This window comes from Diplotaxodon limnothrissa, linkage group LG17 (assembly GCF_057381915.1).
Source record: "Diplotaxodon limnothrissa isolate DT_005_m linkage group LG17, D_limnothrissa_male_GT1.1, whole genome shotgun sequence".
In the NCBI taxonomy this organism is placed as follows: Eukaryota; Metazoa; Chordata; class Actinopteri; order Cichliformes; family Cichlidae; genus Diplotaxodon; species Diplotaxodon limnothrissa.
The window spans coordinates 16173685-16244978 of record NC_140612.1 but is presented as its reverse complement, the minus strand read 5'-3'; the positions used below and the strand labels follow the sequence as shown (position 1 = coordinate 16244978).

At 40.9% G+C, this 71294-nt stretch overlaps 4 protein-coding genes across 5 annotated transcripts; 2 read left to right on the top strand and 2 right to left on the bottom strand.

The window, feature by feature from the left end:
• The first annotated feature begins 18461 nt into the window (after window positions 1–18461).
• Window positions 18462–19592, top strand: s1pr1 (sphingosine-1-phosphate receptor 1). The gene has a single exon (XM_085375845.1). It carries the CDS (start codon window positions 18462–18464, stop codon window positions 19590–19592), a length of 1131 nt encoding a protein of 376 aa, XP_085231971.1.
• An 11609-nt stretch (window positions 19593–31201) lies between these two features.
• Window positions 31202–59179, top strand: zbtb37 (zinc finger and BTB domain containing 37). Of its 2 annotated transcripts, XM_085375900.1 has the most exons (5): window positions 31202–31537; window positions 39002–39397; window positions 48480–49418; window positions 49541–49640; window positions 51788–59179. In XM_085375900.1, exons 3-5 carry the CDS (start codon window positions 48499–48501, stop codon window positions 52307–52309), a joined length of 1542 nt encoding a protein of 513 aa, XP_085232026.1. In that variant the 5' UTR covers window positions 31202–31537; window positions 39002–39397; window positions 48480–48498; the 3' UTR covers window positions 52310–59179. The 2 variants fall into 2 exon arrangements, with proteins under 2 accessions (XP_085232026.1, XP_085232025.1); XM_085375899.1 differs by lacking the exon at window positions 39002–39397.
• On the bottom strand, window positions 37481–45454 carry LOC146614772 (uncharacterized). Its single transcript, XM_085375897.1, has 2 exons — window positions 45420–45454; window positions 37481–39379 (listed from the first exon to the last, which is right to left on the bottom strand). The coding sequence occupies exon 2, from the start codon at window positions 39085–39087 to the stop codon at window positions 37525–37527; it is 1563 nt and encodes a 520-aa protein (XP_085232023.1). The 5' UTR covers window positions 39088–39379; window positions 45420–45454; the 3' UTR covers window positions 37481–37524.
• A 601-nt stretch (window positions 59180–59780) lies between the features above and the next one.
• serpinc1 (serpin peptidase inhibitor, clade C (antithrombin), member 1) lies at window positions 59781–69767 on the bottom strand. The gene is made up of 8 exons (XM_085375901.1): window positions 69697–69767; window positions 67411–67771; window positions 64651–64866; window positions 63846–63983; window positions 62757–62975; window positions 62002–62176; window positions 61336–61400; window positions 59781–60749 (listed from the first exon to the last, which is right to left on the bottom strand). Exons 2-8 carry the CDS (start codon window positions 67768–67770, stop codon window positions 60573–60575), a joined length of 1350 nt encoding a protein of 449 aa, XP_085232027.1. The 5' UTR covers window position 67771; window positions 69697–69767; the 3' UTR covers window positions 59781–60572.
• Window positions 69768–71294: the final 1527 nt, after the last annotated feature.

The following is a 71294-nucleotide window of genomic DNA, read 5'->3' as shown; positions in this document are numbered from 1 at the left end:
ATCTCTCTCTCTCCTGTCACCCAGGCTCTCAGAATACCAAGCCAGAAGCACTTTCCCACCAGTATTCCTCAGATAATGAACAATTCTTCCCAGCTCCCATTCTACCTGCCACCTGCAGGGTGGGTGCTCTCACCTGGGATATTGAAAGCTTTTATCAGCGTATGTGGCCTATATCAGAAATATTTCTTAGTATTCCTGTGTTTCTGTATTTGAGTAATTAGCTTTTTTTGTTACCTTGTATTTGTGTACTAAATGTCTTCATGTTTTCTTGTTTATTTTCTCCCTTTACTCTGCTTCTAGTATTTGTTAGTTATTTAGATTGTAATGTACATGGCTCAATTATTTGTTGAAAAACAATTAAAACATAAGAGATAGGGATTAAGAAAGAACGAGGGCCCAGAGAGTCTGTTTATCATAGGGCATAGAGCTCCGCGCTGCTCAAAGTATTAAAACGTTTGCAAAATGATCCATAAAGTCCAATTTTTTCTTCCAATTTTTAAATTGGCAGACAAATAAGAAGTAATCTGAATTTTTTTTAATGTCTTGGTCTGAAGATTTTCTGCAAGTTCTCGTTAACATTGGGAAAACTTGTGGCCTGTGCAAAATATTTTAACCTTTTTTCATAAAACACATTATGAAGATGGAGCATTTAAGTTTTACTAATAATACTTTAGACCTATATTAGTATAATATTTATCTTAGTCTTAGATCATGAGCTTAGTTGCAATTCTAAAAATGTAAGTGACAGTTGTGCTCTGTGTTTGTAAAGTGCTCACAGCTTCAGAAACTACCAGCGATGCAATCTGATGTCAGACTGTCTCTGTTTGACAGAAACAGGCTCAAACAGATAAAGACTTAGGGCAGGATTAAAGCTGTTTAATGTTTGGTGAAGGTCAATCATACCTTAGATCATTTCACTGTGTCAAGAACCACAAGTGCAGACTCCTGAGGCAAAGAGAATAAACTGAAGATGTACCGTTATTATGAAGATGAAGATTCAAAACAAGGTTATTAACGCCATAGAAAGACTAAGGTGAAGGAAGGGAACCCGCAAACCTAACTGTGACTAGAAAAAGAGACATATCCCCTATAATGACATCTTTTCATTGGCTCCTTGTTAAATCCAGAATTAAATTTAAATAACTTTTCTGCACAAATAAAATCTTGAATGGGCACCATCAAATCTTAAAGGCCTCATAGTACATTATCATACTAACAGAGCAGTGCAAGCAAAGTGGGCCTTGCTTTTTAGCCATTTTAACTTTGTTATAACCTAACCTACCTATTGCTACAATATTACAAGTGGCAAAAACTACAGTTTGGTACATCCTGAGAAACAAAGAAATCCCTGGTGAACTCAGTAACACAAAAAGACCTGGACGACCATGGAAAACAATAGAGGTGGATGATCGCAGAATCATTTTCATGATGAAGAGAAACCCCTTCACAACAGCCATCCAAGTGAACAACACTCCCCAGGGAGTATGTGTATCCATATCCAAATCTACCATAAAGAGAAGACTGCATGAAAGTAAATACAGAAAGTTCACTGCAAGGTGCAAACAACTCATAACCCTCAAATCAGAGTAGCTGGAGAGAACCCACGCAAACAGAAAGGCCCTGGCCAGATGATGGGGTCAAACTGAAGACCTTCGTCCTGTGAGACAACAGCGTTAATCACTGTGTCACCATTGTTATATACACTGCTATATAGACCCTGTTAAAACTAATCCTGTAGCACGGGTGTTCTGCAAGAAACTGATCTGAAAGTGTTTATTGCAAAATTATCTGCTTTTGCAACTTTTTTCATCCATTGACCCAAAAGAATGAAAGCATTAGCAGATACTCAGATCAGCAAATACACTGGCCACTGACTACTTGTTGGAATTTTGAAAACATGCCATTTGTGAATGCTGTTTGGGAGAAATGTGTGGATGTCAAAGACTGTCTGCATAAAACAGTCTTTGAGAGCCACGTGTCTGGACCAAAATGGGATGGGAACATATTACTATACATAAATCTTAAGGCCTTTCCATGTATCTGGATGGATAATAAATTTGTATAGTGTTGTAGTTTTGATCTAATGCCAGTGGTTGGTAAAGCAGATGCAATAGCACATAAGAAGACTGGAAAAAACAATAGTGTAGCTGCAATGAAGGAGACTGGATGTGCAATCAAAATTTGGCCAGGTGCAAATAAAGGTAAACTAGAAACGAACCTGCGGATTGGGCCCGGTATCAAGTCTCTATTGTAGTGAGAGCTTGGTTCGAGTTTCCCCAGAATTCCTCTCTCTCTCTTCTGATGGATATCCAACCTGTGGGGCATACACACTGACCACATTTCATCACATATTCAATTTTCAGCTTCAAACTCGTGATCCTGTCTGACACTTGCTTTACCTCCACAATACTATTCACATCCTCTTCTTAAAGATGACCCCTAATCTATTTTTTTCCTATCTACACCATGATAGAATAATTTGAATCAGCATTCAATACTCCTGGCCCTGCTTTCATTACATCTTGTCTCTTGCACATACAATATTCCTACCTTCTTTCTCTCCATCAACCAGCTGTCTCTCTTTACCAGTCATAGTTTCTACTTTCAAAGTCCCTACACTACTCCACCTCCACACTACACCCACTGCCTTTCCTTCTCTCTCACTGCCTCCAAACTTTTGTCTTTGCCCAGCAGTAGCACACTTTCCACTGAAACCATGTTGACCAGTTAACCTAGGCCCCAACCAGTTCTGTGTGGAAATCTTGATGATTTACGTTTGATTTAGTAAAGATCTTCTTGGCACTAGGAATAGATGGGCTTGTGGCCCAGCAAAAACCTCCTGGTGTGTGTTTTGTTCTGGTTTTGTACCCACAAAAATAATCCATAAAGCAGAGTGGTCTTATATGCTCTGAAGCCTCTTATTGCTGTTTTTTACTATGCTGCTGTCGGCAAAAACTATGAACTTCAAATAAAGAAGTTCAGAGTTTAAGTATATAACTACACTGTTTTCAAGAATTTGACACATTTTTAATGAAATTAATATGTAAAATATTTTCAGTTTCATGCTTTGATCCTCAGACAAAGGTCTGATAACAATACAAATCTCACTTCCACTTAGCAGCGTTTGTCCATACACGTACATTGCATAGGAATTAATATCAGAATGAATGAATTTTGTTCAAAATGAATGCTCATTTGTGCTGTTAAAAAGATGTGGTGTCTGCCATCTGCAGGTTAACAGGTGAGAACGTCAGAGTTACTTTAAATATCACAGACTTGACCTGTGATGCTTGGTTGCTTCTCTACTTTTGAGATTTTACTTGGATAATTTCCTGGAAACTGAATCTTTGTGCCACAAGTTACACAACAAAGTGAGGAGGAAGGACAGGATGGATCAGAGAAAAGTGGAATGGGTGAGGAGGGTGAGGAGGCCCTGCTCTCTTTGTGGCTCCCACAGAACCATCTCCAATTACAGGACAAAGGCAACTCATTCAGGCTTCAAGCGCCAACTCTGCAGCTTTGCATGTCTAATGAGTGTTTTGCTGAATACTAAGCGGACCCCTGGGTGCTGCAGAGGCCTCACCCTCCCTCCCCCATGCAGCACCTACATCACAAAGTTGCTCCTGTACCGCTCTGCATCGGGACATCTAAGCTTCACCTCCTCTCTCTGAAGACAACAGTCCCAGTCCTTTCCATAACAGAGTCAAAACACAGGCAAACAAAACTATGAGATGCAAAATAGGGTTGCAGTACAAAGACTAAGGAATAGTGGACGCTAATGTTGCTTGCTAATTTTAACTGGACAGAAACAAGATGGACTAGAGACTTGAATATCAGTCGAATTCAAAAAGACTGATATAGCTGGGGATGAGTTTTTTAGGTTCTGACTTGAGAGGAGTGTGCTTTGTGGACAGCCAGACCTTCTGGCCAGGGTAATAGCAGGGCACAGAGGTACAACAAAGGTCAGCGAGGTGCTTATTTTGTTCCTTCATCCGTAAAAAGGCTGCCTGGGTGACCCTCCAGATCCTGCGACAACGGCAGACAAATGGAACAGAAATCTCACCTTCCAATGCTGGAAGATGAAAAAAAGAACAGTGCAAAAACAAACAATTGAGACTGAAGTCAACAATTTGATGAGTTGATGATGAGTTTGCTATGCATGCAAACTCCTTAAACACAGACTAGTGCAGTTTGTTACAAGAGATGTAGTTGAATGACAAACCCAGATAGATCTGGAAACATATGATGTCGATACACATGGGAAGAGATTAGAATCCTTTATGGTAAAGACTGATCAGGTTGATGAAAATCCAGGGAAGATAAAAGGGCTTCAAATTGAGACACCGGTGAGTGACATTCTGGCAGGACAGGAAGAAAACTGTCAAAGCATACGCCATCCCCAGAGAGACCGAAAAAGCCCACAGTAGCTGAAGGACTATGAGTGCAAAGTGACTTGTGGGGATGATACAGCAATACACGCTGACCACAGCTACAGGGCAAATTTTAAGATGAAAGGCTTTGGAAGACTTAAACATTTCCTAGCCATTGACTTTAGACAGAGAACGAGAAGTGAGAATGAACCAAGGAGAGGTTTGAAATGTCTGACTGCAAGGGTAGATCAACTCCATGTGAACAAAAACCAAACTGTGATGGTGATTGAGAACCTGCTAACCCAAAGAAATATTGGGAGATGATAGGCAGCTTGATTTATGCAATGACATGTACAAGACCTGATTTCAGTTGGGTTGTCAGGAAACTATCACAATACCTATCAGGACCAAGGTACTTAAATGGAAATATGAAACAAGAGTTGTGTCATAAGAAAAGGGAAGAAAAACGTGCATATAGTGATGCTGATCTGGTCACAGACCTAAATGACAGCCGAAGCACAACAGGATACTGTTTTAGTCTGACTGAAAGTGGTCCTATCATTTCATGGATGTTTGAAAAGCAGCCAACCGTAGCTTTATCTACATATGAAGCAGAGTATATGGCATTGGCTGCCAATACACGAGAAAATTTATATCTTTCACAGTTACTGACTGAGATGTACAGTCAGTCTTTGAAGACAAGCAAAATGCAATTGCTTTGTCAAAGAAGTTGTTGTCAGACATGTAAACATGTCAACATCAGATATCATTATATAAGCTCTGCTGTCAGTGACAGAAAGGTAGTCATTGAATATTGTCCAACAGCAGATATGGATGCAGAGGTTTTGACTAAGCCTGTGAAATAGTTGAAAAATTTGCAGCTTATCCAAAAGATGTATGTTTAATGACACTCTGAAATTAATGCACGGATGAAGGGACTCGTCCTTCTTCTCAACCAGAAAAGAACCCTGCACCCAGAGGAGAGGAGGATGGACGAATGATGTCTGCAGAGAGAGATTCGGAAATCTATTTTTACATGGTATCGAGTTCAGGTTTGAGTACCACCTCATTGTGCTTGGGGTTATTATGGCAAATTGATTAAAAAGCCCCATGAGATCATTTGTATGCCACACAAACAACACAACAATGGATGACATCAAGGCAATGGTACAGTATACCTGCTGCTAGAGTGATGGGTCTGCACCTCACTGTTGGACCAAGGTGTTGGTTTGTGTACAGCTCTTTCGGTTGTTGCCAGGTTTCAAATATGTGTTAGACTTTTGTGAAGGAGCTGCTGTAATTATTATTCATCAATTAACACCAGTGACTGGCCAGTTGGCAGCAAGAAGGTACATATAACACATCATGGCATAGAAACTACTTGGCTGAAGTTAGAAAAAGATGGTCTTAGTCCACACACCCTGTCCTCCTGGTGTCAACATGTTCCTTAATTCTCCTCCACAGTGTGCATATGAGTATAGCCCTACCTTTCTTATCTATCTACACTCATTGTTTAAGTCTTGGTCCCACCCCCATCTTTTTTGTGTGTCTGTTTCCCTGTTTTCAGTTATTGTTATTTCTTCCTGTTTTTTGTACGTACTTATTTGACTCTTGAGCACTGCGTTTAATTAACTCCTTTTGTCTTAATCTTTTATAGCTGTATCTCATCACCCTGCTGTGGTCATTACATGAATATCTAAACGATGAAATCATGACTGACGCAATGAAAAAAAAGTTAGATTTAATATCATTAGTCATATAAACTGTGGTTTTTTTTGTTTTTAATTTCTTTATTTTGAAAGCAGGACATGGTTTTACAGCAGGATATTAGTGTGTATGGAAGCAAACTCTGTTTATTGTCAGCATTAGAAACTGATGATAGGATCAAAAGATCCCGAATGGCAGATGGTTTTGGAGCATTTCCTCTGTGGTGTTTGTTGTGAACACAAGATTTTTTGAAAAGATCACACAGATCAACCACATAGATTTTATTTCGTGTTGAAGGACATGGGAGTCTGAAAGAACAGCAACAACTATACAACACTCTATGGGCAAGCACTTTGCAATGGTTTTAAAGAAAACCTTTCTCTCACAGGAAGAGATGTCCCTTTTTTGTAATCTTGTCCTTCCTGGAAACTTTTGCAATCAGAATTGTGATCTGAATGCAAGGTGGTGCCGAACACATTGTGCTTTGCAACAACTGCTATGTAAAGTTTCTACAGGCTCATCTTGTATATGTCAATCTTTTATCTGTTGACTTATTAATTTCTTTTGTGTTATTTCAGATATGACATTATATGTCATATCTGAAATAACTTGCTTGCTTAGACATCATATTACACGATGATGTCTAAGGTAAGACAGACAAGAGAAAAAAAAAGAGCAGGTGGGTAGAAATGGGGTGATAGAAACAAACAGAAATACACAATGTATCACCAAGTCCTGCATCTGTAAGAGACAAAAAACACAAAAACAAAGCAAAACAAACATATCGCACCTGGAACGCAAAAAATGAGAAAATACACAGATGTATAAATCAACTTCCTATAGTGTGTGTGAGAGACAGAGAGAGAGAGTGAGTTTGAGTGTCTTGTGGGGTAAAGATTTATTTGCAGTTCTGAGGTCAACCAAATCCTTAAATTTAAGAATATTAACTCCTCAGCCTCCCTGGGAAAGTCTATACCAGGGTGCTGGAAAGGAGGGTCCATCCATTATTTGAACCTCGGATACAGGAGGAACAATGTGGTTTTCGTCCTGGTCGTGAAACACTGGGCCAGGTCTTTATCCTCTCAAGGATACTTGAGGGTGCATGGCAGTTTGCCCAACCAGTCTATATGTGTCTTGTGGCCTTGGAGAAGGCATTCAACCGTGTCCTGTCGGAGGTGCATAGGGAGTATGGGGTGTCCAGCCCATTGCTACAGGCCATTTGATCCATATACAACATGAGCTTGGCCTGCAAGAAGTCAGACTCATTTTCAGTGGGTAATAGACTCCACCAGGGCTGCCCTTTATCACAGATTCTGTTCGTAATCTTTATGAACAGAATTTCTAGGCATGGCCATGTGGCGGAAGGCTTTCACTTGGGTAGTCTCAGAATCTCATCTCTGTTTTTCGCAGATGACGTGGTTATGTTAGATTCATCGGGTGATGGCCTCCAGCTTGCACTGGAATGGTTCGGAGCCGAGTGTGAAGCAGTGGGAATGAGAATCAGCACGTCCAAATCTGAGGCCATGGTCCTCAGCTGGAAAAGGGTGGAGTGCTCACCCATGGTCAGGGACGAGTGGAGGGGTTTAAGTATCTTGGGGTCTTGTTCACTAGTGATGGGAGAAGGGAGCATCAGATCGACAGACGGATTGGTGCTGCCGCTGCAGTGATGCGGATGCTGTACCGGTCCATCATGGTGAAGAGAGAGCTGAGTGTAAAAGCGAAGCTCTCAATTTACCGGTCAATATATGTCTCTACCCTCACCTATGGTCACGAGCTGTGGGTAGTGACTGAAAGAACGAGATCGCGGATTCAAGCGGAAGAAATGAGCTTTGTCAGAAGGATGGCTTATCTCTCCTTTAGAGATAGGGGGAAAAGTTCCGCCACCTGGGAGGGGCTCAGAGTAGATAAGGATGCCTGTTGGGCGCCTCCTGGTTGAGGTGTTCCGGGCATGTCCCATCGGGAGGAGGCCCCGGGGCAGAGCCAGGACATGCTAGAGAGAGATTATATTTCTCAGCTTGCCTGGGATTGTCTTGGTGTTCACCCTGACAAGCTGGAGGAGCTGGCTGAGGAGAGGGAGGTCTGGGCTTCTCTGCTTAGGCTGCTGCCCCAGTGACCCGGCCCTGGATAAGTGGAAGAAGATGCATGAATGGATGGATAAATTTAATAAAAAGTGGATTCTCCTGAAGTGGCTTTATTTATGATCCTTATTGATTTTTTTTTTTTTTTTTGCAGAATGTATAATGGATAGGTGTGTCTACATGTTTCCCCACACTTCCACACAATATATCATGTAAGGGAGTATAATAGAACAATACAGAGAATTTGCTATTTTGCTATTTATTTAATTCATTTTCTGGTTCATTCAGAAGTTATTCCAAGTTACTTCCACAGCACAGTAAGTTTGCATCGTCTGCAAATAATATTATTTTCAAAGACTTGAAATTGCACATACCGTATGTGTCATGATCCTGGGTCCTTTTGACCCAGCGTTTTGTGTTTTTCTCTTCACGATTTTGGTTCTGCTCTTCCTCTGATTAGTGTTTACCCTGTTCCCCCCGTGTGTTCCTGTATCTAGTCCGCGTTTCTTAGTTTGTGTCCTTTCATGTGTAAGTTCCTGTTTTATTGTGAAGGTCTGCGTCTTATGTGAGTGTTTTCAGTTTGCCTCCCTAGTCTCGTCATGTTAATCACTCCCAGCTGTGTTTCCCACCTGTGTGTAATCTCCCTGTGTTCTCTGAGTGTATTTAAGTTGTATTTTCTGTCTTAGTAATTGCTGGTTCGTCTGTGTTGTTTCCCCTCGGTCTCCCTGCGTCTCTCCGTATGTATTTCCCCGGACCTCCCTGCATCTTCGTTTCTGGTTTGTTTTACCCAGTTTAGGTTTTCCTGTTTCACCTTCACCCACGCCTTTGCTGTTTGTATTTTCTTTTGTTAAATAAATACTCATCTGCACCAGAGCTGCCGCATTTTGGGTCCTTTCTCCAATTCCACACGTCTGCCAGCGCGGTCGTGACAGTATGTCATTAATGTACAATATGAAAAACACTGGTCCCAAAACGGATCCTTGGGGAACCCCACAAACAACAGGTTTCAATTGTGACTTCATGGCATTTATTTTGATAAATTGTTTCTGGTTTTCAAGGTAACTGTTAACCAGTAATAACTCCACTCCTCTGACCCCATATGTGTATGGTTTGTTAAGTAAAAGGTTGTGCTTGATTGTAGTTAATGCTTTTTTTTTTTTTTTACCTAAAAAAAACTTTGACATCCATGTGTGGTTGTTCTTTTTGGGTCTAAATCCATACTGATGTCCATGTAGTACATTATTTTTTGTGATAAAGTCATACAATCTTTTATAACAATTTTTTTTCCAGTATCTTAGAGAACTGCAGTAAAGAGATGGGCAGATAGTTTGTGGGAAGATGTTTATCTCCAGTGTTATATATTGGAACTACCTTTGCAATTTTCATCTTGTCAGGGACTAAACCATTTTGTAATGACAGATTCCACATCTAGGTAAATGGTTTCACAACACATCCAATAATATTTTAAATTAAATCCATATCAATGCCATTACAGTAGGTAGATTCTTTGGACTTAAAGGATGTAACTACAACAATATTTTCCTCTTCATCTACTCCCATCATAAACACTGAGTTTGCTACATTAATATTTTTAGTTTTAGGAGGGTGTGCAGTTTTTACAATTTCTTTCAGGGTCCTGGGTCTCGTGACACAGTCTTTTGAGTTTTCTGGTATTTTGATATTCTTTGTTTATGTTTCACTGTCATTTAGTTGTCCAAAGTGCATTCGAGGTTTCCATGTTAGTTCTTTTGTTGATGAGGTTCCCCTTGTGTTTTCACCCCTGTGTTAAGTGTCCCTCACCCTTCAGGTGCTTAGTTATGTCCTTGCCTGATTTCCAGTTTCCCTTTTCCCTCTGTATGTGTGTCTGAGCAGTGTTCGTGCTCCTCGTCAGACCACCATGTTAAGTCCACGTCATTGCCTGTCTTGTGTTTCATGTTGTCTCATGTCATGTCTGTGTCTTATTATGGTTCCAGTTTTACTTTGAAGGGGTTCCATCTTCATTGTTTTAGTTCCACTTTCACTGTGGCTTCATTATGTTCATTCTAGTCAGCTGTTCCCTCATGTGTTTCCAGTTCTCCTGATCACTCCTTGTGTGAATTTACTCTGCGTGTTTCCATTTGGTCATCCTCAGGTCATCCGTTGTACTTCCCCTATGTCATGTCAGTGTTTCTAGCATTTTTCACATGATTGTGTTCAGGGCACGTTCATGTCTTAAGTTTTGGTTTTTCCTCACAGTTTTTATCACGCTCCTGCTCACTATCATGTTCAGGTCAGGTATCATTGTTGTCACACTTTTGGCATAGTTAATTCATGGTTAGGTTAAACAAATCTATATTGAAATCACCATAAATAAATGTCATTTTCTTGTTGTTAACAGGATTATACATCTTCAGCATTTCCTCAGTGAACATTTTTATACATGATCCAGGGCTCCGATAAATGCAGCTGATTTGCAGATTCTTTGACTTTTCAGCTTCTGTTTCAATAGTTATGCACTCCATTATATTATCCTCTGCTAGTGACAGTTCACTGATGATTCTACTTTTTTAATTATTGTCAGTATACAAGTCAACCCCTCCTTTTTTTTTTATTTCTGTTGATGCAAAATGTGTCATAGCCATCAAGCTTTACAAATTTTTTTGATCCCCATCTAACCAATCTCTGAAACTGCAATGACAGTGAATTTCTTTGAAAGCTATGCTAGATAGCCTAGGATTTTTAAATGATTTCAATTGAGGTTTCTACTATTAAAATGTATGATCGATATTACATTATCCATTATTATATTTTGATTAAACTGCTCATTTGATCATGTTTATGGGTATAAAAATTATTTTCAGGGTCTATATCGTTTTCCAAGCCCCAGGGTCTGTCCGTATACTCAAAGGGTTTTAGCCCTACATCCATTGATTTTCTATTCACAAAGCGTATGATTATAGATGGTTTTCCATTATTATTTTTTCGAGGCAGAGAATGGCAAGCCTTAACATCTTTACTATTAATAGTAATTCCCTTGCCTCTGAAGAAATTTACAATTTGTTGCTCCAAAGAGTCGATATACTGCTCTAGCTCTGCCACTCATGACTCAAGTAGAGCAATTTTTTTGTCCTTTCCTCATTTACCTTTTGCAGTTCTTTAATCTGTCCCATCATATCCAATAGCAACTTCTGTTGTTTGGAGATATTAGAAAGCTCTCCTGACATTTAATTTAGAGGTTTCTCAGTTTCCTTAGAGACTTTGGTGGCATTTTGTATGTAGCCCGATTAACATGTAAAAGAGTTAACCTTTTTAGTTGTTGGTGGCCGTTGGAGTCTGGTCGTGGTGTCTGCTGGAGGATCCTGGGCCTAGAGAAAGATCCCACCCAACATTAAAGTGGTGGGTGGGTTCTTTTACATTTTGAAAGAAGCCCTTTTTCTCAAAATTCTGACTTTTTCCCTCAGAATTCTCACTTTCTGTCAGAATTCTGATTTTAACCTCATAATTCTTTATTTCTCGGAATTCTGACTGTCTTTTTTCTCAGAATGCTCACATTTTCACAGAATTCTGAGATTAAAGTAAGAATTCTGACTTTTTCCTCATACTTTTGGCCTTAATCTCAGAAAGAAAATTGGGGGGGGGGGGGGGGCTGCACCATTCAAAGTCTTTTTTTGGACACCACTCAAACAGCCAGCAATTTAAGGTGAACATGCAGCTAAACCACAGAATTCAGCAAGCTAAACAGCATACACACTACCCCCAAAACTCTAAAACCAAGTCCAGCCAAGAAGGCAGAAATGGAAATGGGCTTTTAGACTACTATGACCTGGAGGACTGAGAACCTACAGTAAATGCAACACTGACTACTGACTATTAAAATTCCTTAAATACCAACAGGCAGAGTAAGATCATGTTAGACCATAGCGAAGAAAAGAAAAGAAAAGATGGACAAGCAGTACTGAAGAAACAGCGGGACAAAAAAGGACAAGGTGCAGGGCTTACACAATAAAGAAAATAGAGAAAAACGCAAACAAGAGAACCAGTAGAACAAGGTGTAAAAGGGACCTAAAGGGGCCCAAGACCACAACCAAAATCAGGAGGAGTATTTTGCTGTTAATGTTTCAGAACTAAGCCCACTCACAGATAACAAATTGGCTAACCTAATGTTAACTCAATTCTTCAATCTAGCTCTAATTGTCCTTACAAAAGGTAGTGTGGTCTCTCTCTGTTAAACAGGCAGGCAGGCAGACAGACAGACAGACAGACAGACAGACAGACAGACAGGCACGCACGCACGCACGCACGCACGCACACACACACACACACACACACACACACACACACACACACCAGAAGGTCAGTCTGTCAAAACCATAATTACAGGCTGTAGATGAAGACCAGTTAAAATTTCACTGGAGCAGAATGTTAGAGCCCTAACAGGGCCAGCACACTGGTAAGAGCACTCAGTTTTTCATTACTCATCAAAAATTTGAAATCCGTTTAAAAGAAAAATGTCCATATCCAACAAAAGGATCACGATTTGCTGTAAAATCTCAAATTTCATGTTCAGCCCCTTTGATCCACTGCATTTGAAATTAATTCATTTTGTTTGGACTGTATTTTATTTTATTTTTGTCTGTGGGCTTGTTGGTGATTTCTCTTCCACAGTTTCAGAGTGCTCCTTCTCAGTTCTCTAGCTGTCGTCATGGTGATGCTCAGCTATGCAGAGCCTGAATACAGTTAGCAGCTTTGAGGAAAGAGGCCTTTGTTACCCTCAACCCCCATTACCTCCTATTCTGTCCTCCCCTTTTCTCACCCTTGAACACTTTCTGTTAATGTCAGCTTCGTCTTCAGCAAAATAAAATCGAACCTCGGTCATATGCCCAGCAGCAGCATTTACCAAATACACCAATATAGCCCCAGTATGGTCCAAAAACATATATGCAGTAACATTTCTCTTTTCATGAGATATGTAGTATGATTTCTTAGGTTCAACATTCAATTTGATGTTTTTGGACTATTTTGTATTAAATGAAATGAAGGCTTTAAATTATTTCCAAATTATTGCATTCTGGTTTTTCTGTACATTTTTTATACATTTCTTGTTTGGCAACAAACAAGAAATGCGCTGAAGCCATACTGGAATTTAATTTGTAATAAACAGTCATTAGAAAGGAGTCCAATCTAATTTTAAAGCCAGAGAGCTGGATTTACTGTAAATTCTCAGAAGCTCATCCTTTACATGTACTCAGTTTTCTAGGACATCAATCAAGCATCTTACAAAAGTGCTAAGTTGGGTCGAGATCTTGTACCTGTGAAGGCAACACCATTTCATTCACATCATTTTCAGTTCAGTGAGAAGTACACTACACACTGCCTCAAGATAGAAATTCTTTATCATATGATAAAGTCTAAATTCTGTTTCAACATGCTGTGCTCCTTCATTCTAGTACAAAATGTATGCTATCAAGATTTTGTGAGTTTATCTATGGAGAGGGTTTTCAGCCATGCTGCTCCCATGGAGTACTCCAAAATCCTAACTGCAAATTGCTTAATGTGTAAGACACTGTGCATTGGTCAAGGGAAGCAACAGTGCAGGTCACCGGGAAATAATGTCAAAAATAAAAAAATATGGCATGAAAAGCACAGATAATCTCTGCAGTGGTCATTGTTTTTAACACTCATTTTTCATGTCTGCTCTTCATAAGTACTTTATGTTTCCCCACAGCTGACTGACGTTCCAATAACAGCACAAATAAGAGCACAGTCTGCCTGTACCACATATTTTAGACACTGTCTGAAAAGAGATGTTCTCTGCAGGGAGACAGACAGTCTGCCGTCTACCTGGAGTTAACACGGTACCACTGCTGTCCCTTTAAGGGGGCACCTGGAACCAAAGCTTGCTAGCAAAATGCATCATTCAGCATAACAGCCACTAGATAGACCTACTGGAGGGTCCCAAGGTTTCATGCATTTTATATAATTTGTCATTATCTCAATATTCTTATCAACAGTTTCTGTATAACCGGTTGACCTGCAGATCTCAAACAATGGCAGTGCCTGGACAGGAAGTAAGGTCATCATGCAGGCATCTCACAGAAATGATCCCAATGATGGCGCCTTTCAGAGCTATTGTCAGTGTCTTTCTTGGTAAAAAAGATAAAATCTTCACTATTCTTAAGAGGGGTAATGTTTTTGATGTCATCGTGTCCTTTTGTGATGTAACTTTGTGTTCTGAATCATCAAGGTTTCTTAAAAATATCTATAGTCCCAAGAACATGAACAATCAGATAATCCCCCTATGACCAAGTACTTAGTCACGGTGAGAAGGAAAAAAATCCCTTTTAAAAAGAAAAAACCTCCAATAGAACCAGGATCAGGAAGGGGAAGTCATTTGGTGTGACTCATTGGGGACTGGAAAAAGACCACCCATCCATCCATCCATCCATCCTGCTTATCCAGGGCCAGGGGGCAGCAGCCTAAGCAGAGAAGCCCAGACCTCTCTCTCTCTCGGCCATCTCCAGCTTATCTAGGGAAACACCAAGGTGTATCATTGGCTGTGCAAAAACTGAAACACTAGATACAGAAAAACACAACCTGAAACTAGAAACTTAGAACAGACTAGAAATAACAAAGAAACCGAGGGGCACAAGGAAACACACAGCAACAACAACGACATCAAGCAGAGGAAGACAGAGGACTAAATACACCCAAGAAAACGAAGGGATGAGAAACAGGAGGGAAACGCTGCTGGAATCAATCAGACTAACAAGAAAGGGAAACAAAACTGAACATAATGCACACAGGCCAGGAGATTTTCAAAATAAAACAGGAAACATGAAACACATAGTAAGACACAAGAGAGACACGACTAGGAAACAGATGAATAAACATGGAGACTTGGCACACATGATAGACATGACAGACTACACAGGGAAGCAGAAATGGGAACAGACTAAAATGAACAAAAGCCTAAGAACTAGAAACTAAACTGAAACTAAATGCCACACGAGAGAATAAGAAACATAGAAACACTGAGCCATGAACCCAGTACAATGACACTTCTGCCAGCTGGCTACACCTAGAAATTATGTCCATGAAAATACTGAACAGAATCAATGACAAAGGGCAAGTCTGGCAGAGTCCAACACTGACCAGGAATGAGTCCGGACCAAGCTCTTACAACGATTGTATAAGGATCGAATGGCTGAATGGAGAAAGATAGGAAGAAAAAAAATGTAAGAAGCCGTCACTTGACCCAGCTGTCTTACCCTTACTCCCAAACTGAGATTATTGTACTCGGAACAAAAAAATGTAAAAATATAGTGTCCAACCAGATGCTTACTTTAGATGGCATTACCCATCTCCCCAAGATATGTTCGGTGATCATATTAAACAAATCTCTAAAACTAGAAACATCCTGTTCATGCATTTATTATTTCTAGGATGGACTATTGTAATTCTGTATTATGTGCTATGATTCACTTTAAATCCTGACTAAAACTCTTCAAATAAACCATTCTTTTGCAAGTGATCATATAACTGCTTGACATCTACTCTAAGAATTTTTGAAATAAAAGGAAAACAAATTAGGATGATGAAGAGAGATCTTTCCACAAACCCAGCGACAGACAGAAGACAAGATATACATAATGTCTCAGGAAATATCTAACAACAAAATGTTTAATACAATTGGTTAGACAGATATAAAATCTACTCACTCAGTTAAGCGTGTCAGTGTGTCATATACAGTATATGCTATATAAAATTTTTAAAGTATGACACAATACAAGCACAATATCAAAATAAGGCGTCAATAAGAGATCTTGCACCCACATCCGGTTACTATGTTATGTGTAAGAAAACTTCTAAAAGTGCTATGCTAGCGCTAAGTGCTAAAAAAGTGTCTTCATTGTTAGATGCAGGAAACATAATTAATAATAATTTGACAGTTAGCTGAAAGTGTATGAACCCATGATGAATCCATGACAGCCCCCCCCCACACACACACACACACCATGACATGAAAGATATGATGTAGGTCACAGAGGCTACAGACTCATTATGGGGCAAACCAAGTCTGGATTGAGGGGGGACATGGTATAGGGAGTGCATATGGTTGATTCCCACAAACAAACTAAATGACATACTGTATGATAACTAAAATGCTATTATATTTTTTAGAATGTTGTTTCTGCATCTAATTAATTTTTACTCTTTTATTTAATATAAACTTTGTTTACTTAAATTACATCTCAGGTCAATTTTTGTTTTGTGTTCACTCTAATGTTTTTTACTCTCAGGTCTCTGTTAATAATAATCTTTATAAGAGTTTTATTCATTTATTTGTTTGATTAACGATAATAAGAAGGCAGAAAAACGGCAAAAAAAGACGCGTGGATCCGAAGGAGGGAAGTATCGTCATCATACCATCCTCATCTTCAGTGTGTGTTTCGGATAGAGTGTGCGTGTGTTTCATTGTGTTTGTGCGTCTCTGGTGTCTTTCACTCCGACGCGGGCTGTTTTCCTTGGGACTCTGACTGAAGATGTAAAAAGAAAAAGGGGAAAAAGTGTCTGTGTTATCAACCTTGTCTTCAAGCAATAGAAACTTTGTTTAGCTGTTTTAGCTGAAATTAAACCGAAGCTGATCGTCGTGAAGTCGTTTTGCGTTCATTTGGTGTGAAGAGGAGAACTCCGCGTTCATCTGAACTCAGGTCAGTTTGATCAAATAAATGGAATTTTAGAGATTTAAAAAAAATCGCAGACAGTTTTTATAAAAATCCTCAAAAGGCAGTCGTGCAGTAACTTAAGTACTTTATAATATGAACAAGGACTAACCAACCGATTTCACCGAACAGGGAATCACCGAGAAAATATTTCATTAATAATTTGAAACCTTTTCTATAAGTAGTCTTGTAAGGCGCGACCGTTAGAAATGCGAGGACTTCTCTTTAAGACTGATAAAACACATCTGAGAGACGAGTTTCTGAACCCAAATCAATTTCTGGGCTTTAAAGTTTTTTTTAAAGGATGTTTGTTCGCTTTTGAGCTACAAGACACCAACATTTTTTCCATTTCCTTTATAAAAGCTATGCGTTCAGTTTGCAAGAAAAATCACCGTTTGCAAATAAATTATCCGTCTAAACAAAATCCTCAGTTAGTTTATGATTCTGAACAAAAAATAGGAAAAAGATATCACCATGCCTCAGTGCATTTAGAGCGTTCAAATCACCAGAATGCTAGTTAGGTTACAGTTATAATTCCAATAATTAAACAACATATATATATATATATATATATATATATATATATATATATATATATATATATATATATATATATATATATATATATATATTGTCATATGTTGTGATATGCTGCTGTTTGTTTGTTTGTTTTTAAGCTTTTTTTTGGGGGGGGGGGGGGGTGATGACAAATAGGTAAAGGATTAGTTATAAAGTAAGTTGTAAACAAAAAAGATTCTTTTGACACATCAGGAATGACAGATTAATCATTTGGTGGTTTCTTTTATTTGGTGTTCCATATATTTTTGGTTAAATTAAATCAAATCCCAGACTCAAGAAAGCAAAGTTTATACAGCTGCACAATTCAACATTTCTTTTTTATTTAATGATTAAAAGGTAAATATAACAAAATATACTGCAATGTTGTGTTGTACTGTGTTTTAGGCATTCTAAAGCTTCTATCCTTCTCTTAATACATCAGATTGAAGACAGACTTGAGATTTGCTTTTCATTTTTGTTTTCATTTGTTGCATTTTTTTAACTCTAAAATGAAAGATTTTCTTACAATATAGATTAAAAGTAGTTTAGTTTTTTTCTGATCTTTGCTTTCAAACCAGCTGATTAGGAGCAGCTAGGTTGATGAAGCAAGCTTTGAATGTCATCTGAGGTTTCATTATCTTATGATTCTAAAGGATACTTTTAGTTGAGTATTCGTATGGACTTACAGTTTAAATGACTTGAATTTAAGTTGCTTACTTAATATTAGTCTCTTTTTTGCTGGATCATTGTTTCATCACAAATTGAAGTGACATTTTTTGTTTGTTCTGGCTCTCAGTGAATAGTTTCTAATCAAAGTGCATGAGAAGGGTTCTGTAGAAGAATATTTCTGTAGTGTAGACTCTGATTTAAGACTATTTGTTGTCTAATATGCTGATGTGAGACCAGTTATTAATGTTTTTTTCTTTCTCTCTGTAGGGCCATGTCACCATTCAGCTGGACTCTCTCTGCTGTTCTTCACAGTTACTACCAAACATGAAGGACTGAAGTCTGAGGACACGGTGCCCCCTGCTGGACTAGTGCTGCAGATGGAGGCCATGGCTGAGCCCAGCTACTCTGATCTGATTGCCAAACACTACAATTACACCGGCAAGTTCCGGAAGACGGAGCAGGACTCAGGTCTGAAGGCTGATTCTGTGATCTTCATCATTGTGTGCTGCTTCATCATCCTAGAGAACATCCTGGTCCTGACTACAATCTGGAGGACCAAGAAGTTCCACAAGCCCATGTATTACTTCATTGGGAACCTCGCACTGTCTGATCTTCTGGCTGGTGTCGTCTACACTGCCAACATCCTACTGTCAGGTGCCAATACCTACAAGTTGACACCCACCCAGTGGTTCTTCAGGGAAGGCAGCATGTTTGTGGCGCTGGCGGCCTCTGTCTTCAGCCTACTTGCCATTGCCATTGAGCGCCACCTCACCATGCTGAAGATGAAGCTGCACAACAATGGGAACACCTTCCGCGTCTTTCTACTCATCAGCACTGTGTGGATGATCGCAGCCATTCTAGGTGGTCTGCCGGTGATGGGCTGGAACTGCATCCAGAGTATGACACAGTGCTCCACCGTGCTACCACTCTACCACAAAGCCTACATCCTGTTCTGCACCACTGTCTTCAGTATCATTCTTATGGCCATTGTGGTGCTCTATGCCAGGATCTATGCATTGGTGCGCACTCGTAGCCGCAAACTGGTCTTCCGCAAAGTGTCCAATGGTCGCAGCAATGCCAGTGCAAACAGTAAGAGTTCAGAGAAGTCAATGGCACTCCTGAAGACAGTCATCATCGTTCTCAGCTGCTTCATTGCCTGCTGGGCACCACTCTTTATCCTCCTGCTGCTAGATGTGGCCTGTGAGACGCTAAGCTGCCCAATCCTCTACAAGGCAGAGTGGTTCCTGGCACTTGCAGTCCTGAACTCTGCCATGAACCCACTCATCTACACGCTGACCAGCAACGAGATGCGGCGTGCATTCCTAAAGACACTGTTGTGCTGTACTGCCTTCATTCGACCACGCACCAAGCTCACAGGACCAATAATGGGGGCGGAGTTTAGCCGCAGCAAGTCTGATAACTCCTCTCATCCCAACAAGGAGGAAGTGGAGTACTCACCGAGGGAGACAACCGTAGTGTCCTCGGGGAATGTCACCTCATCATCTTAAACATGCAGGACAAACAAGCAGATGTACAGGGTCAGATGAGGAGTACGTGTTTGTACACAAAATACATGGGAACTCTGCCATGTAGCCAAGTCACGAAACCTCCAGCTGACCAGGACTCACAGACTTTCAAACTGATTGGAAAGTAAAAGAGGTCCAGACACTGTTTGTAGTTCCAAACCGTCATGTCGCAGCACCTACTGGAGAGTCAGTGGCTGTAACTCCTGTAGGCTGGGATGGATTGTGTTTCATCTCATCTGCTTAATGTGGATCATTGTGGTCCTGCGTCATTCAAGACCTGGTCAGAACATAAAGTGCTTCTTCAGATTTTATACAGATATCCAAACATGCTGATACACAGCATTTCTCTGCAAAATACACTTTACCAGACAGTCAAAGCATGATAAAATAGTGACTTATTGATGTGTTTTGATGCATCAAGGTTAATTTTACTGAATAACACTTACGACATACATAGAAAGTGATCCACATAGAGGAATCAGACTTTATACTCACCCTCTAAGAACAACTAGAACATGTAGCACTTACTATCAGATGTTTAAAATATGAAAATGAATTAAAGAAAACTGTCCTCTATCCCCTTTTACCTTCCCATACAGGGACGCACTTATGAATGCAGAGCTCAGCTGCTTTAAACAACAGTTCATTTTTCTTTAATCGTCATGAATAAATCTTTTACCAATGCTTTATTATTGTTCTACATATGAAGCCTACTCTGCTCAAAAAGAAAAATAATATTGAGGCAAACTTTACTTACCTATTAAAAAAATCACATAAGTCATGATTATAAATAAAATCAGTTTGTTATTTAAATAAACTATTTTTAACCCCAATTTTCAATTAAACTGTAATTGTATTTTCCTGTTAATCATAAGTAACTTGCCTTCCATGTATTTTAAATTAAATTTTAAAAACCTCAATAAGGTGGAAATGTTCAGATAAAGGGTCAAATATAATTCATTTGTCAACTCTTTGTATTTATTTACTTTTTTAAAAAAAAACATTTTGATCATTTTTGATCTTGTCAAATTTTCTTTTCCCAAAATGATGCGATTCTGTCAGAATTTTGTTTCTATTTTTAGAATTTTGCTTAATTTTAATATTGTTATAGAAATGAAATGGTCTTAAAACCACAATAGAGCCTTACCAAAAGTGGCTTGAAAAATAAATAACTAAATAAACAAATAATCAAATAAAGAAGTCAGAAGTCCAAATTTGTTCAATCTATAATAACAATAATAAGAAATAATAAAGACAAAGCACAGAAACGTTAAACGTTTTTTGTCTTGTTTTGTCTTGGTCATCATAAAAAATGTTTCTTTAAACCATCACCAATATTGTTATTTAGACTATTGAGTTTATTGTAGTATAAAACAAACAAAACATTTGGAACGTTAAATATTTGACAAAATATTGATATAAAAAATTATATTCAAAATACTAGCCTCATCTAAAACCCTTCAATAAACACTATCTATTAAAAAAACCCAAATAAGATAAAAAACTATTTTTTGTCCAAGAAGCAACTGAACTCTGAATTCATGAATGTTTTTGATGTGACAAGAATTAACTGTGCAAAAGTTGTAGAAAAGTTTGGGTCAGAATGTATTTTCTGCTTTCCGTCAGTGTTCCCATTGTTATTAGTAGTGATGTCAGTGTATTTTAATTATTTTAAAGCTGAAAGGAAAAAATGTAATTTCCACATTTCCTGTAAATTTGTTAATTTGGTAACTATCTTCAAAAGAACAAATAATCTTATTGAAAGCTATGAGTAGGATGCAAACTGGTCTCTGTGATGAGACGATTTTTGCAATTTTAGGATTTTTCTTTTAAATTTGCTGCTGAAATGCTTACAGAGAAATGTGCCATTTTTATCGTAATGATTGTGTTTAGTCATTGACAGGAAAGGGCGTTCATGCCAGTTGTTCTCTGTTACCAAGATCAACGGTCCCTTTCAACTTCTCTCATCCTTTATCAGGAGCAGATCAATTAATTCATTAATTAAATTGTGTGTTATCAAGAACATTGACACAGTCCAAGCTGACCTGTGCATTCTTTAACTCCCAAATGTTCGGTTGATGGGGTTTTTTTGTTTTGTTTTGTTTTGTTTTGTTTTGTTTTGTTTTTTAGCAATTAATAAAGACAGAAATAGAAACACGCTGTTTTTGTTCTTCACAAATAACATCTGAAAGGCTGCAAACTGATGTTACAATTTCCAAAAGAAATTCATATACAGACAATACAAAGATTAGGGGTTAGGGGAGGAAGACAGGACAAAAATATGATGTAGAAGAAAGCCAGAGATTATCAATAACTAATAATTAAATGCAGTGAGTGAAAAGAGGTGAGAGAAGAAGGAATGCTCACTGCAACAAGGGAAGCCCCCCAGCAGCTTAACTCCCATTCTACTTTTAAACATCCTGGGAACCACAAGTAAGCCAGCAGTTTGAGGGTTAATTGGGGTGATATGGTACTATGAGGTCTTTCAGATGAGATGGGGCCTGATTATTCAAGACCTTTTATGTGATGAGAACAATGAAAGAAAGGAGAAGGAAGAATTATTTACACGAAAGTGATTGAAATTTTAACCAGATGTTCAGTGATAGCTTACAGCTGTACTATGCTTTAAACTACGTATTTCACGTGTTGTCAATGTAGCCACTACTCTCTCTTTTTTTGAATCATTCATTTTAGAATGAAAAGGGTATTCCTAATTTATCAGTTTCTTTTTTTATCATGAAACACCAACATTTCCACTTTTCTTGAGCCATTAATTTGAGGTTGTTAATTAGTTTTTCCCAGTTAACAGCTATCCTTATTTTAGCAAACAGTTACAACCCTTTGTCCAAGCACCAGTTTTAGTCATGTAAACCATTTATAATTAAACTTTGAATTGTTGTTTCATCCATGATTGTTACAGTCCTCTTGCCTGAGAAGTCTAGGGGAGCTATGGAGTGTAAAACAGTGTCAGTAACACAGTAACAGTAAGTGTTAACAGACCAAACCATAGACTTAGCCTCCAAACAAATTAGCCATTGTGTCAAAAGGTTTTTTTTAATTTTATTATTATTATTATTATTAAAAAACTTTTTCAATTTTACAATTAACTATTTAAAATTAACTTACACAATGAAAATGAATAGGAGAAGAAAAGGGAAGCAAATTAACACCAGGGTCTCCTAGACCACAAAACCCTCCAACTGTTAATAGAAAGTACACAAACACTATTCTCAAGATTGAAACCAAAGATATATCGCCTGAAGTCCTTGGGTGGCCTCAAAACAGGAGAAAAAAGTACATAAATAATAATGTCAGACAGCCCCTAACAAGCTTCCACTAATAAATAAATTAACCACTTTACCAAACCAGCTGAACAAACAGGTCCCACAAATTTGCTGCTTTTATCTTGTAATATCACTTTAAGAAAAAGCAGAACTACAACAACTACTATTACTACTACATGCACGTAGTGGCGGACAAGCAGAGGAAGATAGCCGTAGTGGTAGACGTAGTGATACCGAATGACAGCAACATCAGGAAGAAGGAAGATGAGAAGCTGGAGAAGTACCAAGGCCTCAGACAAGAGCTCGAGACGAGAAGATAACAGGTAACATGGGTGCCAGTGGTAACTGAAGTGCTATATATGTGTGTATGTATATACATAAAATAAAAAAAAAAAAAATATATATATATATATATATATATATATATATATGCAAAAGATGGATTGATAGATTTTCGATCCCTTTCTCTCTGTCTTTCTAGACAGAGAGAAAGAGAGAAAGGGAGGTAGAGAGACGGATAAAAATCAATTACACTTGATGTATAGTGTGGTTCTCAGCTTGTCTTTTGCTTCAGAGTGTCATTGTTAATGAGATTCACTGACTATCCCAGCTGCTGATCCCTGACTTCTAAGAAGGGGGTTGTCTCTGTGAGCCCACAGGGAGAGATAAATATAACTAAAACCTTTTCTTCTGAATGAGGCCCAGTCGATGGTCAGCTGATGCCCTGCATCTAATCCAGACTGATCGGAAGTCTGTTAGGTCAACACTTAATGTTATTTTTCATTCATAAAAGCAATCATGACACAGAACATTACAAAGCATTTATTTCCTCAATCACCTGGCAATGGGCCAAATAAGGTTTCACAAACATCTAAGATTAGGGTATATTATGGGCTGGAATGATATTGAGGAAGTGCTTTGCTAGTCTCTAAAAAAAGAAGTTTTACCTCCACCATGGAACCACAAACCATCACATTTCATCATCATGTTAGCACATCTATAGAAATTTGACAGTATTATTGAACCTAAAAAGGTTAATGGCCCAGAAACTAAAACATGTTAATATTTCTTAAGCAGAAAAACACTTTTTGAAGCCAGACCTATTTCAGTGATAAGCTATCATTAATTCTTTCAAGAATAAGTCTAAAACTATTTAAAGCAGATGTAGGCCTTATAACACTAACCCTGATTAAAAATTACAACCACTATCTGAAAAACCTTTCATTTTAAATTGTGACTTCATTCATCTTTTCTACATCCAAATGTAAGTAATTCTCTGAGTGTAACCCTCATTACAAAATCACTCACATGGTATTTGGGTCTTCTAACTAAAATAGGAGAATAGGAACATAAATGCCATCATTGCCACACCTGGCCAACATCTGGCTGACATACACCCTGCCATGACACCAGTCAGTCAGCAGTGCCAGTATGATGCCGGATCTGGGCCAGACCTGTTTTCTGTGAGCCTGGGCCACATAAACCAAACCACAATCGGGCCAGATGTGGCATGCCATCACATAAACACTGCCATCTATGGCAGGCCTGACCCATATCTGGATGACATACCACTTACCATGCCAGCAGTCAGCCAGCAGTGCTGGCTTGACACCAGATCGGCACAGACCTGTCTGCTATGCGGGTTACCTCTCATACCTGAGAAAAGGTAAAAAGACTTAACATCCAGCCTTTTATGTTTAAAGCGATACAGAGTGCTAAACAGAGTTTATCTAAATGTGCTTTTGCTAATAGTAAATCATTTCTATTCTTAATAAAATATATAATCAAAGTATAGTTTGAATTAATATTATGAATGAGAAATGCAGTTTAAGTGACGAAAACGTCTGTTCTAATGTCTTGATTTTGTTTGCGTAGACCTGATTCATAGACCGCGGAAGATTAGTGTCTGTGTGTGGCTGCAGGAACGTGAAAAGATAAGAAATGTGTCTGCGGGCCGTCATTATACACGATTCTGAATGAGAGAAATGGTATTAACTGTGTTGTAATTGTTAAACACAGAACCATAAGTTGCATGTCATTTTGCTGATAGTTAGTCATGTCCAGAATCAAGGACTGACTGACCCAATATAGACAATATCTGCACTATCCAATGTCCAGTGTTTAGTGGGTGAGTATCAAACCCTTGCACTATTTAACTCACCAGATCAAAGTCAGAAAGTTTTATTGTCTGGATGCTTTAAGATGATTAAAAGGGGAGGGGGGTATTTCTGTTATCTGTTACATCATTCATCACTTCTGACAGTAATTTTGAATCTTAGCAAGGTCAGATGACTTTGAATGAATTCATCTGTCGTCAGAGGAAAATATGTTGCTTATTATATTCAGTTGAATCTCCCTTTATTTCCAAAAACAAAGAAGAAGAAGAAGAAGAAGAAGAAGCAGAAGAACTAAAAGACAAAACAAATTTTTTGTGACCTCTCATGTCCAAATACATGAACTACATGGTGGGTACTGGATGTGCGTGGGGGGCTGAAAGCACTCAAGGGGCCAACCACCCCTACATGAAGGCAAATAAGCAGAGACTCTGCCTGATACCCTGTCACAAAATTCTCCTCTCTAAACACAATGTAGCTCACATTCTTCTCTTGCATAAGAACACAAAGCCTTAATCTGGTTTTCCCATCGTATCCTGATTATGAAGACTATATGCCGTTTTGCACCTCCATATCTTTATGTGTTCAATACTTTTTCCCTGTGTCATTTCACATTATTATGCATAGTTAAATTTATGGACATCTATGGTTTCATTTGTTTGTATGTTTGTATTTGAAAGTCTGATAAGAAGGACCCAACACACAGGCATTTTTCTGCTCATGCAGCTTTCCAGCTGCACACTACACTGCTCTCCCACTAGGCTCTAGGGTCCTACTCGAAAGGGAAGGCATGATCAGATGATGGAGGTCAGCTTTGTAGGTCAGCCTCCCCTGACACCACACCCTGAATCACTGCTCCACCAATCACCTGCAGCTGAGGCACAAACTACACCTGCCACAGAAGAGTCGTTACCTATGGATGATCATGCCCTTCAGATAGCCATCAGCATATGGAGCATGCAGACCCAGCACCCAGTCCAAGAGGCCCTGGAAAGTGGCTGGCTCTAGACATGCTGAACTGAAGTGTCACAGACTGCTACAAACCATACCCCACATAGCAGACAGGTCTGGCCCAGATAAGGTGTCAAGCCGACACTGCTGGCTGACTTCTGGCATGGTAACTGCTATGTCATCCAGATATGGGTCAGCCCTGGTGTAGATGGCTCTATTTGGGGCGACCGTGGCTCAGGGGGTTGGGAAGCGTATATGTAACCGCAAGGTCGCTGGTTCGATCCCCGGGCTCTCTGTCCTGGCTCTCGGTCGCTGTGTCCTTGGGCAAGACACTTTACCCTACTGGTGTTGGCCAGAGGGGCCGATGGCACGATATGGCAGCCTCGCCTCTGTCAGTCTGCCCCAGGGCAGCTGTGGCTACAACCGTAGCTGCCTCCACCAGTGTGTGAATGCGAGAGTGAATGAATAGTGGCATTGTAAAGCGCTTTGGGTGCCTTGAAAAGCGCTATATAAATCCAATCCATTATTATTATTATTTATGTGATGGCATACCACATCTGGCCTGATTATGGTTTGGTTTATGTGGCCCAGGCTCATAGAAAACAGGTCTGGCCTGGATCCGGCATCAAGCTGGCACGTCTGACTGACTGGTGTCATGGCAGGGTGTATGCCAACCAGGTGTGGTCCAGGTGTGGCAATGATGGCACTTTTTATGTTCCTATTTTAGTTAGAAGACCCAAATACCATGTTGCAATACTATACTGCTATGGTAGCCAATGTTTCTGTGATGGACCGAGTTGAAAAACAGGAGGAGCCTAGGAATGATTAGAAAAACATAGTTTCCATTTATTTAACCCCCACAAAATTATATTTACAAGACTAACAAATGTTGAGCTCATAAAAGAGGTCAAAGAAACAAAGCTGAACTTAGGCAAAGACTGCAACCTTAACAAACCAAATGACTGCCCAAACATACATAATTGCCCTAAAACTGAAATGACATACTAGGGTATATATAATGGCTGATCAGACCATTGTGACACATGAGGGGTAACAAACAAAACACAATCATAAATCACAACAATGCAGTACAATCTAGTTTGTTAATAAACTAAACACTAAAGAAGAAAATCAAAAAACCCCATTAAACCCTAAACTCAAATATTTAATTAAATACAAATACTTTGTTTTTAAGGTAAAGAAAACACACATTCCCCCTTCAGCAGGAAGTGGTGGTGTGGTCCAATTATCTTCCTTCATATTTAATGGTTTCAAACCCTGGCTACCATCTTTTGTCCAGCAACTCCCAGGGATGATGGCAGGTAAGAAATAAAAAGACAAAAGTTAGTCAGAAAGCAAAGAAATGAAGAAGTATGAATACATAAGTAAACTAAATGTGCGCGCTTACAAATAGAACAAATGTATCCAAACCAATCAATGAAGTTATTGGCAACTAAAATGTATTACTATGTTCAAATGAAGAATGAAAATACAAAAGTTACCGACTTTAGAGTGTGGCCATGGGTTTGGCCATCACAGTTTCAAATGCAGGTTTGACAGGTTAGTGAGTGTACACTTATTTGTGAGAGTTTACTCATGTTTGTGTTTGTTAGTGGTTTGATTCCTGGCTCTTCCAGTCTGCATGTCAAGTATCCTTGGGCACGATACTAACCCAAACTGCTCTCCAATGCATCATTGGAGTGTGAATGTGTCTGAACGTAGTACTCAGCACTCAGTTTAGAGAAAGTGATTGGGCGACTGTTGATGTTGCTTTGAGAGTAGAAACGCCGTTATATAAGAATCAGTCCATTCACTGTCCGAACAGTTCCAGCAGCAGTATTAATTGATATATTGTTAATTATAAATTATCAAAATTATTCAATTCAAAATAAATTTGCTGCATTACCTTTGTTGAGACATTTTTAATCTGTGCTAAATATGGTACATGTTGTTATTACATGGCTTGATTAAGGTACACATTAGACTGACATCTGGAGCCACAGCTGAAACTGTTCTGGGCCAGTACAGGACCACCAGTGTGTCTGCAACTGACCTTGCGCTGGCCCACCTCTAGCAAACCTGATCTGGGCCACCAAAAGGCCGTCATTCTTTGCGGTAAGTGGGCCATGTGTAAGCACATTGTGTGGGCCAGATCCGGGCCATACCAATTTTGCTATGTGGGACAGAGTGGAGAAGGCCATTTTTCCCTTTTTTTCTGCCAGTAGCCTTTGGTTATCCAACTTATCACTAGCGCCAGAATGGTTTTTGTGACGTTTGTTTTCAACATCTGTAACTCCTGTAACTTCTGAACCATTTGCTCAGTTGAAAAGATTCCAGCGGTTCCTGAAAGCACCAGCTCTACGCTTTTCTGTGATATTAGGGTCATTACGGTAAATTCAAGTCTCGCAGCAGCCCAACGAAGGCAAAGGTCACTTGAGAGAAGAGAGAGTGAGTGTGATGAAAGGAGAAAACGGACATTTTATCAGGCATTTGTCTGTTTTAAGTTGTTTTTGTTTTGTTTTGTTTTTGCTGTTTGCTGTGTTGTCTTGTTTTATTTGCAGATATTTGGATGTTGCACCCCGCCTAGGATTACTGTAATGACCCTAACATCACTGAAAAAGGATGGAGTTGATGCCTTCAGGAGCAATTGGAATTTTTTTAAATTGTGCCAGTGGTTCAAGAGTCACGATAATTTGACATACAAAGCCAGCACTCCCATCGGGTTTTAATGAGTTAAATCCAGTACTGTGAAAAAACCAGCCTATCCAGTCCAGGAGCTCGTCAACCTGGGGCATGTAATAAGTGTCAAACTCTGAGACTTCATTCACCTTGCAGTAGTCAACACAAAACCGTATAGACGCATCTTTCTTTACCACAAAATCTATTGGGCTACACCACGCACTGTCTGACTCTTATAATATTTATAACATTAGTTTAATTAATATTACTATATTTTTAGCATTTCAGCCAATTCCTTCTGTACAATTTTTCTCTTATGTTCAGGTAACCTGTAGGGTCCTGAACACCTCTGGCCTTCAGCCTCTCTCCATGCTTTTGTCAGGTTGAGGTGAAATATCTCTGTGACTCCTCCCCTGTCCAAAAAATCATCGCACAAAGTGTCCTTGCCACTTGGCGAATAACTTTGAGCTAGAAGAAGGAAGTAATACAAGTACTATGTCTCTCAGTGAAAATTGCCTGAGCCTAGTGACTCTATTGTACAGGTGCTGCTAACATTTCCTCCTGATATAATTGCTCAATGTGTGCAGCTTTGCTCTCAGGTCCAGAACATATTGAATCTCATGTTTAGGTGTTGATCGATGCTGGCGGCTGCAGCCCGCAATGCGGATGCTCAGCAGTCGGCCTTCTCTTCCTCAGGGCCAGGGTGCAAGCCATAGAAGAAGGGTCAGTCTTCTGGTCCCATCTGCCCCTCCCTGAAGAGGCAGTGATGGTCCTCCATGGAGAGGCCCAGCCTGTCCAACATTGTTCACCCTACATCAGGGCCATCACCTTTTACACTCACTATGTGAGTGCATTTAATTATTTGTTATTATTATAAGTCTTTCTCCCCTCACTCCAACCTGTCATGGCTCGAGGTTTCTTCCTGTTAAAAAGGACTTTTTCCTTCACACTGTCGCCAAAGCTCTTGCTCATAGGCAGTCATGATTGTTGGGGTTTTCCCTGTTCTCTTTGTATTATTGCAGGGTCTTTACCTTACAATATAAAGCACCTTGATGCAACTGTTGTTGTGATTTGGCCCTATATACATAAAATTTAATTGAAATGAACTGAATGACATGGTTGCTGCTGCAGGGAGGCTGAGGTCCTCCTCTGATAATAATGGCAGCAACCTCAGGACCCATTCTTCAACTGGATTGGAATGGCTAGGGGTCGACCTCTTCCCCCATCCGATGGAGTGTCACTGCCAGGGCAGGGGTTAGTAGAGGGGTGTCGGCGATGAGCCAGACTGAGCGACCAGGTCCTCCAGCACATTTGTCCGGTGCTCAGCCTGGTTCTACAGCCAGACTGTCCAGTCTGCTACATCTGACTGACTGTTTAGATCCTGCCTTTTCCTCTTTTCCAGATAGTGGTGGGTTCTGTTTTATCTACCAGTTCCACTTACAGGTTTCACTAACTGAGTACTCTGCTTTGCCCTCCTATGTTCACACCTGCTCCTCCCATTCCTTATGCTCAGTCATTCTCATTGCCCATTTTCTCAATTATTAAGCCAAAAATAAAGATAAAATGACCTGGTTATGATCGCTCACCAACCTCATATTTTACTGATACTACAGTTTAACCTATCACTGTAATAATGGGCACAAAATTAATAGTCTTATTTTTTTTAAACCAAATTTCTAAATCCAGAATTAATCATATAATTTATGTGCTCTGTGAAACTGCCAAAGCCTGACAGTTCAGCAGTTATTTCCCTTCTTAGCTTCAGGTCCTTTACCAGTATATTACCTTTTTACCTCTCAGAAATCAGACATTTTTGTACCATTGATACTTGGCTTTAACCAGGGCACCGCTGCCCCTTGTGCCCCCCTTAACTGCTCCACACTCTTATTTTGAAACCACAGGAGATCGCGCTTTTACTTTGTAATGGCCAAACGTCAAAACTACCTTCATCAGCCATCAGGTGTGCTAAATCTGTGGTTCGTTTCAAAAAAACCAATTTCTGTAGGTTAGCTTTTCTTAAATCTGTGGCCCATTATCTGTGCTTCTTGTTCTCCTTTAATTCCTGCATGCAGGGATGAATATTATATTATTTATTATTATTATATTATTGTAGACTCACTACGGGTGTCAACAAAAATGTAAAAATAACTTTCGAGTCTTCATACCTTGCCATAATACATTTTCATTATAATGATCTGGTGTTTATAAGTTGTACATTTGACTTCCCGTGTCTGAAAAAGTTGTTGAAATGTACAAATGTAGAACTTTGAATACCTAAAAGGCTTTTTGCCACATGCCGGGGTTTATGAAGTTTCATATCTTATGAAAGGAGAAACAGCTTTTCTGAATCCAGCTGTGAGGATGTCCGGTTGTTTTACTTTAGGTCTGCTGAAGTCAAACTCCAAATACCAGGAGATGGTCTCTGGGCGAATGCACGCAGGGAACCGTAGTGTTTAGGCTGTGCTGAAAACAGCGCTCTGCCCTGCTAGGACTACATTTCCCATCGCGCCGCGCGCTTTTTCTTCCCCCTTTCCTTCCTTCCTGCAGTCTCGGCCCTTCTGCCGTGAAAAGGAGGCTGTGAAGTCTGGGCTGTCCGCCGTCACTGAGCCGATCCTGAACCAGCTCGCAGGTACAGTGGAATGGCAGCAGAGCGCCTGCTGACGGACCGGAGCCCGCGCTCAGCTGTCGTTCCGGGGTCTTGAACAGCTCGCTACCGCCGCTGGAGCCTCGGAGCCTCGGAGCCTGGAGGAGCCGCGGGTGGAGCTGCAGCCTGTCAGGCCGAGCCGAGCCGAGCTGCTGTCATCTCCCGTCCGTTAATGATGCTCAGCAAGCTGCAGAACTGAAGTATCGGCAACCCGAAAGCAGACCAGAGCATTTTTCACTGCTCCCTCCCCCTCAGGTGAGAATCCGGCTGCACACCTGGAGGTTCACCTGCCCCCCCCCCCCCGAGACACAGCGACTCGCATCGGTTTGGTAGTTGTCCTGTGAGCAGGCTGGACCTGATCAGAGTACAGGTGATCTACCCTGTGACCTGTCATTTCAACGCGACTCCTCCATTTTGATCGGTTAATCAGGTCTTGATGTAACTTGAGGTCCTTGGTGTCTGTCAGCCTTTTGTACAGGCAGGTTTGGGTGGGACTGTGGTGCAACATGACCCTGACTGAAGCACACTTTGTGTGATTTTGGCGCCTGGTCTAAATTTTCCCTGCACATCGCAATGAGCCAGTGCAATGAGTGTCAACACACTGTACAGATTCATACAAATTAAAAGTGTGTGAAGCTGCTTTATGCAAAGCCTGGCAGCAGATAGAGTACTTGAGTTTCTATTGAGGAGGTGGCGTAAATAGACTTCTTACTGAAAGTGCTCCTGATCACAGAAAGTGCTGAACAGCGGGGTCACACCAAACTGAACATCCTGTACAAACAAAACTCATTTTCCAAAAAAAAAGAAATATGAAGAATGACTGCAAAACAACTCCAGAGAGGCAAAACTACAGACGGAGGATGAACCTCAAACCCAAACTTAAAACCACACAGACATGCAATAACAACCATGCAGACACAACACTACACAAAAACACAAAGCAGCCACCAAGGATCTGGGTCCCCTGTGTGGTAGAGGTAGGCCTTTCACGTGTCTGTACCTACGAGCATGTTTGTCTATGGCCCTTCATACCTACAAAACACAGCATCACTGAATGTGACAGGAAACCGAGAAAAACTGCAGTTATTTAGTGAATAGTAATTGTTGAGTAGTGTAATATGTGTAAAGTAGGGCTGGGCCATATTATACCGTTCACGGTAATACCGGTATAATGTTAGCCAACGATAGGAAAATGAAATATCGCGATAGAATGGGAGTAAAACGCGCATGCGCAGTGCCTTTGTTTTCATACGCACATGGCCGATTGTTGAGTGAAACAGATGATCCAGAATTGGTTTGTAAAAATGGTGTAACTTCCGTGATGTGGAACTGGTTTGGTGTTTGTCCGTCAGATACACAACAAAGCACATTTTTTTGCAGAACATGCAAGCGGCCGTTGTTATTGTCGTATTTGTCGGACTAAGATGCTCTTAAATCTGGGAGTAATCTGGGTCCTAAACTCCGTATGCTTCAGGTCAAACAACACTGCAGCATCACTTAGAGTTAAAAACTGTCTAAATTCTTTCATCTTTAATAAAACGATCAGCATTGCTGCTTTACGAGGTGTAACTATAAAGTTTAACTTCCAGGCATCCATGAAAACAAAAGTTATTACATTTAACGGAGTTAGAAGTTAGCAGGAAGCTAGCGGAAGTTAGCTCGCTAGTTTCGCTAGTTACCTAAGCATGATAATGCATGTTCTGACTGAGAGATTTCTGAAAAAAATCAAACGTACAGCTCTGCTATCACTTGCAACATAAATGAAGACAGAAAACTAAACAGCAGTGACGTTTGTAGGGTTACTGAAGTTGGGCTAGCTGGTATATAATGATGTGCTACGTGATCGCTAGCGACACAGCTATGTTAGCATAACATAAACAGTGAAGCTGGAGGACGAACACTAACACTTTTCCACTTATAAAAGTGAACGTGAAGGTTCTTCATGGTTAGAGACAAATGCAATCGCATGGCAGGATGCTGTAAACGGACCAAACTTCAGTCAGGAGAACAACTGAGATAATCCATCCACAATACCAGGTTAGTCATTAATATACTGCAACAACATGGGAATAGAGCAGCTGCCAGAGAATTCAACATTAAGGAATCAATGGTACAGAAGTGGAGGAAGCAAGAAGAATGAGTTTAATAAAGTTTGATTTATCTGACTGCTTTGTTTCGCTTAATGTGCCTTATAATCCCGTGCACCTTATGGTCCGAAAAATGCGTACTGCACACTGCAGTTTAATGTTGCAAAGCACCTCTTTTTAACTTCAGTGGATATTATACATGGTTATGCTCAGGACATGTCAGCCCATTTCTAGTGGAAATGCCTTTTGGTTAAACTTTCAGCAAGCAATTTGCATTTGTACTGTTACATTTTTATAAAGCTTTAATGTACATAAAAACCAGCTTCTTGTTTAAGTGAATATAAATGGAAGGTTGTCTTTTTGCGCTAGTAATGTTGTGGAGTTGTATTTTGTCTCGCATCAATTATATCGTCGGTTATATCGTTATCGCAAATTTTCAAATATATATCGTGATAAATATTTTTGGCCATATCGCCCTGCTCTAGTGTAAAGTATAACTAACATGAGAAAACTTTGATGGGATAACTCGATAGTTAACTGAGTGCTACGGGGCAGTTTAACACAGCCAAGCCTTCTTTCTTTCTCTGCATTAGCTCGACTAACAAAACCTAAAAGCCCAGCCAGCGATAATGGTTATCAGCATCCTTTGTTATCCAGGGCTTTCAGGTCCAGGCTCTGTGCATGCTCACAGAAAACAGGGAAAAGAAAATGTATCTTTTGACTCTTCTTCCTCAGCAGCTGAGCATTGCTTATTCCAATAGGTTTCATCAGCAGACAAACAGGTAATAAAGGTTACAAGAAATATATTAAAATATATAACAATGAGCTGCAACACTGGTGCTGCAAATAAGAGAGAAATGTTTAGGAGGACTGTTAATTTTGTGAACTAAAACTTGCCATGTGTTTTTGTTGACAGCTGCACATTAGAGCTCTGAAACATTGAATGTTAGTGTGTTCACGTCTGACGCTCCTCCATCGCCTATTGTACAGGAGACATGGAATTCACTTTAGTTTATCACCAGATCAGAGCAAAATTAATCTTACTAATTGGAAAGTATTGGCCTACAAATGTAGATGATGACTTTTTTAGCCTTAGCCCTGTTGGCTGTAATTCCAGCAGCGTAAAAACCACTAAACATGTATACGTTTGCACATCACTAACTGAATGCATTCAGATTCCAGTGACCGTTTGTGCTGCTGTAACTTCACAGTTGGGCTTCATTTGATGATGTTAGTAAGGCATGGCTATTCCCTACTCTCCAACAGAGAATCGCTGAAAAGATGCTGTAAGTAAAAGAATAAAACTGTGGAGGGCCCGGCTGATTTTAAATCGAAAGTTGGAACATAACCTGCTCATAACCAGGTTTTGTGTTCAGCAGAAGTTGCCATGGTAAAAAGAGACCTCTTGATGACACTAAGAACTCTGACTTTAAACTCCGGACCTGATTCAGCAGACAACACTCCAGTGCACCATAAAATAAACCAGAGGGTTCTTATTCTGCTGCTCATGAATAAAATCAGTTTTGTCCAATCAGCATGTCATTATCCTCATGAAGATTGAAAATCATCTGATGAATTGGAATCGTCATAGATTAGACTTGCTGGAGGAACTCTGCTGTTTCCATTACTTCTGGCTGTATCTGATTAAACCCTTCCCTGACCATTAGGTAGCCACGGGCATACTAGGCAAAGACAAACACAAGACTGCTCAGAGACAAAAGTGAGAGACTTGGCACTCAGAGAATCGTGAAATAGAAATCTTTGGGAATAGCAAATACGAAGCAGAATGCCGTTAATAGATGCAGTGCCTGGTGACTATAATCTAGTCCTACTGACACCATAGTATGTTCCTGTTTTTACAGTGGGGCAAAAAAGTATTTAGTCAGCCACCGATTGTGCAAGTTCCCCCACCTAAAATGATGACAGAGGTCAGTAATTTGCACCAGAGGTACACTTCAACTGTGAGAGACAGAATGTGAAAGAAAAATCCATGAATCCACATGGTAGGATTTGTAAAGAATTTATTCGTAAATTAGGGTGGAAAATAAGTATTTGGTCAATAACAAAAATACAACTCAATACTTTGTAACATAACCTTTGTTGGCAATAACAGAGGTCAAACGTTTACTATAGGTCTTTACCAGGTTTGCACACACAGTAGCTGGTATTTTGGCCCATTCCTCCATGCAGATCTTCTCGAGAGCAGTGATGTTTTGGGGCTGTCGCCGAGCAACACGGACTTTCAACTCCCGCCACAGATTTTCTATGGGGTTGAGGTCTGGAGACTGGCTAGGCCACTCCAGGACTTTCAAATGCTTCTTACGGAGCCACTCCTTTGTTGCCCGGGCGGTGTGTTTTGGATCATTGTCATGTTGGAAGACCCAGCCTCGTTTCATCTTCAAAGTTCTCACTGATGGAAGGAGGTTTTGGCTCAAAATCTCACGATACATGGCCCCATTCATTCTGTCCTTAACACGGATCAGTCGTCCTGTCCCCTTGGCAGAAAAACAGCCCCATAGCATGATGTTTCCACCCCCATGCTTCACAGTAGGTATGGTGTTCTTGGGATGCAACTCAGTATTCTTCTTCCTCCAAACACGACGAGTTGAGTTTATACCAAAAAGTTCTACTTTGGTTTCATCTGACCACATGACATTCTCCCAATCCTCTGCTGTATCATCCATGTGCTCTCTGGCAAACTTCAGACGGGCCTGGACATGCACTGGCTTCAGCAGCGGAACACGTCTGGCACTGCGGGATTTGATTCCCTGCCGTTGTAGTGTGTTACTGATGGTGACCTTTGTTACTTTGGTCCCAGCTCTCTGCAGGTCATTCACCAGGTCCCCCCGTGTGGTTCTGGGATCTTTGCTCACCGTTCTCATGATCATTTTGACCCCACGGGATGAGATCTTGCGTGGAGCCCCAGATCGAGGGAGATTATCAGTGGTCTTGTATGTCTTCCATTTTCTGATGATTGCTCCCACAGTTGATTTTTTCACACCAAGCTGCTTGCCTATTGTAGATTCACTCTTCCCAGTCTGGTGCAGGTCTACAATACTTTTCCTGGTGTCCTTCTGTTGGGGGAAAACTCTGTAAAAAACCCAGGAGAAATAAAGACACAATGAGACAAAGTTACTTTCTTTATCAAACGTGTACACGGGTGAGCTGCTAAGAACAACTCACACCATGCACAGTGGCTTGGTAATTTTTATAGGAAAGACAGTGAGAACAGGATAAGAAAATACAAAACAAATAAAATAAACAACTCCATATGTGGCGCTAGTCTCGTCAGCAGAGAGCTGGGAGAAGGCTGTGGGAGATAAAACAATCTAAAACAATATGTCCCAAAACAGTATGTCTTTGCTGAGAAAGTCTAAAAAGATAATTCTAAACTAATCTAACCATAGACAAAAGGGCATGCTTGCACATTTAAAAGAAGGTAAAGAAACATAGAAACATTTTTCCTGTAACATTCCCCCCTGTTTTAACTTATTTTAAATGTATACAACAATTGTCTGTGAAGGTTATTTATTAAGTATCTTAAACAATTTTTTAATTTTTCAAAATGTCAGCATAGCAGAAATGGCAGTCATTTGGTCTAAAGAATAAAACAAAAGAAAATAATACAAAGAAAAACATAGTAAATGAAATAACAAGTGGAATAAACAAGAAAAAATAATAAAACTAAAACTACAAAAAATAAAGGATATATTTTAAAACGAAAACTTACAAAAAATAAAAGGGTGAAAAGTAAAATGAAAACTTTATATTTAAAAATGATGAAAACCTAATATGTAAAATGAAAACTTCAAAAAATACAAGGATGGAAACCTTATATTATAAAATGAAAACTTCAAAAAAAACAAGCATGAAACCTTATACTTAAAACGATGCAAACCTTAAATTGAAAACTTTATATGTAAAATAATGAAAACTTCATATTTAAAATGGAAACTTTATGTTTAAAACTGAAGACTTCAAAAAAAATAAAAGCATGAAAACTTTATATTTAAAATGAAAAACTTTGTTTAAAACTCAAAACTTCAAAAAAAAAAAAAAAATAAAAGCATGAAAACTTGCATAACCTACTAATGTTTTAATCAGTGCATGATCACTTGACAAGTCATTTTTAATCACCACGTCATTTATTAGCAGCTAGTACAAGTTCTCCTCTAACAGAATTGCAACGGGATGTTGTTCTTCTTCAGGCACGGCAACATAAGCAGTCATTGTAGTTGTTATCATCTGTGAAATCATTACTCTTAGGCATGGCAACACACACAACACTAATATGAGCAGTGCTATCATGATGAGACCTAGAAGGAAAAATGGCTTTGCTACAGCAGCCAGCCATGAACCGCTGAACAGCCAGTCCAGCCAGCTTTGTGCTGTAGCTGCTCCAGGTGTGTGTTCAGTGACATATTTTTGCAGAGCGGTCAAATTCTGCAAAGCTTCATAAATGTCTCCTCCAGTTTCGTATCCATCAGGGATAAAAGTGCAACATGTTTCCCCGATCAGCTTGCAAACTCCTCCTTGTGATGCTGTTAGCAGGTCTAGTGTCAGTCTGTTCTGCAGCACCATCGTTCTGATGGCCTGCTGTTCTCCTGCTAAGGCGGTTCCCAGGGTCTTAGTCAAGTTGATGTGTCGTAGCAGAGCATATCGGTTGATTTCCACATGATCCCGCACCTCGGCAACTCCAATGCCGGGGATCAGGCTCTGTAAGAATTTCACTCCTCCTCCCCAGATGCGAAACTCTCCCGGCACTCCAGTGTCCACGGTAATGCCGAAAGAATTGGGGGAGGCGATGTCCACTTCACGTCTCTGCCGGCTGCTTGGGTGATGTGCAACACTTTGCATGAAGAAAACGTGATCTGATAATTCCACCAGGGCGCACAGACCTCCCCAACCTTCAGGGAGTGACAGATAAGCCTTGTTGCCACATAGGAAGTACCAGTCAGCCAAAACTCTGGTTCCTCTGCTGCTGGGTGCCGTCCGTGCACATCCTGTCTGGTACTGAGTCTTTGTTTGTAGTGGCATTCGGTAGCTGTAGTCGGAGCGACAGTTTAGGCCCATCAGCGTCGTGTTACTGGCACAGGTGGCGTTGATTGAACAGGTCATACACTTCCTCTCGTTCCTTGGTGGGCAGAAAGTGTATATGGACTTACATAGGTGAGTAGGCAGCTCCCCCACTGCCCGCGATCCATTGTTCATCACACATACTGGCAGTTGTGATGCGTTCAGTTTGTTCAGTAGAATTACATCAGGCAGTGGGTCTGAGACTTGGGGCCAGGTCAGTAGGTAGGTCTGTCCGGAACAGTTCACATTTGTGAGTGACGATGACCTCCAGGTTGCTTTTGCTGGGATGCTGTAGTTGGCTTTGGACCAAAGAGTACCGTAGCCTGGATGTGTTGCCAGGCCCAACAGACACCAACTGCGATCTTCAGGTATGCTGTACGGCCACAGGCCAGACGTCTGTGAGGATAGGGGCATATGGGTACATGCATAGCAGTCAGTTTTATTATTCCAGTGAGCTGTAGTGTTCATAAACTGCCACCAGAAGTTAGTGGCGTAGCCATGGGGAAACTTGGTGTACTTTCCTTTGTCATACAGTGTCTGCCTTTTCTCCATATAGCGTGACTTGTTGTCCCTCATGGAAGCAAAGGTGAAGAGCCCGGCCATGGTCAGGGCCGCTGCAGTTGATAAGAGCCACCACCTCATGACGACGGAACACACCCTCCTGTCGCGAGTAGACCCCCCGGCCAGGAAAGCTGACCCCTCCACCGGGCGAGATCACAACAAGTAGGCAAGCCTGCCGTCAGCTGTGTTTAGATGGCTTCACTGACTCGCCTGCAGTGACTCTGATGGACCCAGGATGGTCGTTCCGCAATTTTGCAAGCGGTCGGTGTAGTGAGGAGGACTTGGTATGGCCCCTCCCACCTGGGTGTGCTCCAGTTTTTCCTTTGGAGCACCTTGATCAGAACCCAGTCACCGGGCTTTAGTCTGCAAGACACTGGAGAAACATCATCAGGTTGTTGATTATGTACAATGATCTCTTTGTTTTCTAACAGCTTAGACATCCATTCTGCTAATGTGTTTTCTCTGATTGCTTTGTCTATTGGTTGACTGGTAATAGGCAGTGGAAACGGCCTGCCATGAATGATTTCAAATGGAGTTAGTTTATGGGAGCCCTGTGTTAAGCGCATCCACATCTTCACTAAACCCAAACATTCAGGCCACGGCCTTCCTGTTTCTGCCATGCATTTCCTGAGCCTTTGTTTTATAGTGCCGTTAGTTCTCTCTACAAGGCCTGCGCTCTGAGGGTGATAAGCACAGTGGTGTTTTATGCTGAAACCGAGTGCTTCAGAGACTTTAGTGATGACATCATTTACAAAATGAGTGCCGTTGTCTGATCGTATCAAAGCTGGGATGCCATATGTGGGTATGAAGTGATTGCACAGGCACTTTGCTACTGAAATTGCATCTGCCTTTTTCACTGGATAGATTTCCGGCCACTTTGAGAACACGTCTATAACCACTAGGGCGTATTTTGACCCTTGACATTCGCTTAGTTCAATAAAATCCATATGAATTGTGTGAAAAGGATGAGGCGGAGTTGGAAAACGGCCTCTTCTTGGTCGCAGGTTACCCTGAGCATTATATTTTTGACACGTCATGCACGTTCTGACAAATTGTTTTGCTGAAGTTTCAAAATTTACAGTGTAGAAATGAGAGTTGACAATACAGGTCATTCCCCCCGATGACAAATGCGTACAGCCATGAGTCACTAATGCCGCCATCTTGTGGAGCGATTTTGGCAACACTGGCTTGCCATAACACATCATTAAGTCGTTTGTCAGAACTGCACCGTGTTTTAGCCATTTTGCCTGCTCTGCTGTGCTTGCTGCTTTTTGTTCACTTTGCAACACATCCAGTGGAATCTGATGTGTGTTTACTGCCATCAGTGTCATGTTTGTCTTTTGTGCCGCCTGTTTTGCTGCTCTGTCAGCAAAATTGTTGCCTGTAGTAATAAAAGAGCTATCAGTTTTGTGTGCTGCACATTTACACAATGCGAGTTGTTGTGGTAAATTTATTACAGTCAGCAGGCGTTGTAAGAGGCTGCCATGCTGGACTGGTTTACCGGTTGATGTAATCATTCCTCTGTTTTGCCAGAGCTTTGCAAAATGATGCACAGCAGAGAAAACATACTGGCTGTCTGTATAAACGTTTATTTGTTTATCTTTGTGTATTTCACATGCACGAATAACAGCTATCAGCTCAGCGCTCTGTGCAGAATATGAAGAAGAAAGTGGTTTTGCTTCTATTATTCTACTGTCTGTGGTTACTGCGTAACCTACACAATTACGGCCTGTGTTGTCTTTAGAGGCCGATCCGTCCACAAAGACATCAGTAAAACCAGCTTGTGGCTCAGCATGGATGTCAGGGCGGGGTTTGGTGTCTTTGTCTAATTCTGCATGGCAGTTGTGCACATCTCCATCAGCTGGTGTGCTCACTAGAGTCCCTGGATTCAGTGTGCCACATTTTTCCAGTGTGATGTGAGACTGTGATAGTAAAATGCCTACATACGATAGCTGTCTGGCATGAGTCAGGTAAGAGAGATTGGCTTGCAGCAGTATAGATGTGACAGCATGCGGGACCTTCACAACTAATTTGTGCCCTAAGACAATGTCTGCTGACTTCTTTACTGCTTCTGTGGCCGCTGCACAGCTTTGGACGCAAGTCGGCAGGCCCGAAACTACAGCGTCTAACTTACACGAGTAGAATGCTAAAGGGCGCTGTTTGTCACCAAAAGCCTGTGTCAGAACTGCCTTCATGTAGCCGGCCCCCCCATCAACATGCAGCACGAAAGGCTTGTCATAATCAGGCAGGGCCAGGACTACATTTGTTTGTAAAGCCACCTTTAGGTTAGTAAATGCTGTGTCTGCCTCTACCGTCCACGTTATTGTATCTCGCAAAGCGAGGTTTTTGCCATAAATCATGTCTTGGAGTGGCTGAACTGTTAGTGCATACTCTGGAATCCAAGCTCTACAGAAATTACACAAACCTAAAAAACTCATCATCTGTTGTTTTGTTTTAGGTTTGGGTGTGTTTTGCACTGCCAGCTTTCTGGTTCCCAGCAGTGTTTTGCCCTGGCCTGTGAGTGTGTGCCCGAGATATGTAACGTTATCACTCCACAGCTGCAGTTTGTGTTTTGAGACTTTGTGGCCCTGTTCAGCCAAATGCTGTAGCACAGCAAGTGTGTTGTCTTTGCACGCCTGCTGTGTGTGACCGGTTATTAAAATGTCATCTACATACAGCAAGTATTGACCTAGCTGTGGGAGCTTACAGCTAGACATTGACTTCTTCAGTGCTTCTGCATAGAGGGTTGGGCTATTCTGGAAACCCTGGGGCAAACGAGTGTATGTGTACCTCTGACCCTCAAAGGTGAAGCCAAACAATGGCTGTGAGTCTGGATGTAGTGGAACTGAGAAAAAAGCGTTTGAAAGGTCGATTACTGAGAACCACTGTTCGTTCGGTGTGACCTGATTTAAAATAGTGTGTGGATTAGCAACCACAGGTGGGATTTGTTCAGTCACTTCGTTTATAGCTCTCAGGTCATGTACTAGACGGTATGCACCCGTGATAGCTTTTTTAACAGGAAAGATAGGAGTGTTACAGGTGGCTGTCTTTGTTTTTATTAAAATTCCTGCCTTTTCCATGTCTGCTATCACTGGGCGAATGCCATGTCTAGCCTCAGTAGTGAGTGGGTATTGAGATATCAGTGGTCTGTGTTTTGAGAGAGGTTTTACTCTTACTTCATCTGCATTTTTTATAAGGCCTACATCAGCAGGGCCTGTAGACCAGAGAGTTTTAGGCAGCTGAGCTAGTGCTGCCTGATGTCATTCAGTTAATTGTGCATGTGTTTCAGCGGCATCGGCTAGGTGTACAGCGGGCCTGACTGCGACCAGCCAACCCAGTGTGTGTCGGAAACAACCCGTCCGGCGGCCTTGAAGCCAGCCTTCATGAGTGTCTTCCGTTTTTTCATAAGTGTCTGCTTCAACCCTGGCTAACACATTTCCTAAATCCTTCCAGTCTGAATGATAGTCATGCGCTACAGACACGTGTGGCTTAGGCATGCGGTTCAAAGCCTTCACGGCTGCTGATTGGATTACTGAGCACACTGCATTTCCCGACTTTGTGACATACAGGTGTTGTAAAGTCAAACTCTGTTGTCCTAGCTTCCACACTTGCTGATCGTAAAGTGGGTCTGGGCCTGGAGTTTGTTTAAATCTCAACGTGTTGTGATAGTCAGTGGGTTTCTGGAAATATGATGTGGGGGGTGTATATTTGCGGGCCACATTGTGTAGCTTTGTGAGCTCGGGCAACTCAAGAGTCCAGTAATAATGTGGGACACCGTAGCCTTGAGAGAGACACACGTTGCTGCTGTGTGCCGTGTTAATGCTATCTGGCTCTGGAGTGTTGTCATTTAGCATGCATTCAGCAATCATGCCATTCTCTTCCGGTATCACGCCTATCTTGAGTTTTGTCAGAGCGTCTCTTCCTAGAAGGTTTACTGGGCATGACGGGTCATATATGCATTTAATGAAGCACCTGCGGCCACTTTCTGTATGTATTAGTTCTAAGGGGGCAGTTAGTTGTTGTACAGTGGTGAGGCCTGTGGCTGACTTCACAACTAATGTATCTTTTGAGTACTGTAAGTTCTTAGGTGCCTGCCTCAAAACCGTTTTACATGCTCCTGTGTCGCATAACATTTGGATTGGTTGCCCGTTCACATGGATTAGCAGCGTTGGTTTGTATTCTGACCCTAATAGCAATTGTTCTATGTTAAAAACTTCCCCTCCCTCATCAATGTTCATGTCTTGTGTGTTTTCTAGTCACATGTCATTGTTCTCCATAGATTCGCCACTGTTTTGCCTGTCATTGTTCCTCCTACTATTATGTGTCTGTGGCTTACTTCTGCACTCTCGTTCAAAGTGACCTCGTTTTCCACAGTTGAAACAGGCATTGTCTCTTTCATATCTGCTGTCTCTGTTTCTGTGTCTGCGGCCTTGCTGTCGATTACCTTGCTTCCCTTTCTGTCTCTGATAGCCTCCCGAAAATGCAAGGAAACCTGTCTCTGAATCTATGGTGAAGACGTCAGCCTTATTTTTCTGTTTGTGCACTTTTGTGGCGTGTTCAGCATGTAACAGGGCATCTGGCAGGTTGCCAGTGTTCATTGTGACCCAATGTTTCTCTACATGTGCTCTGATTGGTGGGAGCAGGCCATTTAGAAACGCATTTTTTAATTGCTGCTGGAATGGCGTTGCATCGCCATCGGCATAATCTAAACCTGAATGCTGCCTAAAAACTGGGCGCAGGCGGTCTAAAAAGTCTGATGCAGTTTCATTTTCTTTCTGTTTTACCTCTCCTATTTTATTGTAGTTTGGCTTGGGGGCCAGCTGTAGTCTCACACGTTCATAGAAATTATGTAGTTGGCCTTCTAATTCAGGGTCACCTGCACGCAGGGGTTGTGGTCCGTTGCCGACCACTAAAGAATCTAAAGGATTATTAATTGCCCCCCCAGTGAAAGAGCCTTTCACTGAGCCAAACTTCAAACCTAAAAGATCTTGAAGTACCTGGTACATTTCATGACCGTTTAAATACCACTGAGTCCTAATTGCTTCAACTGCTCTCTTCCATGTGTCAAAACCGTCATGCAGGGGCGGGACATCTTTAAGAACATTTTTGCGATCCTCATGTGACCATGGTCTAAACACAAGAATTGTGGGGTGTGCGTCTTGATGCCCCATAGGTCCAATCGGCTGACCATATCTGGGGTTAGGTGAACTTATTAATGGAAATACTCCTGGGGGGCTTGGGGGGTCAGGCCATATTTCCCTGCCTACATGATCTTCCCCTATATCTGCTTCAGGTGCATGTGTTAATGACATTTTAGCTAAATCTGCCTGCACTGAACCGTAAGGGTTATTCACAGCTGCATCTTTGTCTGTTTGCTTGGGAGTTGATGCAGAGGCAGTAACATAGGGGGGAGGGGCTGCAGCCGTTGCTTCAGGCACCTCACAGCTTTGCTTTTGTTTTTTATTCTGTCTCTTTTCTCTATTCTCAGCACGTCTCTGTTGCTCTTTTTTCCATGCATCTAGGAAAGTTAATTCATTTGTGCGTTTTCCTTTCTTTCTAAGATTTGTGGTTGCACTTATTTCCTTTAATAAGCTATCTTTGAGCTGTGTTAAAGCTGCGGGGCTGCACGTACCCTCCCACCCAGGACATGACGTCTTTTTAGGATTACGCCATCTCCTTGCGCTGATTTTTCCTGCACCTGGATATTTATTTTCTATCCATTGTTCGTCATTAATGAACTTTTGTGTATACTGCCCATTATTGGCAAGAGGTTTAGAGGTTTTATTCCCCATTTTTCAATTTTTATTATTTAGTGTATCTTACTTATGTATTTATTTAGTTATTTATTTTTATTTATTTATTTATACACTGGCAATACAGCTGCTATCCACCTTCGCTGGTATGAGGAATGAGAGTGGTTGTTCACACGCCCTTCTACTTTCGGACTATTTCCAAAAGCGGTGTGAACTTTACGAGGCGGAACTCGACCGTTCTCCCAAGCCACCAGCACTTCAGCGAACAGCAGTGAAAGAAAAACACAGTAGGAGCGGCTCAGTCTCTTATTGGACCGTGAAAAGTCAGCTTGCTCCGTTAGTTACAACAATACACACATACATTCACATTCACACTTATTCGCGCGATCGGAACCCTTATAATAAGGGGAGCTGCCAGTCTTTCTGTAGACGAGCTACTTATTCCCTTGACCCAGCTGGGGGAGCTACTCAGAGCTCCAAACCTAACCCACAAGAGTGGGGAGCTTCCAGTCGACGAGCTCCAAGCTACCAGCCGACGAGCTACTTTAAACCCACAGAAGTGGGGAGCTTCCAGTCGCGACGAGCTACTTTCGCTATTTTAAATTCCCTGAATTTAAAATACGATTTTACGCAAGATTGTGTCAGTGTGTCTGTATCTACCTGGTCAGTGTCGCCGGGTCTGGTCCACCTCGATCGGGCCCCACCACCGTGGGTCGCTTTCTAAGAACATTGGCCAAGACTCGAATTTAACGCCCTTGGTCTTTGACCACACACCTAGTGTGTGGGCTGTCGACAGACGAGCAACGTGGACTGGTCACGGAGATGGGACACGATGGAGGCGCTCCGGCTCCGAAGGACCAAGAAATGTTGGGGGAAAACTCTGTAAAAAACCCAGGAGAAATAAAGACACAATGAGACAAAGTTACTTTCTTTATCAAACGTGTACACGGGTGAGCTGCTAAGAACAACTCACACCATGCACAGTGGCTTGGTAATTTTTATAGGAAAGACAGTGAGAACAGGATAAGAAAATACAAAACAAATAAAATAAACAACTCCATATGTGGCGCTAGTCTCGTCAGCAGAGAGCTGGGAGAAGGCTGTGAGAGATAAAACAATCTAAAACAATATGTCCCAAAACAGTATGTCTTTGCTGAGAAAGTCTAAAAAGATAATTCTAAACTAATCTAACCATAGACAAAAGGGCATGCTTGCACATTTAAAAGAAGGTAAAGAAACATAGAAACATTTTTCCTGTAACACCTTCGAAAGCTCTTTGGTCTTGGCCATGGCGGAGTTTGGAGTCTGACTGTTTGAGGCTGTGGACAGGTGTCTTTTATACAGATGATGAGTTCAAACAGGTGCCATTCATACAGGTAACGAGTGGGGGACAGAAAAGCTTCTTACAGAAGACGTTACAGGTCTGTGAGAGCCAGAGATTTTCCTTGTTTGAGGTGACCAAATACTTATTTTCCACCCTGATTTACGAATAAATTCTTTACAAATCCTACCATGTGGATTCATGGATTTTTTTTTTCACATTCTGTCTCTCACAGTTGAAGTGTACCTCTGGTGCAAATTACTGACCTCTGTCATCATTTTAAGTGGGGGAACTTGCACAATCGGTGGCTGACTAAATACTTTTTTGCCCCACTGTAAATTAAACCTGTGTCTATGGGAGTTGTCAGAAGGTGGATGGATGAGGCTGTGGAGGCATAGGAAGATGGGTTTTAAAAGTTTGACTGGCTAAAGAATAGAATATGTCCAATTTTGTGAACACACCATCAGACCAGCCAGCACTGTATGCTTTGTGAACAATAAGCCTTTGATCAGTAGTAACCTGAAAGAACAAAGAGACGAAAAGGTCCAGGAACAAAAGAGCTGAGGAGAGTGCCGCACGATCTAAGGGTGAAGCTAAGGATATGCAAGAGCTCGTACGGGAGGAAGCTGGAGACCAAATTCAAGAAGAACAACACAAGGGATGGGTAGAGGGAGGAGGAGCTGAGGTTTAGGTTCTGAGAGATGATGGTTCTCGGCAAGTAGAAGGATTTCAAGTAGGGATGTTCCTGGCGACTGATTTAATAGTCCACTAATGGTGGAAGAAAATTAGACTAACCCATTAGCCTAAAACTAAGAAATACTCGCGTATTAAGGTAGATTTGAGAACCGTTTAATTGAAAATGTCAAACTCTTATAACATTTATATTCTTCAATAATGAATCATGCCTTAAACGTGCAGCACCTCGACACTATGAACCTCTCCTGATTGACTGAACTCCTCACTCTATCGCTAAGGGAAAGCCCATCTACCTTTCGGAGAAAGCCCTTGTCCGCCACTTGTATCTACTATCATTCACAAAAGATGAGACCAAGATTAACAGATTTATGGTATTTCTCCACAACAATGCGCCAACTGGTGACAGATGGGTGCAAACATTTAGGACACAATAATTTACCTTCATTGGGTAATTAACATTTTAACAATTGGATTAAATGACTAATCTGTATCGACCAGTGAGAAGACATCAGCAATTAGTCGGCTAAGTCCCTACTTTGAAGTATTCACTGGGCAGGATGATGGGGTCTGTGCGCTCTACTACAAAGTGAGTGTAACATATCCAGGGTATATTTCCATTTTCTGGATTCACTTACCCTAACATCAGTTGGTGATCAGGTTACACAAAGCTGGTTATGAATTCGATAAGTTAACCCAGAGTTTCCACAGAGACATTACCAAAGCATTAATGGAAGAACTTCTTTGAGCAGTCTTGTTAGAATGGGGCGTAATCGACACTTTGGAGGAAGTGATTGTTGAAGTTACCTCAGAGAAATTAATTGGAGAGGAAAAAAGTCTAATTGAATATCAATGAAAGTAGCTGTAAATAGTAATACATCTATGACATGGTTATTATTGATTTATAATGGTAAAAATTTTATTTGTCAAGAAATTCACAAAGTCATTACAAGTTAAGGTTAAAGCGATTCTTGGCTCAGCAGAGCTCTGGCCCTTTGTCAGCCTGGCTACAGTGCTGAAGAGAAATCTTGGGCTGTTCGTCTTTTCGTCAGTCAGTGATGAATAGTCCGATGTTCTAGCTTTACATGGGGGCTTTTTTTTATAGAACTGCAAACTTTTTTTCCAGACTAATCATTGATCTTCTAAATTTCTGCCATTTTCTCTCCAACTTATGGGCTATTTACTTTAAGGTGTGCCTTTGAGAGTTACACCAGGGAGTTTAGTACTTCTGATTTGAGGCTTTCTTTTTAGAGGACCTACAGTATGTTGAGTTATACGCAGACAAGGGTGTAACACTATTAACAAGATAATCGACTCTGTAGGGGCAGAGTTTACTTGCTTTCTTTGCACTACTTTGGCACATGACATTGAAAAAGATAACAGTGGAAGAACTTGAACTGAATTATGCACTGCAAATTCCATATGGCTGTAACTTGTTTTTGCTTTTTGCGGATTTGCTTTCCATGATAAGGTAGCATTAGTCACAACACCCCCAATCAGTAATGTCACTGTTTCATTGAAGATTGATGAAAAAAACATCCTGTTTTATTAATCTGGAATCAGATTAATAAAACGGGGTGTCCTTGATGGTTTCCACGTTACTGGCATGACAAGGAGCTCCCATATTATTAATCTGGAATCATTTGCCAGTTTTAAGCAAAAAGGTCCTGGTGTGGGTCAGCACTGATGTGTTGCTGTGTTTTCAGTGTCCCTGCAGGCTGCAGCATGGAGCGTACCGGCAGCATACAGCTGGACATCCCAGACTTCAGTAACTCTGTTCTTTCTCACCTGAACCAGCTGCGTGTTCAAGGCCGTCTCTGTGACATTGTGGTCAATGTTCAGGGCCAAAGCTTTCGTGCACACAAGGTCGTACTAGCAGCCAGCTCGCCATACTTTCGGGACCACATGTCTCTGAGTCAGATGAGCACTGTGTCACTGACAGTGATCCGTAATCCATCAGTGTTCGAGCAACTGCTGTCCTTTTGCTACACGGGCCGTCTCTGCTTGCAGCTTGCAGACATCATCAGCTACCTGACAGCTGCCAGCTTCCTGCAGATGCAGCACATTATTGACCGCTGCACCCAAATTCTTGAGGGTATCCACCTTAAGATCAGTCTGGCTGACCTGGACGAAGAGTCCAGGGATGAGGAGGGGGCACGGGGCTCCAGGAATAGTAGGACATTGGAGGCTGTGGTGCGAGGAGGGGGTCACAGTGGTCTGCGGCTGCTTGGCCCACGGGGAGGTGCAGAGCCATGTGAAGCAGTCAGTCCAGCAGAAGAGCCACTTAGCCCAGTTCCAGCGGTGGAGCACAGTGGGCTAGAAGGGCCAGGGACCACCAGCGGAAGAGCAGGCAAAGAACCGATACTACGCATCAACCGAGCTGGTCAGTGGTATGTGGAGACCAGCAGTGAACCAGAACGGACCGGCAGCGCTGAGGAGAGCAGCATGGATGGGATCAGGATAAAAACAGAGAGGATGGAGGAATGGATTGGAACAGAAGAGCACCAGGAGGAGGGAGGGCCAGTGGAAGAGGGGGCCACGGTGATGATTGACACATCAGGACGCAGTACACTGGTGACTGGACCAGTAGGAACGCTGGGGGCCCGTAGTATCCAGCCATCCTCCAGCTTCAGCGAGACAGACAGGTGAGTCATAGCTAAGATATTCCTCCATGGTTCACTGACTGGTCTGCAGACACCTGATGATGATGATTTGTGTGTGGGTTTTGTTCCCCTTTCCTTTTAAATTAACTGATTTTTGATGTCAGGTTTAGTCCCACTGGCAGCGTGGTCGTCCTCACAGAACGTCAGAGAGCAAAGAGCGAGTCTCCTAGCAGGGCAGATGAGTTGCGACAGCCAAACTCACAGGTACAAACACAAACTGTCATAGTTAGTAAGCCAGTAGAGACCAACCTTTTTTTTTTTTTTCTTCTTCTTTTACAGACAACTGAAATTATTAAAACACCATGTTTCTTTTCCATGGATAAGAAACATGGAGGAAGTTACCAGGAAAGAGTCAGCAATATGGAGATGTGTCACATTTGTCCCTGTCACTCTCTTTCACCTTTTCTTGCTCTCTTATGTTACGTTTGACACCTTATTGGGAATGTTTTGTTACTCTCATGGCCAAATGAGGAAGTGCGGTGTTCACACTGAAAGTGAGAGCAATGTGGACTCTTCTAGGGTGGACATAAATCACAGAGAAACACAGTAAAGAAATTTAGATATATGAAGTGAATAATAAATACTTTTTTTAAATTTATATGCATCCTGTTAGTATGTGTTATTTAATTATTAAATACAACTTCACTAAGCTTATATAGTAATATGTAATGATTTACAAAGAAACTGGAAACCCAGTGGCTCGTGGTTACTGGCTTACAAAGTGGTTCTTAAATAGATACAGAGTCTATTTAGTGATTACCAGCCTAGTCATGATAAAGGATCACTAGACTCTTCCTGTAGATATGCAACAACCTAAAGAAAAGCACTGTTTTTTTTCTGAATCCCATAACAACAAAAATTAAAGTAATGTGTGATCATTTTGTACATCATTGAAAAATGGCAAAAAGTCAGTTTTGGTCAAATTTTAACAAATTGTAGTTTTTACTGAGCTGTTTTACAGCTGATCAAAAGTTTAAGACTGCAAAAAACCAGAAAACCCCCTAAAACAGAAATCAACATTCCAAACATGAACTCAGTAATGAGTAGCTCCGCCGTTATTGTTGATCCCTTCAAAAATCTGTTGCGGCATGCTTGATGCAAACGTTTCCATGAGGTGAGTGGGAAGATTTCTCCAAGTGGTGAAGACGGCTGCACAAAGGGCATCTACTGTCTGGAACTGTTGTCCATTTTTGTAAACTTCCCCTGCCATCCATCTCCAAAGGTTCTCAGTTGGATTTAGATCAGGGGAACACGCAGGATGGTCCAACAGAGTGATGTTATTCTCCTGGAAAAAATCCCTTGCATTGTGGGTATTGTGTACTGTAGCATTGTCCTGTTGAAAAACTCAGTCGTTACCACACAGACGAGAGCCCTCAGTCATGAGGGATGCTTTCTGCAACATCTGGACATAGCCAGCGGCCGTTTGATGCCCCTACACCTCCTGAAGCTCTATTGTTCCATTTAAGGAAAAAGCACCCCAGACAGTTATGGTGCCCCCTCCACTGTGGCGCGCAGAAAACATCTCAGGTGGGATCTGCTTGCCATTCCAGTAACATTGGAAACCCTTTGTCTCTCTCCCATTTCTTCTTGTTGCATGTTGAAGCTCTACTTGGAACCTTGTTGAGATCTAACCATGCAAAATATGATTTATTTATTTTTTTGCCATTTTTCAAGTGGTCTTAAACTTTTGATTGGACCTTTCCTGCTGAATCTAACCTTTTAAAGGACTTTTAAAATCTCCTTATTGTGCAGTAATACAAAACAATCAGGGTACATTTAAATCACATATTGAATTAAATTGAGTTGAAAGTCTTTACTGATATACGTTATCATAAAAGATACAACTGTCAGTGTAAATGGAAAAACTGATCCACCCTTTGAGGGCTCGACTCACTAAAAATGAAAGATAAAAAATATCACCACAGGCTTGCGTCATAATGTGGGTTAGTAGTGTGTATGGCCTCATTGTACTCATACGCACTGCTAACAACATCTGGTCTTTATGTTGACGAGATGATTGATGTCCCAAGGAATCTATTATAGTTTGAATTCAGTTTTATTTATATAGCACCAAATCATAACAACAGTTGTTTCAAGGTGCTTTATGTTGTAACATAAAGACACTACAATAATAAGTTTTCACTTTTTTTAAAAGAGAAATCTGTTGGCAGTTTCTTACGGACATTAACATACTCAGGTAACGCAAATTTGACCGACAACAGAGTGTGATGCAGGAGGACAGTTTTGTTCAGGGCATGTTTATCTAAAATGATCTAAAGTCTTATTTGATTCATTCTGTCATGGTGTCCACTATGTTAACGTTTAATTTTGCATTTCATTCTACCCATCAGGGAGAGGAGCATACAACGTTTGATATGGGCGGTTACGAGGACTACTTGAGGGAGCAGGTAGGAGATCGCTGGTTCCGCTACAATCCACGCCTCACCTGCATCTACTGCTGCAAATCCTTCAACCAGAAAGGGAGCCTAGACCGTCACATGCGCCTACATATGGGTATAACACCATTTGTCTGCCGCATCTGTGGGAAGAAGTACACCCGTAAAGACCAGCTGGAGTACCATATCCGCAAGCACACTGGCAACAAACCTTTCCACTGCCACGTTTGTGGGAAGAGCTTCCCCTTCCAGGCCATCCTCAACCAGCATTTCCGCAAGAACCACCCAGGCTGCGCACCCCAGGAAGCCCACAGCGCCTCTCCTGAGACTACCACCGCTTCAGTTACATCCAGGGGTGGTCCCAGTGATGAGGCCTCCCCTAGTCAGGAGGAATCTGAAGGTGGAGGAGGTAATAGTGCTGGAGGGCAATATGGAGAGGGTCCCCAAGCCTCTGTTTCTACAACAGGACCAGACTGACCCCAGTGAAGGAAGGAACATGGGGTGGGGGTTGAGTGGGGCAGCATGATCCTGTTGTAACCAAAGCTAACAGGATGTTAAACCCGCTGAAGTCAAAGGACCCCTCAGAGTCTGAAATGAGATTTATCCGCTTTAAACCGCATCTACCTTCACCTACTAAACCGAACAGATTAAGCTAAAATGAAGAAATTCCACACACTCCAACAACCTCATATGCCACAAAGTTCAGTGGTTCTCGTTTGCCTCCGTCTAGTTTATGTTACAGATTTCTACTTTTATATTTACAGGTATTACTGGTCCACAATACAGCATCACAACAGTATGTCTGGTGGAGACTTTGCCAAACTACTCAGTGCCAGTTAAACAATTCAAATCCCTCATATTTGCCTTGAGACAATCTGGAGCCGTTGGATGATGATGATAATAATAATAGTAGTAGTAATAATAATCTTATGCGTTCTATAAGTGCCATAATGGCGTTAAAAGATATAGTTGCACAAAAAAGTTCAATGAGAAACTTAAAACTATTTAGCTGACGGTGCATCCCAGTGTGATTGGAGTTACTGGTCTTTCCCCATTTTCCTGCATTTGGCACGATTCAGGATAGATAAAGTTATTACACTACACACTTTGACACTACGTACATACCTCACTGTACAGCACAAAAAACTGCAGGCACAATCTTCTGTTTCACAATATGACCATCCATCAAAAATTGTAAAATGTATTGCGAGACGGTAGAAAGACGATGTAAGTGGACTGGTTCTCATGTAGCGCTTTTCTACTCTGAGCACTCAAAGCGTTTTATACGACTTGCCTCATCCACGAATTCACACAAACACTTTGCTGTGTTCTTTCTATCTAACAGTCACACACATTTGAGCGACTTGGGGTTAATATCTTGCCCGTGGATATTTGGATTGGAGATTAGAGCAGCCATGGCTCGAACCACCGACCTTCCATTTAGAGGGTGACTTGCTCTACCTCTTAAGTCATAGCCACCCGTGTGTGCCCAATGGAAGAATTTGCAGGTGTAGATGAATATATACTTGGCCGATAAAAATCTGCAAATGTTTAATGTTATTATTTTTGATCAAGAATAGTCAAAAACCCAAATACCTGCATTTTAAAAGAGAGAAGATTTGCCTTCGTCACTGTGAACTAAATTTTTCTTTGGGGAGTATTTTGGGGTTTTGAACTGCTGTATACAAAGTTTTTAACTATTAGTGCATCTCACAAAAATAGAATATGGAGAAAAAGTGTGGCTCTGCTAAGATCCTATTGAAGCTGCTCTGCCAACTTCGTGTGGATTTTTGGATCAGGTTTTCACATCTTCCTCGAAAATACTCCATAGAGTCTCTGTGGGGTTTAGGTCATGTGATTTGGCTTGACAATTAAGTAGAGTAATAGCGTTGTTGGCAACCATGTGGTAGTAGTGGTGGAGCTGTAGTCAGGTCAGTCCTGTTGGCAAAGGAAATTTGCACCGGCATCGCTAGATAGAAACATGAACTCTGTTAATGCAGCCGTCTTCCTGGAAGTTTATCCTTTGACATATAAAAACTCTCCACTCAGCCGGCCTTTTCAGCAGTGACCATCTGTGGCTTACCCTCCTTGTGGTGGATATTAATGATCGTCATGTGGAGAGCCGTCAGGTCAGCAGTCTTCCCCATGACTGTGATTGTGTACTGAGACAGATACTGTGGTTTGAATAGAAATTTTCTAAAATGATAAAGACCTCAGTGCAGTATCTCGGACAGTTTGAAATACTCCATTTCTAATTTTCTTGAGCTATAAGCAAACTTCAAAAATGCTTGAAAATATTGACTTTGTGTGTAATTAATATAGAATATATGAAAATCACCATTGTGAATGAAATTGCCAAAATAATCACTTTTTCACTGTAATTTTTGGAGATGCAGTAGTATATCCCATTGCCTTTGAATGCAACATAGGTCATGTGACTTATTTGTGTCACATGAAAACTATTACATGCTTTCATGTGACCCTGTGATAAAGTCACAAGTTTGTATGTATGTATGCACAAGTATGGCCCTGAGAATCGAATGCGGACGGCTCCATCAGCCTTCCGCTTCTCTGGATGTACACGGGATGTGTTGTAGAACAAATATTGAGAGGCATTCTCACGCTTCATGCAGGCAAAATGGATGGAAAAAGGTCTGTGGGGACTCCAGTCACACTGGGTTAATGAATTTGGCGCATGAATTGAATAGAACTTCCTTACAATAGTGTTTTTACTGTGGCAGTTGAACTCAGCTTCTACAGCAGGTTTTAGATCACACTTGACCACCAACAAACTCACAGCAGGAAAACTGGACATGGTCCAGCCTCAGATAAGCTACACAGCTCAATTACCTCTCATCACTACGCAATACAGCTGCAGCACAGCACCACCAGGAAGCGCTCTGCTCCACTCCCACAGAGATCTCAGTCACTTTTCTCAGATATTTTTATAAACAAACATGTATTTATTGTTTTTCTTCAGTTTTCTTGGACACTTTCTTGCTCTGACAACGGGTGTGATGGAAGACAGCTTGTTGTTTGAGGAGAACAAGATATTGGGAAGACCCGATCAGTATCTTGTGTGACAGTTAGTGACGCATTTAATCTACTGCACTTACCAACAAGCCTGAGGGAAAAAAATCAGACTGAAACTAAGAGTGAAGAACAGGTGAAGCACAGGCATTCAAGACACCAACACAGTAGAAAGGTCTGCTGAAGTGACTCCAATTATAGTCAGCACACCGAAGTCTAATCAAAATTTATTGCCATCGCTACTGTAAACACAGTGTACAGAGAGACGAGACAACATGGCTCCAACAGCTGTAGTGCAACAAAAAACTACAAACATGACTCGTAGATTAAAAAACAATATAAATGGGGAGAAAGCCTTATATATAAGGGGGCCAGACCCCACTGACATAGCTAAAAACATGCATTATTATAAATAAAAAAAAACTCACCATAAAGTGTCAGGAAAAGGGAAATGATCTCTTCGGGTCTCCTTTGGGAATACCTCGCCTTAGAACAGGGGTGGGAAACTCCAGGCCTCGAGGGCCGGTGTCCTGCAGGTTTTAGATGTGTCCTTGATCCAACACAGCTGATTCAAATGGCTAAATTACCTCCTCAACATGTCTTGAAGTTTGTTTGTTTTTTACCGGATAGTAAAGATCATAAAATAATACATTAATATGCTTGCCTTATTTAACCTATTAAAAATATTAGTTTTGTGAGAGTTCAAAAATCCTTCTGTAACTTGTTGAGCACCACAGCACTGCCACAGATGACCTCACCTTCACTCCTGATGTCACAGACATGAAACTGTGACATTTCAGACACTGTTGAGGATAAATGTCTAAACATTCAGAAATGGAGTCTTCACCTAAAAAGGTAGACCACAAAATATATACATTTGAATACATAAACAGAACACACGTTACCCGACCTTGGCTTCGTTTTTGTGTACGGAGTGCAGTAGAGGTAATGCGTCACTGACAATAGATGGTTCTGATCTGGATGAACGTTGATTGGATATTGACAAGCCAAACCCTGATAGACCAGATGGATGTAGTGGCCAGGCCATGGAGCTGAACTTCAGAAGCCTCCTGTGATCAGAGTTGACCTGTTGGCGGGCGGGAGCAGGTCGGACTATCTGGCAACCAAAGGAAAGATGGCGTGGCCGTGTGGGCCCCTCAAAACGCCAAAACAACTAAACCTCTTATCAATGAGGGAGAACGAGAAGGTCACAAAGTTTTTGTAACAAGAGAACAATAACAAATCTACACACATTATAAGACAAATGTATTTAAACTACTAAGATGTTTTTGTTTTGTTTTTTAAATATGATTAATGTAAACAAGCTAGGAGTAGGCAGGTAGCACACAGATGGACTGTTACTGTTTTCTTCTACAGAGCTGTGAAACAGATTCTCAGTGGATGGTCAATTTTTTTATGCAAGTGAAGCCAGCGGCTCTGTCCTCAATCGAGTGATTGGAGATTTTGTCCCAGATGCCACTGCAGCCACTGCCGCTAGGCTCACACTTCAGGCTAACCAGGATATCAGGTATACAAACTCTTTTCTTTTATTCAAAGAATTGGATGTTTACCTTTCCCACGTAGCAGTATGCTAACAGCTAAACCTCAGTGCAGTATGCACGCTGCAGAAATAAAACTTACCTGTAAACAAAAAAAAAGCAGCAGGGAAGGCATCCTCATGAGTCGCCGTAGAGGTCGGCAAAACCAAGACTGGGAAATATGAAACAGAAATGAGCATGGTGACCTCAAGACCTCTTTCCACAGACTGTGTGGATGTCTCCCACAGTCTGGGTCGGTGTTTAAGTATGTGGTGATCTTGCCTCTAACAGATGTTTAAGTTTTGTCTGCTGTGTTGGGCTGGAACGTGACTTTGAGCAGGTGTTTTGAGAGAAATCGCGACTTTTAGAAGCAACCAAAAGGGGCTGAATACAATGACTCGTGCAGGAAATATTGCATAAAATTAAGCAAACATTATTCAATTAAGTTCCATTCAACAGTCACCCCAAGGTGCTGTGTATTGTACCCTACAGAATAACGGGGAAAAGCACATTTATAGAATATTTCATGTTCCATAAAGTGACAATCAAATGATTTTAGCTGCTAATTAATAATCAAATTCTTTGAACAAATTCCCCTAAATGGACATTACTTTTGGAAGGTATTTAGTATTTCAACATGGCTCCATCACATTCAAATCAGGAGCTGATTAAAAACTTTTTAAAACCTGCCGTGATTATACAGATTAAACAGTGCAACGTGCTGGGAGGTATGTGACATGACAAAGAGCAGCTCAAGTCATTTGCCTGAACCCGCATCTAGCAGCAGCCAACACGTGACTTTACAGTACATTTGTGTATTCGTGTTATTTCCTGCATCATTTTTTCAGGTCAAATGTATCCATTTTATTGTAGTCCTAACATGTTATGTTAGCAAAATAATGTTCGTCTCAATTTCAATTCAGTTTATACAGCACCGAATCGCAACAACAGTCTCCTCAAGGCGCTTTATATTGTGAGGTAGACCCAACAGTAATCCATACTCAGTAGGTATTATAGCAGTTGAGGACTTTTAAGTGTGGAACTCTTTAGTTTTGTTGATATAAGGCTAAAAAGAAGACGTTGGCAATTACCTGCTATTTCTTCTTGTGTTTAAACGTGAATTACAAATCCACAGGTACAGGGCTTTCCTGCTGCAGAGTGGGCCTTTTCAGGGTAACAACTAGACATAGGATAGACTGTTTCAGCATTGTATTGCTGTTTCTGGCCATTGACCAACAAAAATGCCTTTTATTTCTGAGAAACCCCACCCAAAAGAAAAAAAAAACTAAAAGAAATGGGTGTGCCACCATTTTCGTAAAATCCCAGATGCATATACTTGTTTTATCATATATAAAGTCCAGTACCAGAAAGCGTAGCCCGAAACACTTCAATAATATTTTCTGCACAGGTCAGGATTCAGCCCCTCTATTGATTCAATTACCGACATCATGTAGACGATTTAAGACCTGAGCGTTTCTTCATGTGTTTCATAAGAAGTCCGGTTCATTTTGGTTCACTTTGTGTTTTACATTTATCAGGAATTATCCAATGTATAGAAATTTTTTTAGAGCAGTGATCATGAGAAGTACTTCAAAGAGACATTTCTGACAAAGAACAAAAGATTCAAGTTGCACATGTTGACCTGTTCCAGCATTAAGACATTAACTTGGGGTTTCCAACCACCGTAGATCCAGGAACAAACAGATTGGCCTTCTTTTTTGTGTTTCACGTTCTGTTTCTGCTTCCTCCTCTTTGCCCTGAGTTGAAGGAAAGCAGGGAAGACTTCATGTTTTCACTGAGCAATACATCATTTCAAGTTATTGCTGGTAACAAGCTGCTCCCTTCTGGTTCAGTGTGGTCCTACTTGAGAAATCTACAGCAGGAAAAGTTGGCTTAGAGCTGCATTCAGAAACAACTGCATTTCAAACTTGATCATAAGAGAATCGCTCAACCAAGTCTTTCTCTGCTCAAACAGTTTGCCTATAAGGCACCAACAACAAGCCAATCTTCATGAATCTGTCCAGTGGAAATAGATGCGACAGATTTCAGTCTATATTCAAATTATCATTCTGTTGTACATCAGACTTGTATAGTTATACGCAAAAATATTAAGAAACACTTGGTAAAGCAAGCAAATGTGTCTCAATTCACCCAAAATGGGTTGTGAAGTGTAGCGAACACTGAACTGTAAGAGGGAAGGTGCTCAACTGAACCAACCTCGGTGAAATGGCCTCGCCTAGCATTCTTAAATGTTGTTCACTCGTTAGTTTTTGAAGTAAACTGGCCTGTATCTGCTGTTTGCCCAATCCCTTGGAGTCACAAACAGTCTCTGTCATTATGCTCAACAACACGAGCGACGCAGTAATGAGTCAGACATGAGTAAATGTTAAGGCTCATCGCAGTGTTCACCGTTACTTCAGCTACGTTTGCTTTAAACACAGACGGCCCAAATCAGACTTTTCCTCCTCAGTGATTTCTCATGTCCTGATCCGCTTTCATCCTCAAACTGTGAAAAACAGCAGAACCTCCTCATGATCCTCACGTCTTTGAGTCAGTCAAGGTTCCAGCTCATTTGCTTTATTCAGAATGCTAAAGTTTAATTCTCTTGTAATAGGTGCAGTCTAAATTTTCTTTTTCCTACCTGGATAAATCCAGTGTTTAGCACATGAATATCCAGTAACATTGACAACAACATGCCTAACCATGAATCTGATCATTTAACTATATTCACGTAATAACTCTTTAATGTTGATTCCTCAGAGTATATCCTAATATATCAATGCAGAAAATAAGTCAAAGTAAACAAATTTTAGATAGTAAATTAACTTTTAATACTGTACTTTTTTTTTCTTGAAGAGGAAGTACTTAAGTTCTGTAGTAGATGAACCTGAAAGGTTTTATGTGAACATCTTTTATGTTGCATGTCTATTGCTAAATCATGTTGGTGGAGGGTGTGGGAGGGTGGGGGGATGTGAGGCCAAAGGTCAGTTAGTTTAGATAAATGTGAAGATGCTTACTTTCACTATGACCACTAGATCACTCACAGGTTGCATCTCCTTCAAAGGAAATAAAGCACTTTAAGTGACAAATGCCACCGACTCGCCTCTGTCTCCAGCAGCATTCACAAACGTGCGCGTGTGAACGTGACACACACATCTGGAATTCAGCACTACTCTCTCACCTGTTTTCCATGAACATGTTTAGAAGTGCCTCAAACTGAATACTGCAACTACTCCTACTACTACTAAAAATAAAAAAAATGTATAAAAATAAAAAAAAGTTTGTTGTTATTGCAGCAAAACGCTCAGAATTAAAGTATTTTAATGCGTTAAGATTTTCTGCTCTTTAATATTTTAAGTTATTGGATGTAAATCCTCTCGTTTCTTGGCACTCTGTCAGGTGTGGATGGGTTTTTTTTTTTTCCAGTCCTTGTGGAGAATCTGGATGGTTTTCAGTAAGCTGAGTTCGGGCTGACAGGGCAGATGCTTCTTGTCCTTCATGTGGTCTCTTTTCATGTTCAGTTCTTTTTCATCTGAAGCCACGGTGAGTATCTCAAGGCAGAGATATTCAACAACACTGTTATTTCATTTGTTTTGCATTTATTTACTTAAATCATTTACTGTGGAAACACTTTTGAAAGCTGCATCTTTTCTAAGTCACCCTGATCGCTGATTTGAGACCGGGAAGAGGAGACATGAACCCATCGTCAGGGGTGATCAGCTAGTGGATTCCCGGCGCCGGTCCCAAGCTTGGATAAATCTAACTGCTGTGACGTGTTGTTGGGAAATGAGGGAGAAGCACCAAGGCACCATACACCAGCGGGCTGGCCTGGGAACGCCTTGGTGTTCCCCCGGACAAGCTGGAGGAAGTGGCTGATGAGAGGGAGGACTGTGCTTCTCTGCTTAGGCTGCTGCCACCGCAGATGGATGGATGGAATTAAATGAAATGAAGTTGAAGTACAGAACAAACGTCTAAAACTTTGGCTAAAAATCAAAAACCCCACTCTTGAGTGTGTAGTGTATAATGTTGTAAAATGAAGTTTGCATTAGCTCCACATCATACAGCACAGTGCCGAATTGTTATGCAGTATATTTACATTTTGAAATATTTATTACTATATTTTTACGATTTGCGGCTTTTAACAAAGCAGTGATCGCTTCATGTGTAGGGTTTTATTGGTTGCAGGGATCAGCCACACGGCCGGTGAATAGCAGTGTGTTGATGATGGACTCTCTGATGAGCAGCAGAAACGGCCGGTCGGCTGTAAAAACCTCCCTGTACGGATTGAAGGAGCGTCCAACGGCCACCACAGCGGTGGCTGCTGCCGCCTCACTGCCCTCCTCATTCACCTGCAACAGCACACACAGTTGCTTATTAACTCAAATTAAAACCTGTGTCTGAGAGATGAACTCGTATAAATGCATCTCTCTGAATTTATATCAACTGTCAGGATACCAATATGGATTTAGATGTTTATGTTTTAATACCAAACGAAATGATATACAAAAAAAGGCCCAAAATAACATTTAAGGCAAAAGCATTTTTTCCAAAAAAGGTCTGGAAATTCAAGACAAATCGTTAAAAAAAATAAAATAAAAAAAACATTTAAAATGGAAACACTACCACTCAAATGTGGTCTTTCATTACAGAAGCACCCCTCACCCCTTAGTCCTGATCATAGTATGTAGAAATGTATGTAGCCATCACCCACCAGTTTGTCATGTTTTTTACCATCTCAGGACTGAAATAACCAAGAAAACCTGCAAGCTCATAGGAAAACAATTTCTTTTTATACTTCTGCATTGGCTTTGCTTCTCAGACCTGGAAGCTACGCTGATCATTCGAATACAGTCAATGGTCCCGACCCACACTTGGAAAAAAGGACTTGTATAATGTAAAACATGCTCTAAGTGATGTAGATAGTATTTGACTGACCTCCAGGAAAGCTTTATGGAAGGCATCTGAGATGTAGAGCCCAAAGTTGCTATCCTCCAGCATCCCTGAAACACAGAAGGAATTTTGTGGTTTTTCTTAACTGTTCATTTATAACTGCCATAATCAAAACCAACAACAGGTCAAGTTGACTTTTTCTGCTTCCCTTCTATATTCAGAATAAAAACGCAGACCACTTAATAGAAGCCATGAAAACACACCATGCTGCAGGGTCTCCTCCATTTATGTTTGCATCAAAACCTGATTTAAATGACATGAATCTTCAGTAAATAATATAATTTGGTCTTTGGAGAGAGTCTTCCTTTCGTCTTGATGCATGCTCAATCATCCAGGTAAGTAAATCCCCCAAAGTTGATTGTGTTCATCTGGACGTAGCGTTTTCAGTGGGAGAAATGTTTCGTCACTCATCCAAGTGACTTCTTGAGTCTCCGCTGACTGCAGGTTTCCCCAAATTCCAAACATGTTCAGACTGTTAAATGTTTGGACCAAATGTATCATGTTTGACCAGATTGACCAAATATAATTGAATAACATGTATAACAATTATATTTGATTATGTAATGGTATAATCAAAAATAATACTCAAATTCACTTTTAATTCAGTTGATGTGGACTTTGGACTGAGATCCAAAGTTCAGGTTTAAGTACCTGGCAGGCTGGCCTTGTCAGAGCTGAACAGGTCAGTCAATCCCATTTCCTTAAGCTTCTCCTTCAAGCTGAAGCTGTGCTCCACTTTAAAGCGAGGGACCTCAACAGAGACAGTTGTTTCCTTCATCTGATCCAACCAACTGTTCAGTTTTGCCAGGTCCAGACTCTCCTCCACCTCAACAAACAAGTACACATAGCACAGAGGTGAAGTACAACAGCAATGAAATATGCACCAGTCAACATTTGACTCTTAAATTACTACATATCTTTAAAAAGGCATTTTTTCTGTAGCTCAAAAATAAAGAAAAAGTAGCAGGACAAAAGACCAAAAGTTTTTATTTGTTACTTACATTCTGAATTTCTGCTTAATGTAATAATGATTCCTTTTTAATTAGTATTATGGCCACTTTAAGTGTGAAATAACTAGTAGGAGTAGCAGGGGCCCTAGTTCAATTCTGACCTGAGGCCACTAATTGTGTGTCTTTCCCCATTTGCTTTCTCCCTGCTTTCCTATGTGTCTTCACTGTACTATTCAATGAAGGCAAAAGAGCCCAAAAGTTTTGTTAAAAACAATAATAAGCAGCATCAGTGTAGGTCTGATAGCAATTATAATTATCTTATCATTTTGAAACTGCTCTTTTCCATGTTGTGTGAAAGGGACAGAAAATGTTATGGTTGTATTTTTCTAAGTCGTTTATAACTGAAACATAATTATAAACAGTAGACAAGATGAGCTGAAAACACAGACGGGTTACCTGACTGAGTGTGGTGTCTCTGCTTGGCAGGATGATCACCATGGTGATGTCGTCTCCACGATATGGCATCTCCAGCAGCTGCACATGATCATCAGGGAAATACTTGTACCTGAACTTGGTCTGCTGGTACATCATGTTGACGGAGCAGGTGCGACTCTCACTGACATGGAAGTCTGTGTTGAACACCTGGTCTTTATCAAACTTGTGCTTCCACTGACCCTAAAAGGCAGAAAGTGTGCTCACTTTCTTATATTATACAAGCTCCCTGTTGGCTCACTCCAAGTCTGACAATTCTGACGTTCCCACCTGACCCCTGACCCATGTTTAATGAATGCATATCCCTTGATACTGATACTGAGACTTTAGAGAAAGCAATTATGCTGTGTGTTTCCCTCCATACCATCACCCCCAACCATTTACCATTCTGTGCCTGTAGCTGAAAATGTATTTGGCTGTACTGAAAACATTAGGAGGGTTCAAAAACCACTTAAAAGGCTTCGTAATTTCACTAAATCAAATAAAGTACATGTCCAAAAAGAAAAAGCTGGTTCATAGACTGAACTGGAGCGTGCCTTATCCTCACTACATGAAATTTACTCACTGAGACATAAGCAGACTCAAGAAAGTGGAAGCTATAACGCGCTCATCAACCACTAATCCAAGCACTGCACCAATGTGTTGCCCAGAGATTAAATTCCTGTTATTTTACATCTTTAAAAACCTTATTTCAATCTCAGATCTTAATCTTAAAATACAAAGTTTCAATGGGTGAGGTGTTTTAGAGTGAGAAAAAAATGTAATATGGATTTTAGGAAATGCAGCGATATTTCCATTAGAATTCCATGTTTTGAGATGATGGTCCTGACTAACATATAAATATTCCCTTCTGGTTACTTTCTATAAGGATATTAGTGTAAAAACAAGGAAGAACTTTTTACATTTTGATCAAATTGCAGCATTCGTATAGCACCAAATCACAATGACAGCTGCCTCAAGGCACTTTACAGGTACAAACCCTGCAATAATGATGTATGGAGCATGCAGACAAAAATAATTTAGTTTGAGCTGCAGTATTTGGTATTCAAGTACCTTAAAGTAGATGGTGTTCACAAGCACCAGGACTGTGGTGGGATCCAGGGACCCAGCTGGCAGCGTGTCCTGTATTCGGTTCTCTGTCTTGTTGGAAATCCAGTTATTGATGGTGACCCGGGCGTTCTCTGGGTTCTCCTACACCACAGACACAAGGTTATCAGTATAACTGGTGTAAGACAGATCAATGCCCTTTTGTGAATAATGCTAAATTTGCAATCTCAGCCTCCCTAGAGATTTAAGGAAAATGGGATTTTAATGTTAACTATTTAAAGGTGCAGTATACCTTAAACTGAGCGAGGCAGTTTCTGTTTCACACCACTCCCAATCCTAATCAGTACAAAGTTTTTTTCTAAGCCTGACTTTCCTGAATTTTAAAGTATCCAGATGTTCAAACTAAATAGTTCACATATATACTATATATTGATACAATATAAAGGTCCACCCACTATCTTTATAAGCTTACAGTGTGAATACATTTGCTACACTGGGGGATCCAGGCTTCCAGGCTTGCTGGTTCATTTAATCATCTCATCAGTATAAACTGTTTGTATTTGTGTGACTGGCTTTCTGGAAACTCGACAGCTGTCGTAAGTCGGTGTGGTTGAAGTCAAACCTCAAAGCGTTTGACCTCTCAAAAATAAACCTGAAGAAAAGACAAAGGCCATAACGACCAACCACTCTACTCTGGGCTATTGTAGGATGTCGATTCTTTGACTATTATTATTATTCATATTTGGCAGCATCATAAATTCTAGGCTCCAGAGTTCAAAGTTGTCTCAAATTGAGTTCTTTTCCTTTTTACCTTGAAGTTGAGAGGCAGCAGTTTGGCTCCGTACACTGTCTCGCTAATGTTCTGGTATGTCTCGTTGAAGGTTAATGATTTGTCTCCAAACAGTCGGTTGGCAGATATTAGTTCAGTGGTTTCATCCTTCTTTCTGTACAGACGGCAGTTGAGTTTGGCAAAGAAGAAATGGACCTGATCCGATGTCTTTTCTTTGATGGTATCAAACTCAAATACCTGCAGAAAATCAAAAGTTTATTTTGAGCTACAAAATTGGGATAGCTGTGGCTCTGGGGGTAGAGGGAGTTATAATAATGGATTGCATTTATATAGCGCTTTTCAGGACCCCTCAAAGCGCTTAACAATACCACTATTCATTCACTCTCACATTCACACACTGGTGAAGGCAAGCTACAGTTGTAGCCACAGCTGCCCTGGGGCAGACTGACAGAGGCGAGGCTGCCATATCGCGCCATCGGCCCCTCTGGCCACCACCAGTAGGCGGTAGGTGAAGTGTCTTGCCCAAGGACACAACGACCGAGACTGTCCGAGCCGGGGCTCGAACCAGCAACCTTGCGATTACAAGACAAACACCCAACTCTTGAGCCACGATCGCCCCGTTTCTTGTTAGTTATCTACTAACAAGAAAGGGATTTGATCCCTGGCTCCTCCAGCCTGCATGGCTAAATATCCTTGGGCATGACACTGAACCTCGAGTGGCCCCCAGTGCATCCATCAGAGTGTAAGTGTGTGAATGTTGGGTTAAAAGTGCTTAGGTATAGAAAAAGGTAATTGCATGAATGTATGTGAGTGTGCACTGGGAGCATCAGAAGCCCTAGGATAAGCAGAGGCTGAGGATGAGTGTGATTACTGGGGATGAAGTCACAGTTGCAGGTCCCTGGTGTGGTTGAGCTATATAAATAAAATTTACTAACTTAACTGAAAGTTTTTCTCACAGTCTTGAGATGCTGGAGCAGCTTGTTATCCTTTTAAGAATATTCGAAAATGCATGAAAAACCCATTTTCATGTGCTTTGTGGAGTCGGAGGAGACCTTCGACTGTGTCTCATGGGATCCTGTGGGAGGTGCCACAGAAAGTCCTCATTGCTGTCAGTAAGATGGTCTTGTTCCTGATGAGTGTTGAACTTTTTCCAGCTTTGTCTTTGTCACAACTTCTGTTCATTTTTTTATGGACAGAACTTCTAAGTATTACCAAATGGTGAAAGGCTTTGGCGGTCTCAGAATATAGTCTCTGGCTTTCAGGATTGACGTAGATATATTACACCTCCCATGTCTTAGGGCACGATTCTCAGCTGGAAAAGGGTGAAACTCTCACTCCAGATCAGGAACAAATTGCCACCTCAAGTATCTAAGCAAGTATCTTTCGGGTCTTGTTCAAAAGTGAGTGGAGAGGGGAGATTGGGGATGGTTTGTGGCTGCTTCTGCACTGATGCTGAAGCTGTACAGGTATGTTGTGGTGTGTGAGAGTAAAAGCGATTTACGTCCCCATCCTCATCTATGGTAATGAGCTCTGGATAGTGACTGAAAGAATGAGATCATGGATACAAACTGCCAAAATTAGTTTTCTCTGAAGATTGGCTGGCCTTTCTCTTATAGTTCAGAAAGTTTGGAGGGACTCCGAGTACAGCTGCTATTCTCCCACATTAAAAGGAGCTAGGTGAGAATTATCTAAAATTCAGAGACACACTCCAATGAATAGGGGAACTGAGGGGTATCTTGCCCAAGGACACTTCAACACGTGGACTGTAGAATAAAGGACTGATTCACCGACGTTCCGATTGATAGACAACCCACCTGAACCACTCCAAACAGACACTGCTATCACTGGTAAGATTTTAGTTTCTATTCAAAAACTGAATTCAGGCAAATATAGCGGCTCACTGAATGTGTGAGTCTGTCTGCTGCAAAGATTTCTGCTGTTTTGACTGCGTGAAACATATTGCTTCAGTCCTGTGTAAAAATGGACAGACTAACTTTCAAAACTAAAACAGGTGAAGACAGAATTATTAGTCACCCTACGAAAATGTAATTTTAAAAAAAAGTATTTCCCAAGTGTGCTTTTAACAGAGCAGATGATAGCATTTCCAACATACTAGTTTCCTTCAGAAAGCATAAATTGTTTCTATTTGCACACAATAACATCATTATCATGATGTTATCATGATCATCATCATATTGCAATGCTAAAAGTCAAACGTGTATCTTTTTTTGCTGGATAGCAGCCTGCAGTTCTTCACCAGGAGCGACGTATGTTTGGGTTGTTGTTGTTGCGTTGGAAGGCAATGCAATGACTGAGACCCAGTTTTGATATGGATTCTTTGACGTTTTCTGTCAAAATCTTCATATATCCTTTCTTCATAATTGCCCCCATCTAAATGAGATTCCCAGTTCAAAACAGAGAGAAGCATTCCCACAGCATAACACTCCCACTACTGTGCAGATGGTGTTCTTAGATTAAAGTTATGTTTTGATTTATGATTTATTTGAAATGCTTTATTTAAAAGCTCTGTTTTAGCACGCTGATCATTTTAATTCACATAAAGCTGGATGTTAAGACCTACCAATACTGGTAAATTTTGTTTTTTTCTGAAATTATTTTAATATTGTGTGCAAACAGAAATGATTTATGATTCAAAATGCTATATTGAAAATCCCTTTGTCTGTTAAAAAAGCACTTGGGAAAATTTTGACAAAAGCTTTGGGTTGGGGGTGCGGTTGTCTTCATCTACAACTAAAGGATCACAATGATGCAGCATTTCACCTTCATGATCTGCTTCAGCGTTTCATTGCAAGCTCCGAGTTTGGTCATGGCGAATGCGGTGGAGACGCTGATGGGGGACATGAAGATGTTAGACTCGGGGCTCCTGCCAAGAGCCAGCTGTTTGTACAGTGACAGACCAAAGCGTCCATTGGCCTTTGACAGTTCCCATACTCGGGGATTGGTGAAGTTAGGGACTGCCTCAGGCTCCAGCGATGGTCCGTCAGAGAACTCAGGGCTGCGATAGACACAGTATGGCTCCAGAGAGAGGTCCTTGGGTTTGGCAGAGCAGATGTCTATAGCGATGGCAACAGAGAGGAATGGCAGGAACACCAGAACCAACAGGCAATCGGCAAACCTCATCCTGGAAAAAGGACGAGCAAGAAGTGAGCTTATAATATTGCAACTCAGTCCATTTGACTTCAGTTTTCTAAGATTTTATTGGAAGTCTGCCAATTTCAAGCACAAGTTGTATTTATTACCACATACAATTGAGTGCATTTTTCATAAGTCAGAATGAAATCAACAGTAGATAACTCTCTTGAAAGAGTGTAAAACAGCTAACTGATCATACGCATAGGAATGTTTTATTTGAAGAGTTTCAGTTCGGGAAGGTTACAGATGATCTTTTTATGGCCTCTGACAGTGGGGGTCATCTCTGTGCTTGTCCTGCTAGACCTCAGTGCAGAGTTTGATACTGTTGACCATAATATTTTATCACAGAGATTAGAGCATGCTGCAGGTATTACAGGTGCTGCGTTGCAGTGGTTTGTACCATATCTATCTAATAGACTCCAATTTGTTCATGTAAATGGAGAGTCTTATTCACACACCAAGGTTAATTATGGAGTTCCACAGGGTTGAGTGCTAGGACCAATTCTGTTTACATTATACATGCTTCCCCTTAGGCAGTAACATCAAAGGCATAGCATAGCATAGCATTTTTCACTGCTATGCAGATGACAAACAACTGTATCTATCCATGAGCCCAGATAACACACACCAATTAGTTTAATTGCAAGAAAATCCTAAAGACATAAAAACCTGGATGAACTCTAATTTCCTGCTTCTAAATTAAGACAAAACCCCTAAACGTCTAACCAGTGTCTAACCAGATACTTACTTTGGATGGCATTATCTTGGCCTCCAGTAACACTCTGAGGAACCTTGGAGTTGTTTTTGACCAGGAAATGTCCTTCAATGCACATATTAAACAAATATGTAGGACTGCTTTCTTCAGTTTGCACAACATCTTTAAAATTAGAAATATCCTGTCTCAGAGTGATGCTGAAAAATTAGTTTGTGCATTTAATCCTTCTAGGCTGGACATTTGTCATTATTGTCAGGATGTCCTAAAAACTCTGTGAAAAGTCTTCGGTTGATGCATGTTGATGTTGCAGCAAGAGTCCTGACAGGGACTAGAAAGAGAGAGCATATTTCTCCCATACTGGGTTCTCTTGTTGGCTCCCTGTTAAATCCAGAATCAAATTTAAAATCCTTATCATCACATACAAGGTCTTAAATAATCATTCCCATCTTTTCTAAAAGACCTCATATTACATATAACCCCAATAGAGCATTTCACTCTCAGACTGCAGGGTTACTTGTGGTTCCTATGGGGTCTTCACCTTTGGTGCTATATAAACAAAATTTAATTGAACTGTAGTTTTGGACTCTGTGATTGGAATATAGTTTTTTGATGTACTGTATGTACATATATGGATGTATATATCAACTTTTCCATTGATCTATTATTTTGTATGTCTTTTATAGAATGAACATACACTATTAGAATAACAACAAGACAAATAGAAGAGTTCCTTCCATCTTTGTCATCTTCAACTGCTCATTTGTACAAAGCCGGATCTTCTATCCACCGTCAGCTCTTTTAGACAAACTTTCCAAACACTGCTAGCACAGAGACAAAACGCAATCTAAGAGAGAACTAAAATAACCCCAAAGCCAATAAACTAACACAAAACACCAGGAACATGTGGAGCATTAACTTTGCTAAAAACAGCAGCCAGGATCAACAAAAATACAATATACTCTTTAAACATCAATACTGAATACAAGGATAGCATAAAGTCACAAGTGTGTAAAGTTCAAAACAACCAGAAACATTTTCCCTATCATCGATCGATCATCAACATTTTTAAAATGAGACATTTCCTTCACTAAAGCATGTTTGCTGTGTGGCATCACAAACACGATATTCTACTCTAGTCTACCATATGCATATTTCACTGTTATAGCAGAAAAAGAATAAAATTAAAGATTGGGTCTTACTTGACCAGGTAGAGCCGTGAGTGTTCACACAGGCAGATTTGTGCGGTTTGAGCTGAACTCAGGTCAGTGTCCTGCAGAGCACACAAACAACAAATCAACCTTTGAGACATTGATCCACTGTTAGTCAGAACAATCTGCAGCCATCAACAGAAAGACGCATTCGCCCACACAATGACGACTGGAGCAGTCATCCCACAACAAAACATCCTTAGAAAAACAAATTCTTTACCACTACTGGAACAAAATGTCTTCTTATGATCACAAATCACATATTTAAATATTCGATTTTATGAAATATTTTAAGAAACAATTCTTGGAAAATGTTACATTTGAATTAAAACAGGTTTGACATGGTGAGTCACCTCAGTTCATCCTGTCTGATAAACGATCTTTAAACTCAACTCCACAATCTCTTTGAAACAGCCTTCTTCTCCAAATACTTTGGGACTCTTTTAGTCTTTACCTTAACAGGAAAGCTGTGAGAGAGAGAGCAGGAGGACAACACAACAAAAGGCAACACAGGGCAGATTTAAACCCGGGCCACTTCGACAGCAAATGGGCCAACTGCTCAACCTGGTGAGTTAAACCATGGCCCCAAACCCGATTACTTCTGACTGTCTGTATGTGAAAACGGATTTCAACAGCAGGTGGTTGGACAGTCGGTGTTCAAGGTCAGAGCTGTGTACTATGAAAAGGCCATGTTAGGGATGTCCTCTGAGCTTCAAGGATTACTTGTAAAAACATTGGCTCTCATTTCCTGTTGTGGGTGTCATTTACGAACAGTTCATAGGCACAAATGTCCGCATAAATTATGCATACAAACATTTCATGGAAAAATCAGTTATTAATCTGTTATATTTTCATACCTGGATTCATTTGAACTTAGCAAAGAAATCAGCAGCCTGGCTGCCTTAGAAATCTATACACAAGCCTTTAAATTTACCACCACTACTACAATAAGCAGTAATAATTATATTCATTATTGCCTTTCAGTCATTATTTACAGTTTTCCAAAGTACCATAAGCCACAAAATGCTCAGAATTAAAGTTAAAAACAATGAAGCCTACAAATGAAGCTAACTAACCGGGAGGGCATACAACAAGTTTTGGAAGGACATCCAGCACCATAAAGACAACTTTATTAAAAGGAGCTGGTGCCCCAAGATGAAGTGAAACTCAAAATACAACAATGCCACAGAGCTCTCAGGCCAGAGTAGTGTAGCCTCAGTCAATGGTTTGTTTGCTTTCAGGAATTTCAAACCAAAGAACGATGCTCCTCACTGCATGGAAAAAGACGGGGATACTCCGTGGTGACTGGAGGACACATTTTGAACATGATTAACCCACAGAAACTCTGGCAAAGAGAGAGCCTTAGGCACCAATAAGGAGAACGTTGTGGGAGAGGGAAAACCGCCTCCTGCCAAACTACATGTGTACAAAAGCAGGCTGGTAATGTACAGCAGCACAAGCAAGGGAGCAGAGGATTTAAAGAAAAGGGGATCCTGATTCATCTGGAGAAACCAAATGGACCTGCTGCTCAGGATACCGCAGAGGTGAGACAGAAGAGGGGTTGGCTGCAAGCCGGGAGATGACAGCCA

Coding starts and splice junctions, on each gene's coding strand:
- serpinc1 (XM_085375901.1), bottom strand. CDS start 67,770: ATGAGGTTTGCCGATTGCCTGTTGGTTCTGGTGTTCCTGCCATTCCTC. Junction 62,976..63,845: donor TGAACACCATCTACTTTAAG/GTACTTGAATAC, acceptor TCTGCCTTTTAG/GGTCAGTGGAAGCACAAGTT. Junction 62,177..62,756: donor GAGACACCACACTCAGTCAG/GTAACCCGTCTG, acceptor TTGTTTGTTGAG/GTGGAGGAGAGTCTGGACCT.
- LOC146614772 (XM_085375897.1), bottom strand. CDS start 39,087: ATGAGGTGGTGGCTCTTATCAACTGCAGCGGCCCTGACCATGGCCGGG.
- zbtb37 (XM_085375899.1), top strand. CDS start 48,499: ATGGAGCGTACCGGCAGCATACAGCTGGACATCCCAGACTTCAGTAAC. Junction 49,419..49,540: donor AGCTTCAGCGAGACAGACAG/GTGAGTCATAGC, acceptor TTTTGATGTCAG/GTTTAGTCCCACTGGCAGCG. Junction 49,641..51,787: donor TGCGACAGCCAAACTCACAG/GTACAAACACAA, acceptor TCTACCCATCAG/GGAGAGGAGCATACAACGTT.
- s1pr1 (XM_085375845.1), top strand. CDS start 18,462: ATGGAGGCCATGGCTGAGCCCAGCTACTCTGATCTGATTGCCAAACAC.